At 44.7% G+C, this 72,089-nt stretch overlaps 1 protein-coding gene and 2 long non-coding RNA genes across 4 annotated transcripts; 2 read left to right on the top strand and 1 right to left on the bottom strand.

Moving 5' to 3' along the window:
- The first annotated feature begins 54,854 nt into the window (after positions 1-54,854).
- On the top strand, positions 54,855-60,245 carry LOC139838396 (uncharacterized). Its single transcript, XR_011754733.1, has 3 exons — positions 54,855-55,163; positions 55,337-55,841; positions 60,157-60,245. It is a non-coding gene; the product is annotated as an uncharacterized lncRNA (long non-coding RNA).
- Positions 60,246-62,761: 2,516 nt separating this feature from the next.
- On the top strand, positions 62,762-63,588 carry LOC139838395 (disease resistance protein RPS2-like). Its single transcript, XM_071827843.1, has 2 exons — positions 62,762-63,359; positions 63,469-63,588. Exons 1-2 carry the CDS (start codon positions 62,812-62,814, stop codon positions 63,470-63,472), a joined length of 552 nt encoding a protein of 183 aa, XP_071683944.1. The 5' UTR covers positions 62,762-62,811; the 3' UTR covers positions 63,473-63,588.
- A 1,062-nt stretch (positions 63,589-64,650) lies between these two features.
- Positions 64,651-65,924, bottom strand: LOC127340761 (uncharacterized). Of its 2 annotated transcripts, XR_011754732.1 has the most exons (4): positions 65,756-65,924; positions 65,251-65,290; positions 65,028-65,156; positions 64,651-64,941 (listed from the first exon to the last, which is right to left on the bottom strand). It is a non-coding gene; the product is annotated as an uncharacterized lncRNA (long non-coding RNA). The 2 variants fall into 2 exon arrangements; XR_007874855.2 differs by lacking the exon at positions 65,251-65,290 and having other exon boundaries at positions 65,756-65,921.
- Between the last annotated feature and the right edge of the window lie 6,165 nt (positions 65,925-72,089).

The raw sequence follows: 72,089 nt of genomic DNA, 5'->3' as shown, positions 1-72,089 counted from the left end.
GTTGATTGATGTTTGAGCCTTGCGAGTCGTAGGCATGTTTAGGCTCTGTTGTTATCTCGATCTGTTATCGGGATATGTTGGGTTGTTGGGAGGTTATCACATGCTATATCAATTGTTGGAGATACTCATGCTTTACTTAATTGTTAACAACTAAAATTGTAAGCAGAGGCATCTGTGAGCCCCTTTGCGAAAGCATCGGAACTTTGACTCGCTAATGTCCCCTAGGACCCGAGTTCTTGTTATCTGTTCCGAGATTGAGCGCTCTACCCGTACGTGGGGACGATTATTGGGACCCCCCCTCACCCATTACCTTTTCTCAAGTCAGTTGAAAAGGGGGCCACAACCTTGGTTTTATTTGCCTATGCCATGTATGCCATGTTTTACTTACTGTTGCCTTCGGGTGTTTACTTCCTGTTGCCTTCGGGTGTTTATATTCTGTACTGTACCCCGCGGGACGTTTAGCGAAAGCGTGTGGTTCGCACGCCTAGCCGCCGTTGCAAACCCTGAGTCCGCTTCGGAGTACGGCCGGACTTCGTTACGGGTAGCTTAGTCGGGTGGCCCCCCTAGACTTTCTTGTTGAACTGGGAACGGTCTTGTTGTGAGACATCCACCTGTCGTAAGTGGGTCGAGCATGCGTATGGTTACATTTGGGCAACCCCTGCAGGGTGTACATCTTATCGATAAGCCGTGTCCGCGGTTATGGACGACTTGGAATTGAATAGCTTGATCATAGAACAACTTACACCTTTATGTTGTTGATAATAATCTGATAATAACTTGCGTAGTAATATAGCATTACTATAACGGCTACCTAATAAAACTTGTCTACCGTTGAGTGCCTTTTACATTGCCTCTTCGCAATTGTTGAAGGGGATATGTGTATTTGGCTGGGTTATGTTTGTGTAGTATTTTACCTGTTACCTTATGCGCTCTCTTATCTTATCTGAGTAGACGGATGTTGTAGTGTGTCTCTATTGGTTATAGTTTTGCTGCCGCTAAACCTACCATATAGCCCCAGGCGATATATATATATATACTCGCTCGGCGAGCATAGCCATTTCTAAGTCTCGCTAAGTACGTGCCGGAGTTCGTTCCTTGGTACTTACTCTCGCCTTTCCTCTTTCTCTTTTGCTTCCTCCCTTTTGTCGGCAACCGATGGCCCGACTTTGACAGGTATGAGATGACGACGTTAGCAAGGTTACCCTTCCGGCTTGGCCTGGGCAGGGTTATGGACGCCACTGGTTATCTTCAGGACTCTTAGTCCAATTTGTATCTTGTCCGTACTCGGACGTATTCGATCTTCTGTATGATTTGGATCTTTGTATTGTATATATTTATATCTTGACTCGTTGGAGTTGTTGTTGTAATATATGTATCTTGTGGGCTCTATTGTAATCCTGTTGTAATGTTACCGCTCGTGTTAATTCCTCTGGCATCACGTGTGTGATTCGTCGCGCACGTCGTGTCGGAGGGCGTCTCAGAATCGATATCGTGCGGATTTCGGCGGGATCGCTGGAATCCTCAGGATACCGGTTTCGGGGCGTCACAAGTTGGTATCAGAGCTCAGGTTGACGGTACCCCACTAGTCCAGCCTGTAGGATAGCCTTGCCAACGGTCGTTGACTTAGAGTGTCAAAACCTATTTTCGAAAATATCGTTGGATAGATCTGATTAGCTCTGATTTTCTCCTTACCTAAATTCTTTCTCCTCTTACCTACGCGAGTTTTGAGTCATCTTCTCTTATCTGCTTCTCCGAGTCTTAGTTTCGATGTGGGTTGGACGATCTACGCCTTCACCTATTAGGACCGATCTCTGAAGATTTCTGACAGAAGAACATCACCGGCGGCTAACCTTCGTCTTCTCCATTGATGTCATCTATGCCTCTCTGATCTTTCTACAATTCTTTGTTCTTTGGCTCCGCCAAATCTTCGCTGACAATGCTGGTCGAGATCGTCAATCTGTATTCCTGGAGTTGGTTGCACGATTCTCTTATTCATGTACAGATTAATACTTTGAGTGCGGGATGGAGTCATGACCATACCGACTACTCTTATTATTCGCTCTTGTTACCTGAATTGGTGGATCCGTGTGACTGTTACTCCTTCCTTTGTTTCTCCGGAGTCATCATCATCATCGGAACAACGACTTCTTGTTGGTGGTGTCGACCGTCCTTCATGGAGCAAGAATTCTTGTTAGTGGTGTCGAGGAGATCGACACGTCGTCTGAAGACCCGATAGTTCACCTCTCTCCCCCGTACCTTGAGGTGGAACCTCGGGGCGAGGTTCCTTGTTAGTGGTGTCGATTGTAACGGCCCCGGGTAGTACCCCTATTAGATTTGTTTATTCTTTTTTCTTTTGTGCATCATCATGTCATCATGCACCATATCATCCATGTTTCTAACAAAATAAAATTATTTTGGAACCCTAACTATTTTGTTTTCCCTCTCTTATGGTTTAATAAACCACCTCACCTCTGTCTTTTTACAATCCCTAAAAATCAAAACAAATGCAAATATTATTTTAATTACTTTGGTCTCTATCTCTCCATCTCTTTTCAAAATTCAAACATCTGTTTGACTGGTTTCAAATCATTTACAAAACTGTTTTCATAAGAGAGAAAAAGAAAAGAAAAATCTATCCTAACCTAACCTAACCAGGCCGCAGCCCTGGGCCTCTCTTCCCCCTCTCCCCTTTTCCTTCCTCCTCTGGCCCGAGACGACCACCCCCTTTCGGCCCAACCTTGGCCCGAAACCACCTGGCCCGTACCCCTTCGCCAGCCTTTTTCTTTTCCTTCCCCTTTCTCTCTCGTCAGCGACGCAGGAGAGGGACACGCACATGGCGTGAGTCCCTGTGACCACCGCACCACCACCTGCTCCCTCCCCTCTTCTTATCTCTGCCCTGGACCGCATCCTCTCCCCTCTCTCACGCCTCCCTCGCCTCTTTCTTTCTTCATCTGCAAGCAAGCGGGGAAAATCTCCCTAACAACCACCACCACCGTGAGCATCTCCACCATGGCGTTGCCGCTCCCCACCTTCCCTCGCCCTTCTGAGGACACCCATAGATGCGCCTCGACCTCCTCTTCAACCTGGTGCAAGCAATCAAGCCGGGGTGCGCTATTTCGCCGCCGATGACCTTCTCCCCCCGCCACGGCCACCGGCGAAAAACTTCAATTCCGGCTGCTCCCTTCCTTCCCCGGCCTAACCGAGCTCACCTGCGTGTTTCTGGTAAGGTGGCGCCCCTCCTAGACCTCCTCTCCCCCTCCTTCGCTTCCTGGTTCGGATGCCCAACGGTGATGCCATTTTCCCGGCGCAGGTGCTCTCCGCCGGCTGCTCTCCGGCGCCCCCTGTGCCCGTAGCCACCCTCTCCTGGTCCGCGCCGACGAGGCGCACCTCCTGCAACCACGCCCGCTTCCTGGAGCGGCCCGCGTCGCCCGCGCGCGTCCACGCCGTGCCGCAGGTGGTCACTGCGCGCCCCCGTCGAACACCTCCCGTGCAGTGCAGCCAAGGTTCGCCAGCGTGGCGCTGACGTGGATCTGGGACCCACCCGTCAGCCACTCGGGCTAAGACCCCGCTCGGTGAGATTAAACCCTCAGATCCAGATCTGGACCGTTTAGCTTTTAGCCCCCTGCAACTTTTTCCTGCTTAACCCGCAGCCCCCAGCGCTGACGCTTTTCTTCAAAACCCCCTGAAACTTGTGAAAAGCAACCCGGGGTCCTTCCCCCCCGAATGATATGTTTTCTGGGTCCTTTTCCTATTTAAATAATTCTGTTTTGCTATTAAAAATTGATAAAAACTAATATGTGAATAACTTTTAATCTGTAACTCCAAATTAAAAGTGTTATATATGAAAATTGATCAGAAAAATGTGAGGAACATGAATATGCCATCCATGCTTGCTGTTGCATCGTGCATCATATAAATTCGTGCTAGTTTGCATTATCACCTAATATGTAACATATGGAATATGTGGGATATTATGTATATGTTGTCCCGGTTCCATTTAACTTTGATGTAGCTCACCCCTGCCATGTTGCTATGCTAATAAACCCTTAATTTTGGCGATAGTAAATGCAACTCCAACTCTAATTTGTTTGTCCGGGGTTCCGACTCCGATTAATATGGATAAGTGCATCGCATCATATCTGCCATGTCATGCATATCTTATCATGATCATGCCGATTCTTCTTCCGTCGTAGTAAGACTTGCATGCGTTGTGTGTTCCAGCATTTGCTTCTTCCCGGATAAGATCAGGAAGTGGTGTTGTGAGATACGACAAGTTCTTCTGCAGCTTTTCACAGGCGAGCCCTCTCTCTTCACCTATTTTACTCTCTCCCTCGCACTGCTATCCTTATGTTGCGATTCTTTATCGAGTCACGTGTCCTATTCCACTTGTTTACCATAATAATCCTATATGTATCATTCCTTACCCTTAGCCGTTGATTGATGTTTGAGCCTTGCGAGTCGTAGGCGTGTTTAGGCTCTGTTGTTATCTCGATCTGTTATCGGGATATGTTGGGTTGTTGGGAGGTTATCACATGCTATATCAATTGTTGGAGGTACTCATGCTTTACTTAATTGTTAACAACTAAAATTGTAAGCAGAGGCATCTGTGAGCCCCTTTGCGAAAGCATCGGAACTTTGACTCGCTAATGTCCCCTAGGACCCGAGTTCTTGTTATCTGTTCCGAGATTGAGCGCTCTACCCGTACGTGGGGACGATTATTGGGACCCCCCCTCACCCATTACCTTTTCTCAAGTCAGTTGAAAAGGGGGCCACAACCTTGGTTTTATTTGCCTATGCCATGTATGCCATGTTTTACTTACTGTTGCCTTCGGGTGTTTACTTCCTGTTGCCTTCGGGTGTTTATATTCTGTACTGTACCCCGCGGGACGTTTAGCGAAAGCGTGTGGTTCGCACGCCTAGCCACCGTCGCAAACCCTGAGTCCGCTTCGGAGTACGGCCGGACTTCGTTACGGGTAGCTTAGTCGGGTGGCCCCCCTAGACTTTCTTGTTGAACTGGGAACGGTCTTGTTGTGAGACATCCACCTGTCGTAAGTGGGTCGAGCATGCGTATGATTACATTTGGGCAACCCCTGCAGGGTGTACATCTTATCGATAAGCCGTGTCCGCGGTTATGGACGACTTGGAATTGTATAGCTTGATCATAGAACAACTTACACCTTTATGTTGTTGATAATAATCTGATAATAACTTGCGTAGTAATATAGCATTACTATAACGGCTACCTAATAAAACTTGTCTACCGTTGAGTGCCTTTTACATTGCCTCTTCGCAATTGTTGAAGGGGATATGTGTATTTGGCTGGGTTATGTTTGTGTAGTATTTTACCTGTTACCTTATGCGCTCTCTTATCTTATCTGAGTAGACGGATGTTGTAGTGTGTCTCTATTGGTTATAGTTTTGCTGCCGCTAAACCTACCATATAGCCCCAGGCGATATATATATATACTCGCTCGGCGAGCATAGCCATTTCTAAGTCTCGCTAAGTACGTGCCGGAGTTCGTTCCTTGGTACTTACTCTCGCCTTTCCTCTTTCTCTTTTGCTTCCTCCCTTTTGTCGGCAACCGATGGCCCGACTTTGACAGGTATGAGATGACGACGTTAGCAAGGTTACCCTTCCGGCTTGGCCTGGGCAGGGTTATGGACGCCACTGGTTATCTTCAGGACTCTTAGTCCAATTTGTATCTTGTCCGTACTCGGACGTATTCGATCTTCTGTATGATTTGGATATTTGTATTGTATATTTGTATCTTGACTCGTTGGAGTTGTTGTTGTAATATATGTATCTTGTGGGCTCTATTGTAATCCTGTTGTAATGTTACCGCTCGTGTTAATTCCTCTGGCATCACGTGTGTGATTCGTCGCGCACGTCGTGTCGGAGGGCGTCTCAGAATCGATATCGTGCGGATTTCGGCGGGATCGCTGGAATCCTCAGGATACCGGTTTCGGGGCGTCACACTTCTCGCCTGGCCCCTCAGATGGAGTCATAGGTGGATCGCAACCAATGAGCGTTCATTCACAAATGGTGCATTCACGACAACTTTATGTTGGTTCAGCAGACGGCTAGATTCTTGCATAGGATGAAGGATCCACGGGTGATGCTCAAGCTTGACATGGACCGGGCCTTTGAATCCGTCTCTTGGGGGTTCCTGGTGGAGGTCCTCCGCAAGATGGGGTTTGGGCCAAGGTTTTACGAGCTGATGGCCATCCTTCTTTCCACGGCTAGTACAAAGGTGATGCTCAATGGCGAGCCACCCATTTGGCACAGGAGGGGCTTGAGATAGGGGGATCCAATGTCACCGTCATTGTTCGTGTTGATCATGAACACGCTCAACCGAGCACTGACTAGGGCGATCGAGCTGGGGATCCTGCGACGCCTGGCGCGGCGGGAGTTGGCCACAATGGTTTCGCTTTATGCGGATGATATTGTCATCTTCTGCCATCCAGATGAGATAGAGTTGCGTGCTATCCGCGGCATTCTTGAGCTCTTTGGGCATGCGACGGGTCTGCATACCAACTTCGTCAAATGTTCGGTCTCTGCGATTGCCTACATGGAGGATGTGGCCAATGTCACGGCAGGGGTGATGGAGTGCCAATTGGCACCCTTCCCCGTCAAATACCTCGGCATCCCACTCTCCATCCGCCGGCTACCAGGTGAGGCATTCTAGCCTGTGGTGGACCGACTGGCCGACAAGTTACCTACCTGGAAAGCGTCTATGATGCCCAGGGCAGGGCGCTTGGCGCTGGTTAGATCGGTGCTAGCAGCCATTCTGTTGCATCAACTCATGGTGTTTGTAACATCCCAAATTTTTCAAACAAAGAAGAAAATGAATTTCCTTTTTCAAATAAGAAAAAGACATATGTGGGCATATAGCCCTAGTATGCAAATCTTGACCAATGCCCTTCTTACTTTTCTAAATGGTGGTGAACCATTGTTAGACCCCACTAAACCCTAAACCTCACCCCTCTTTTCACCATCCAAGATAAAACAAAATAAAAAGAAAGTAAATTAAAAAGAAAAGGCCTATGTAAGCCTATGGCTAATATTTGCAAGTAATCAATTAGGCCTTGCTTTACCTTGTTGGATGATTTGAAAGGCCTAAACAAACTTAACCTAGTACTTACCAACTCAATCAAATGTGAAATAAAAAGGAAAGAAATTATGCATAGAAGCATATGTGGCACTTAGCCATATTATCCAATCTTGCCCTATGCCTTCATACTCTATCCAAATGATTTGAAACCCTTACCAAACTCAATCTAACACTAAATAAACCCTAAACCATGCCTAAGTGAAGCAAAGAAAAGGAAAATAAGAAATTAAGAAAAATGCACTTCATCACATACATGTGCTTATGGCCATTTTGCAAAACTTTGACCTAGGCCAATTTGGCTTGTGCCATTGCTTGTAAAATGAAACTAAACACTTAATAACAATTTTTGAATCAAAGAAATACAAATCAAAGCAAAGAAAAATTAAAATCCAAGCTACATATGATAATGGTCAAATCTGCCCATAATAAAATGTTACCCACTTTGAGCCTCTCTATAAAGCAAATCTTAAACTATACCACCTCAACTTTTTGCACCTCATCCAAGAAAACATCAAGGTGAACAACTTTTCTCAAAACAACCCCTGCAAATTCTTGCTCAAATTCAAATGGTGATCAAGCAAAGTAGAGACTTTGAATCAGATTCAAGATGCTATGCATTTTGAGATTTTGCAAACTGATACGTCCCAAACGTATCTATAATTTCTTATGTTCCATGCTACTTTTATGATGATACTCACATGTTTTACATACATTATATGTCATATTTATGCGTTTTCCGGAACTAACCTATTGACCAGATGCCGAAGGGCCAGTTGCAGTTTTCTGCTGTTTTTTTGTTTCAGAAATCCTAGTAAGGAAATATTCTCGGAATCGGACGAAATCAACACCCAGCATCTTAGAATTCCACGAAGCTTCCAGAACACCCGAGAGCCACCAGAGGGGGGCCACAGGCCCACCAGATGACAGGGTGTCGCAGCCAGGGCCTGGGCCGCGCCCCCCTATTGTGTCACCGCCTCGTCAGCCCTCCGACTCCGCCTCTTCGCCTATTTAAAGGTTCCTGACCTAAAACCTCGATACGGAAAAGCCACGGTACGAGAAACCTTCCAGAGCCGCCGCCATCACGAAGCCAAGATCTGGGGGACAGGAGTCTCTGTTTCGGCACGCCGCCGGGACGGGGAAGTGCCCCCGGAAGGCTCCTCCATCGACACCACCGCCATCTCCATCAACGCTGCTGTCTCCCATGAGGAGGGAGTAGTTCTCCATCGAGGCTAAGGGCTGTACCGGTAGCTATGTGGTTGATCTCTCATATGTGTACTTCAATATAATGATCTCATGAGCTGCCTTACATGATTGAGATTCATATGAGTTTTGTATCACTATTCATCTATGTGTTACTCTTGTGATGTTATTAAAGTAGTCTATTCCTCCTCCATGGTGTAATGGTGACAGTGTGTGCATCGTGTAGTACTTGGCGTAGGCTATGATCATAACCTCTTGTAGGTTATGGAGTTAATTATTACTATGATAGTATTGATGTGATTTATTCCCCCTTCGTAGTGTGATGGTGACAGTGAGCATGCTATGTTAGTACTCGGTTTAAATTGCAAAGATCTATTATGCTCTAAAGGTTACTTAAATATGAATGTCGAATGTTCTGGAGCTTGTTAACTCCGGCATTGAGGTGCTCTCGTAGCCCTACACAACGAATGGTGTTCATTATCAAACAAGAGTATATGTAGCACAAAGGAAGAGAACTTATTTATTTATGTGATCAATGTTGAGAGTGTCCACTAGTGAAAGTATGATCCCTAGGCCTTGTTTCCAAATACTGCAATCATCGCTTGTTTACTGTTTCACTGCATCTTTACTTCCTGCAATATTACTACCATCAACTGCACGCCAGCAAGCACTTTTCTGGCGCTGTTACTACTGCTCATACTCATTCATACCACTTGTATTTCACTATCTCTTCGCTGAACTAGTGCACCTATACATCTGACAAGTGTATTAGGTGTGTTGGGGACACAAGAGACTTCTTGTATCGTGATTGCAGGGTTGCTTGAGAGGGATATCTTTGTCCTCTTCCTCCCTGAGTTCGATAAACCTTGGGTGATCCACTTAAGGGAAACTTGCTGCTGTTCTACAAACTTCTGCTCTTGGAGGCCCAACACTGTCTACAAGAATAGAAGCACCCGTAGACATCAAGCACTTTTCTGGCGCCGTTGCCGGGGAGGAAAGGTAAAAGGCACTCATACTCCGGTCCCAGGTAACTAAGTACTTTTCTATTGCCGTTGTGTGTGTGCTCGAAGCTATTTCCTTTAGATCCTGCAATTGCATCTTTTTGTTTCTTGTTTACACTAGTTAGGCATAATGGACAACAATGAGCTTCTTATTCTATTTCCTGAGTTAAGATATGGATTGTTTGATGCGAAAATTAAAAAAACCTATGGAACCTTATTTGCATGCTGGTAGTAATATTAGTATGAACGCTTTGAACACCATTGTTGATAATGATATAGAAAGTTCTAAGCTTGGGGAAGCTGGTTTTGATGAGCATGATATTTTTAGTCCCCCAAGCATTGAGGAGAAAATTTTCTTTGATGATACTTTGCCTCCTATTTATGATGATTATAATGATAGTGGTCTTTTGGTGCCGCCTACTATGGAGAGTAAATTTTATTGTGATTATACTATGCCTCCTACACTTGATGAGAATAATAATGATAGTTACTTTGTTGAATTTGCTCCCACTACAACTAATAAAACTGATTATGCTTATGTTGGGAGTAGTAATAATTTTATGCATGAGACTCATGATAAGAATGTTTCATTTGATAGTTATATTGTTGAGTTTGCTCATGATGCTACTGGATATTATTATGAGAGAGTAAAATATGGTTGTAGAAATTTTCATGTTACTAAAACACCTCTCTATATACTGAAATTTTTGAAGTTACACTTGTTTTATCTTTTTATGCTTGTTGCACTATGCCTACATGACTTGTTTATTTACAATGATTCCTTTTCATAGGAAGTGGGTTAGGCTTAAATTTGTTTTGAATTTGCTTCTTGATGCTCTCTTTTGCTTCAACGCTTATTTCTTGCGAGTGCATCATTAAAACTGCTGAGCCCATCTTAATGGCTATTAAGAAAGCACTTCTTGGGAGATAACCCATGTGTTTATTTTATTACAGCAATTTTGTTTTATATTTGTGTCTTGGAAGTTGTTACTACTGTAGCAACATCTCCTTATCTTTATTTTATTGCATTGTTGTGCCAAGTAAAGTCTTTGATAGTAAGGTTCATACTAGATTTGGATTACTGCGCAGAACCAGATTTCTTGCTGTCACGAATCTGGGCCTAATTCTCTGTAGGTAACTCAGAAAATTATGCCAATTTACGTGAGTGATCCTCAGATATGTACGCAACTTTCATTCAATTTGAGAATTTTCATTTGAGCAAGTCTGGTGCCTCTTTAAAATTTTTCTTTACGGACTGTTCTGTTTGACAGATTCTGCCTTTTATTTCGCATTGCCTCTTTTGCTGTGTTTGATGGATTTGTTTGTTCCATTAATTTCCAGTAGCTTTGGGCAATGTCCAGAAGTGTTAAGAATGATTGTGTCACCTCTGAACATGTGAGTTTTGATTATGCACTAACCCTCTAATGAGTTGTTTTGAGTTTGGTGTGGAGGAAGTTTTCAAGGGTCAAGACAGGAGGATGATACAATATGATCAAGAAGAGTGAAAAGTCTAAGCTTGGGGATGCCCCCATGGTTCATCCCTGCATATTTCAAGAAGACTCAAGCATCTAAGCTTGGGGATGCCCAAGGCATCCCCTTCTTCATCGACAAATTATCAGGTTTCTTCTCTTGAAACTATATTTTTATTCGGTCACATCTTACGTACTTTACTTGGAGCGTCTGTGTGCTTTTATTTTCGTTTTGTTATTTTCATTCTCTGAATAAATGCTTGTGTGGGAGAGAGACACGCTCCGCTTTTGCATATGAACACTTGTGTTCTTTGCTTTATCTTTAATGTTCATGGCGAAGGTTGAAACTGCTTCGTTCATTGTTATATGGTTGGAAACAGAAAATGCTGCATGTGGTAAATGGTATAATTGTTGCGGTCAGAAACCCACCGGCGAGCAACGACGGGCAACACAGTAGAGCCGGGAGGCTCCCAGGACTGCGGCTGGCCCTGGTCCCTCGAGCGACGGCCCGCAAAGCCTCGGCACGCACGTCCGATGCTGGTGCAAGGGCGTGCCACCTGACCTATACCTGGTCAGGAAGGAGATGGATTTGCTTCGCTTAGTTTCCTGCATGGCATACACGTAAACATTAAATACGAGCCTCGATCGGCTCTCAGGTTATCCTGTGAATCGGCTCAAGGAGCCGATCCACCCATGATTCGTATGAGGTCTACGATCACATGGTGGTCCTGCTTGATCAAAATAAAGCTAAAACGACCTACGACGATTTAGGGTTTTCACCACATAATCGGAACATCCTACTCGTGATTGAGCCTAGCAGCCACGCACGGTGATAATAAACCAACCCTAGACAAGGCCTAAAAACCAACATGAAGTTGATTCCCGGAACATCTTATCTAGGGCTAGCAAACTACACCCTACGTGCTACTGGATCCTTCAACCCGTTTGCAAGGCCTAACTATGCAGATATTAAACTAATCCTTGAAAAACAAGGAGCAATCATAACGGATCGGATCTGCTAAATAATGATCAAGCGAGGTGCCGCCCTTACACCTAAGATAGGTGTAAGAGCGGCTAGACGTCTAAGGGTTGCATGGACGAAAGCATGTGACACGATGAAACAATGCTAACCCTAACACATCTATGATAACTACGCTGCTCGCCATCAACAAGGCTTCAGTACGAGCAACGCATGAACGACGAATAAACGTATACTGCCTAGATCGCAAGATGCGATCTAGGCAGCATGATGCTTACCCGGAAGAAACCCTCGAAACAAGGGGTTGGCGATGCGCCTAGATTGGTTTGTGATGAACGTGATTGTTGTATTTCTCAATAACCCTAGATACATATTTATAGTCCGTAGACTTTCTAACGTGGGAATAATCCCAACCGTGCACGAGCCAAATTCTATCTAACTGACACGTATCCTACTATATTTACAGATACACGGGCAAACTAGCCCAAACTTTGTATACAAGGCCGATTCATGTATATCTTCCGCGTATATTCTTCAAGCCCATCTTACTCGCGGCCCACCTCTGATCCGGTCAAATTCTGCTGATAACACATGCCCCCCTGGTTTTGGAAATGATAATTCCAAAATCACTCTGCTTTTTCTTCGTCGGGTCATGCCTTGCCTTCTCAACTTCTCCGCGTGACCTGGCAAATTTTCAGGGATTTTTTTTTTCTTTGGGCACCACTTCCTCGGAAACTGATGTGGCATTGAATCTCCACTATATCCCCTTTATTTAATCGCATCGAGTAGTTTGCTTCTTCATCCCCTCCTCATCCACTGTTCCTCTGTAGTACTCGAAAACCCTTCTTCCACCATGGACTCCTCCTCCTCTTCCTCCTCCGGTCTTTCCTTCCGGTCTTCCTCCTCCCACGAGCCGACGCCGGAGGACATACGCGCCCCGGAGCGATGGGACGAGGCGGACTGGGACTTCTCCGTCTGGTCAGAGGATGATGAATCCCTGACCGATGGGGAAGACAACCTCCATTTCCTCATTGATGGGGATTCGGAGGAGGAGGGCGACGATGATGCTCTCTGGGGCGAAGACATCTCTTCTGATGAGGAAGATGAGGAAGCGGAGGAGGACACCTCCTCCGACGAGTACCCGCCGATGAAGCGCTTCCGCACCGGGTCGGATGATGATGACGATGATGACGATGACGAGGAGGAGTACGGGGTCCCTGTCGAAGGCTACGGCAGCAGCGACGAGGAGCCCGCCAGCAGCAGCGCCGACAGCAGCCACGACAGCACCGACGAGGGCAGCAACGGCCCTTAGACTAGGACTAGTAGCATAGGACTAATAGTAGTAGTGCATTAGGCATCGGATGATCCTTTTGAGAGCCATCGGCTCTTTCTTGTAAAGTCGTTCCTTTGAATCGATAAGAACTGTTCTTCCAATTTGACTCTCCATTTATCCAATTTCAAGTTTTCCATTTGCCGCACCAAGAACCGATAGCAACGTATCGGACTTTTCCCCTCAAACGCCCATGAGGCCAGACTCAAATACCAATTTAGACAATCATCCAAGCACTCCTCAAATTCAGACTGTAATTTAATATCTGACCATAATACTTTGCAACTCTAAAGTCGATGGCTGTTCATCGGCTGTTTTGAAAATCCAGTCTCCTTCAGGTTAGATAGTTTTGCCGATGATGCTAACACTCGGCAATTGTATTCCATCATGATCCGTCCCTGCTTCCTTCCAGTTGGCATGAGCACTTCAAACAGGATCATCAAACCTGGTTATGAGTCTTATCAGCCGGTCGTAGCAGCCCGGCAACTTGGCCTCGGATAGGTATCTCCTCACTTCTTTCTACACCACCTGACGGAGAGCAGAGCTGATCTACCTGATGTCCTCACTAGTCATAGGTGTTATACCTTCTTTGACGCTCTAGCCGCCCCAATTCCTCACAACCTCTCTTTTACCTCGTCAACCGATGGTTTTGAGACTTGGTGGTCAATGTGGAAAACTCACGCCTTCAGGAGAGCTCTGGGACCATTGCTGAAACAGCTTGATGCTGAATATGACATCCCTGGAGAGCAGGTACCACTACTCACAATTTATTTTGAAGTGTTTTGCGATGATTTCCCTTCATCACCTTGCTCTGTCTCCTTGCAGCAACAGGACGGTCCAGACCCTGTAGATGATGACGGCTCCCCTTTCCGATTCCTCCCAGCAGCTCCGGTGGTCCTCTTCTGCAAAAACTCGCCACCCTTGAAGAAAGTTGTGATGCAGAGCCAGCCGATGACACCCAAATCGGCTTCCAAAAGCGGAGTGTCTGCTAGGTCAGCTGCCCCCCGAGCCTCAGTCGAGGCGAAGACAGTGATGAGGAAAGTAGCTGCCCGGAAGACTCTGAAGTGCCAAAGCCCTACTCCAGCCGAAGAAGGCTCGCACGTAAGTTTCGCCCATGCTTTGGCTGATTCCATTTCATCCTTCTAGGCTTCTGCAGCATACTTGTATTTCTTCTACAAACCTCCACTGAAGAAAACTCTAGTGAGGACACACAGTCCAGTCGAAGGGACTCGAGCTCAGGAAATTCTGAGAAAACCACCACGCGGAGCCAGCCAGACTTGCCACCGTCGGCTTCCAAGAAAAGGTCAGCCCCTGAACCTGCCGTTTCCCAAACTCCCATCAAAGCGGGGCAGGGCAGCCTACGCACAAAGAACCGATGCATCAAGAGAGCTCGCAAGGAACCGCAAGCCTCTCCAACAAACCAGGAGATATCAAACGTAACTCCATCCTCTCCTCGGCTCATTTTGCATGCTGACCCCTTGTCGTTCTTATCGGCTAACCTCTCCCTCTGCAGACTGATGACACCTCCAGTGGGGAAGTCGAGGAGGTACCCATGCCATCCGCCACTCTGGTCCTAGCAACTTCTACGAGTGTAGTAGAGAAGGTGGCCAACTTGGCCAAACCGACAGCAGAAACACCAGAGCCGATCACCTCTTCTTCCGTTGAAAGCCGATATTGCATACAAATGCCAACGGCTTCTGACAATGAGAGATTGGTTTTTTACTGGCCGATTTCATGAATCGGCCCCCATATTTCACTGTTCGTCATCCCACATGCTTGGGAAATATTTCTTGAGATGTTGACCATTGACAGCTGTTGGGAATTTAGCGCCGTCCAGCTGCTCCAGCATGTATGCATTAACCTTCAAAACTTGGACGACATGAGAAAAAGGCTGCCTTGGACGCCAAAACTGACACATCTGACAGCACTGCTGAACTGGCGACCTTGCGCAAAGAGTTGGAGGTCCTCGAAGAGAAGGTTCGGGCAACAAAACAGCTCATTGAAGCTAAGGAAGCTCTCATCGTTCACTCCCTCGAGGAAGCAGAAGGCCTCAAAGCTGAACTGAAGACCGACTTGGCCAAAATCCGCGCCTTGAACACGCAGCTGGTAGATCCTGTGTAATTTGTACTAGAGTCGATGGCTGTGCATCGGCTTTTTACATTCTGAAGTCGATGTCTTTGCATCGGCTGTACTTGTATACTGTTGTCTTCGCATATTTTCTCAAGTCGATGTCTGTGCATCGGCTGTGACTTGCATGTACATTTTTTTTACTGGCCGATTTTTCTATCGGCCCCCAATATTTCACTGCCCATGTATCGCACATGTTCATCGCACATGTTCATCTGATTAGGTGCCCCCCGAGCCGAATCTGTTAGGTAACTGCAGATATCGGCTCTGTAGTTAGCCAAGGCACTGTACTTGAACATCGGCTTCGTCGGGACCAATGTTGTCTTCTTCCAGTTCATCAGCCGATGTAAACCCATACCCTATCTTTCCGTCACCTGTGAGATCGACACTGAATACATGGAAAACGTATGGTAAGGATAATATGGGCCGATTGCTGGAATCGGCCCCCATTGTATTGCTCAATGAAGGTTTACATCTTGGTCTTGCTTTACTATAACTACGTGACATGCTTGAGACAAGATTATCCCTTTTTATTTTTTGGGGCCGATCACAAGGATCGGCCTTGCCACGTACGTCCATAGATTTTGCTCTTGTTACACGGTCAGGCCGGTGGATAAGACCAGCCTCACCCCGTCTTTTGTCACGTCGATGCGCTCGCAGTCGTCCAAAGTGATGCCTGAGAGTGGCTCTTGGCCTGTCGTCTCCCAAACGTTCATGCCAGCCGTTGAAATCTCGGCTGAGTCATCTGCGTGAACGACCTCTACTTCATCTCCATCCCACTGTATTAAACATTGGTGCATCGTGGATGGAATGCAACAGTTGGCGTGGATCCAATCTCTCCCTAGCAGGACAGCATAGGTGCTCTTGCTACCGACAATAAAGAACGTCGTAGGGATGGTTTTTCTTCCTACGGTCAGATCCACGTTCAGAACACCTTGTGCTTCAGATGCTTGGCCGTTGAAATCGCTCAGTGTAACGTTGGTCTTGATCAGATCCGAGCTAGAGCGTCCCAACCGACGTAGCATGGAGTATGGCATAATGTTGACTGCCGCTCCGGTGTCCACCAGCATCTTGTTGACAGGCTGCCCATTGATATAACCTCGTAAGTACAGGGCCTTCAGGTGTCTGTAGCTCCTTTCTCGTGGCTTCTCAAAGATAACTGGCCATGGGCCGCAGTCAAGTTGTGCAACAGGTGCTTCGTCTAATCCTGGAGCACAAAACTCCGCTAGAAGGACGAACACCATGTTTGTGCCAGCCGATGTCTCATCATCGGCTTTCCTTTGTTTGGGGCGCCACTCTTTCTTTTGTGGTCGACCTTCTTCGTCCAGAGTTCGCTGAATTTTCGCGGCCAGATCAGGCCGCGCCTTCCTTAACGTGTGTAGGTATAACCTTTCGGCTTCCTCCAAACCACGTAGTCGCTGAACCCTACGCTTTTGGGAATGGCTGAGTCCATCAGGGCACCACCTTGGCCGGTGGTACTTATCTTCTTCTTCTTCATCGTCGTCTTCTAACTCCTCGAGATCTTCCACCCGAGAGGACTCAGTGTGCTTGTTCCGAGATGGGAGAGGCCCTAGACGTTTGAATACTGACACGTCTCCTGCACCCTTCTTCTTCTGTCTACATTCTGGGCAGTTGCCGATTGTAGGCAATCGGCTCATTCCTGAATCCCAGCAGTGTCTGAAGAAGGGACAGTCCCAGTGCCTATCCACGTCGTCTTGCTCTCTTGACTTTTCCTTGGCATGGCGCTCATATCGCTCCTCGTCGCGATCATGCCGACGATGTATCCTGGCGTCCCTGCTAGCCAGACGATCTCCTTCGTCATCGTCGTCGTATCGTCGGCGTTGGTCGTATTGACTCACGTATTTTTTGAGGAGGTGATCAGAGAGAGGTCGCTGATATCGTACATTCTTCACTTCTCCCTCTGTGATGTAGCGCTTGCCATCGTGCCGGAGCCGATCGCGTGGAACAGCTTCCTCTTTGTCCTTGTTATGAGAGCGGCTGCCCTCGTCTCTGTCCTTACCAGAGTGGTGCCCAGGTCCTACCATGTTGATGCTGAACGAGAAACCTGGCTGGCACCTCCCAGGGTAAGTGCACTCCACCATGTTAACGGCAGGGAAAGGGTGTGTGTCGACTTTCATGGCGTACTGGCTGAAAATTAGACGCCCTTGTTCTATCGCCATTTGGATCTGCTGACGCCACACCCTGCAGTCGTTGGTGGTATGGGCGAACGTGTTATGCCACTTGCAGTATGGCTTTCCGTTCAGCTCCTGTGCCGTGGGGATTTTGTGGCCTTCGGGTACCTTTAGCTGCTTCTCCTTAAGTAAGAGGTCGAAAATTTGCTCAGCTTTGGTCACGTCGAAGTCAAACCCTCTTGGAAGACCTTGTGGCTTAACCCATTTGCAGGACACGGGGCTTGACCCCCGAGTCCATTCAGCCACTGCTACCTCTTGATCTCCCGCAGAGCCTTCATCTTCATCTGCCTCAACCAGGACTACCGCACGCTTGAATTTATCCTGGTACAACTCTGGGTGGCGCTGTTCATATAATGACAGCTTCTGAACCATATGCGCCAGTGAAGGGTAGTCTGCTTGGGAAGCCATATCCTTGATCGGTGATGCGAGACCCACCACCGCCAACTCGACTGCTTCTTTTTCAGTCAAACGAGCCGAATAGCATCGGTTCCTAACGGTCCTGAAGCGCTGGATGTATTCTGACATTGTTTCTCCGCGCTTCTGTCGTACTTGTGCTAGATCGACAATGCCAGCCTCGGAAGCCTCTGAGTGATACTGCATGTGGAACTGTTCTTCCAACTGCTTCCAAGTCCGGATTGAGTCTGGTGGCAACGATGTGTACCACCCGAAAGCCGATCCTGTGAGGGACTGTGCGAAGAACCTCACACGTAGTTCATCTGATGCTGAGATCGTGCCCAGCTGCGCCAAATATCGGCTCACATGCTCGATTGAACTGGAGCCATCTGACCCACTAAACTTGGAGAATTCAGGGAGCCAATATTTGGGTGGTAGTGGGATCAAATCGTACTCGTTGGGGTACGGCTTGGAATAGCCGATTGCCCTCCTTTTCGGCACCATGCCGAACTGGTCTCTCAAGATTGTACTGATCTGATCCGCGGTGCTGGCTGCAGGAGTCGAGCTCTGAAGATTCACTGGAGTGGCGTACTTAGCCAGCCACGCTTGCTTCTCAAGCTCTGAGCTAGCTGCAGGAGTTGAGCTTTGGAGGTTCGTCGGAGTGGCATACTTAGCTAGCCACGTCTGCTTCTCAAGATCTGATCCAGAAGCTCCTCCTGCTGTTCCAGAAGTCCCTGCTGTTGCAGTCTGGTTCGTGAGTGCCCAGTTACTGCAGTCTGGCACGTATGTGCACGTGTACCCGTGAGGGATCTCCTTAGGCGCCTCATACAAGAACTGGTAATCACTAGGGTCACCACCGATCTTGTAGACGACGAATGCCGGTGAACTCGGCACTTCTGGTGCTGCCAACGCGAACGGCAGCGGAGGTCGGGACTGGAGTGGTATCTCTCCTTGGTGAGTCCCTAGAGCAGGTCCTGACGGAGAGTACTGATGCCTCATGATTTCCTGGATCACCCGAAGGGCGACACGCTCCAAAGTGTTCACCAGGCTCTCAGAATGGCGGTGCAGCGAATGAGCTACCATGAAATTAATCTCCTGACGCAGATACCTGGTGCGTTCTTCTGAAGGGGTAGACAGGTCCACTCCATCGAGCGCGCCTTCAGGTGAGAACCCTTTCCACCTAATGCTGTGTGAGCGGGTCCTCTGGAAAGAGCCGATGAGGTCGGCTTCGAGGATAGCTCTGACCTCGTCATACTTCTTCTTGAGCTCCTCAGTCAGATCTTCGTACGTGACTGGAGTACCTTCCGCCATCTCAGATGTAGATGGCGATGCAGTTGATGTCGAAGACTGTCCCACCGGGCGTGCCAGAATGTGTTGCGGTCAGAAACCCACCGGCGAGCAACGACGGGCAACACAGTAGAGTCGGGAGGCTCCCAGGACTACGGCTGGCCCTGGTCCCTCGAGCGACGGCCCGCAAAGCCTCGGCACACACGTCCGATGCTGGTGCAAGGGCGTGCCACCTGACCTATACCTGGTCAGGAAGGTGATGGATTTGCTTCGCTTAGTTTCCTGCATGGCATACACGTAAACATTAAATACGAGCCTCGATCGGCTCTCAGGTTATCCTGTGAATCGGCTCAAGGAGCCGATCCACCCATGATTCGTATGAGGTCTACGATCACATGGTGGTCCTGCTTGATCAAAATAAAGCTAAAACGACCTACAACGATTTAGGGTTTTCACCACATAATCGGGACATCCTACTCGTGATTGAGCCTGGCAGCCACGCACGGTGATAATAAACCAACCCTAGACAAGGCCTAAAAACCAACATGAAGTTGATTCCCGGAACATCTTATCTAGGGCTAGCAAACTACACCCTACATGCTACTGGATCCTTCAACCCGTTCGCAAGGCCTAACTATGCAGATATTAAACTAATCCTTGAAGAACAAGGAGCAATCATAACGGATCGGATCTGCTAAATAATGATCAAGCGAGGTGCCGCCCTTACACCTAAGATAGGTGTAAGGGCGGCTAGATGTCTAAGGGTTGCATGGACGAAAGCATGTGACACGATGAAACAATGCTAACCCTAACACGTCTATGATAACTACGCTGCTCGCCATCAACAAGGCTTCAGCACGAGCAACGCATGAACGACGAATAAACGTATACTGCCTAGATCGCAAGATACGATCTAGGCAGCATGATGCTTACCCGGAAGAAACCCTCGAAACAAGGGGTTGGCGATGCGCCTAGATTGGTTTGTGATGAACGTGATTGTTGTCTTTCTCAATAACCCTAGATACATATTTATAGTCCATAGACTTTCCAACGTGGGAATAATCCCAACCGTGCACGAGCCAAATTCTATCTAACCGACACGTATCCTACTATATTTACAGATACACGGGCAAACTAGCCCAAACTTTGTATACAAGGCCAATTCATGTATATCTTCCGCGTATATTCTTCAAGCCCATCTTACTCGCGGCCCACCTCTGATCCGGTCAAATTCTGGTGATAACAATAATGTCTTGAATAATGTGATACTTGGCAATTGTTGTGCTCATATAGATCATGTTTAAGCTCTTGCATCATGTACTTTGTACTTATTAATGAAGAACTACATAGAGCTTGTAAAAATTTGGTTTGCATGATTGGTCTCTAGAGTCTAGATATTTTCTGGTTAAGGTGTTTGAACAACAAGGAAGACGATGTAAAGTCTTATAATACCTACAATATGTTCATATGTGAGTCTTGCTGCACCGTTTTATACTTGAGTTTGCTTCAAACAACCTTGCTAGCCTAGCCTTGTATTGAGAGGAATTCTTCTCGTGCATCCAAATCCTTGAGCCAATAACTATGCCATTTGTGTCCACCATACCTACCTACCACATGGTATTTCTCCGCCATTCCAAAGTAAATTACTTGAGTGCTACCTTTAAAATTTCTATTCTTTGCCTTTGCAATATATAGCTCATGGGACAAATAGCTTAAAAACTATTGTGGTGAAGAATATGTACTTATGTGTCTTATTTCTTAATAAGTTGCTTGTTGAGCGGTAACCATGTTTCTGGGGATGCCATCAACTTTTACCTTTGTTGAATATCATGTGAGTTGCTATGCATGTTCGTCTTGTCTGAAGTAAGGGCGGTTTTCACAATCAAATGGTTTGAGTATGCATACTGTTAGAGAAGAACATTGGGCCGCTAACTAAATCCATGATTCATGGTGGAAGTTTCAGTTTGGACAATTAATCCTCAATCTCTTATGAGAATATTAATTGTTGTTGAATGCTTATGCATTAAAGAGGAGTCCATTATCTGTTGTCTATGTTGTCCCGGTATGGATGTCTAAGTTGAGAATAATCAAAAGCGAGAAATCCAATGCGAGCTTTCTCCTTAGACCTTTGTACAGGCGGCATAGAAGTACCCCTTTGTAACACTTGGTTGAAACATATGCTATGCAATGATAATCAGTGTTAATCCAAGCTAATTAGGACAAGGTGCGAGCACTATTAGTAAACTATGCATGAGGCTTGCAACTTATAGGATGTTTTATACATAACACATATGCTTTATTACTACCGTTGACAAAATTGTTTCTTGTTTTCAAAATGAAAAGCTCTAGCACAAATATAGTAATCAATGCTTCCCTCTGCGAAGGGCCTATCTTCTACTTTATTGTTGAGTCAGTTTGCCTACTCTTTCTATCTTAGAAGCAAACACTTGTATCAACTGTGTGCATTGATTCTTACATGTTTACCTATTGCACTTGTTATATTGCTTTGTGTTGACAATTATCCATGAGATATACATGTTGAAGTTGAAAGCAACCGATGAAACTTATATCTCCTTTGTGTTGCTTCAATGCCTTTACTTTGAATTTATTGCTTTATGAGTAACTCTTATGCAAGTCTTATTGATGCTTGTCTTGAGAGTATTATTCATGAAATGTCTTTGCTATATGATTCATTTGTTTACTCATTATCTTCATCATTGCTTCGAATCACTGCATTCATCTCATATGCTTTACAATAGTATGATCAAGATTATGATAGCATGTCACTTCAGAAATTATCTTTGTTATCGTTTACCTACTCGAGGGCAAGTAGGAACTAAGCTTGGGGATGCTTGATACATCCCAAACGTATCTATAATTTCTTATGTTCCATGCTACTTTTATGATGATACTCACATGTTTTACATACATTATATGTCATATCTATGCGTTTTCCGGAACTAACCTATTGATGAGATGCCGAAGGGCCAGTTGCTGTTTTCTGCTGTTTTTTGTTTCAGAAATCCTAGTAAGGAAATATTCTCGGAATCGGACGAAATCAACGCCCAGCATCTTAGAATTCCACGAAGCTTCCAGAACACCCGAGAGCCACCAGAGGGGGGCCACAGGCCCACCAGATGATAGGGTGGCGCGGCCAGGGCCTGGGCCGCGCACCCCTATTGTGTCACCGCCTCGTCAGCCCTCCGACTCCGCCTCTTCGCCTATTTAAAGGTCCCTGACCTAAAACCTCGATAAGGAAAAGCCACGGTACGAGAAACCTTCCAGAGCCGCCGCCATCGCGAAGCCAAGATCTGGGGGACAGGAGTCTCTGTTCTGGCACGCCGCCGGGACGGGGAAGTGCCCCCGGAAGGCTCCTCCATCGACACCACCGCCATCTCCATCAACGCTGCTATCTCCCATGAGGAGGGAGTAGTTCTCCATCGAGGCTAAGGGCTGTACCGGTCGCTATGTGGTTGATTTCTCATATGTGTACTTTAATACAATGATCTCATGAGCTGCCTTACATGATTGAGATTCATATGAGTTTTGTATCACTATTCATCTATGTGTTACTCTTGTGATGTTATTAAAGTAGTCTATTCCTCCTCCATGGTGTAATGGTGATAGTGTGTGCATCGTGTAGTACTTGGCGTAGGCTATGATCATAATCTCTTGTAGGTTATGGAGTTAATTATTACTATGATAGTATTGATGTGATTTATTCCCCCTTCGTAGTGTGATGGTGACAGTGAGCATGCTATGTTAGTACTCGGTTTAAATTGCAAAGATCTATTATGCTCTAAAGGTTACTTAAATATGAATGTCGAATGTTGTGGAGCTTGTTAACTCCGGCATTGAGGTGCTCTCGTAGCCCTACACAATGAATGGTGTTCATTATCAAACAAGAGTATATGTAGCACAAAGGAAGAGAACTTATTTATTTATGTGATCAATGTTGAGAGTGTCCACTAGTGAAAGTATGATCCCTAGGCCTTGTTTCCAAATACTGCAATCATCGCTTGTTTACTGTTTTACTGCATCTTTACTTCCTGCAATATTACTACCATCAACTGCACGCCAGCAAGCACTTTTCTGGCGCCGTTACTACTGCTCATACTTATTCATACCACTTGTATTTCACTATCTCTTCGCCGAACTAGTGCACCTATACATCTGACAAGTGTATTAGGTGTGTTGGGGACACAAGAGACTTCTTGTATCGTGATTGCAGGGTTGCTTGAGAGGGATATCTTTGTCCTCTTCCTCCCTGAGTTCGATAAACCTTGGGTGATCCACTTAAGGGAAACTTGCTGTTGTTCTACAAACCTCTGCTCTTGGAGGCCCAACACTGTCTACAAGAATAGAAGCACCCGTAGACATCAAGCACTTTTCTGGCGCCGTTGCCGGGGAGGAAAGGTAAAAGGCACTCATACTCCGGTCCCAGGTAACTAAGTACTTTTCTGTTGCCGTTGTGTGTGTGCTCGAAACTATTTCCTTTAGATCCTGCAATTGCATCTTTTTGTTTCTTGTTTACACTAGTTAGGCATAATGGACAACAATGAGCTTCTTATTCTACTTCCTGAGTTAAGACATGGATTGTTTGATGCGAAAATTAAAAAACCTATGGAACCTTATTTGCATGCTGGTAGTAATATTAGTATGAACGCTTTGAACACCATTGTTGATAATGATATAGAAAGTTCTAAGCTTGGGGAAGCTGGTTTTGATGAGCCTGATATTTTTAGTCCCCCAAGCATTGAGGAGAAAATTTTCTTTGATGATACTTTGCCTCCTATTTATGATGATTATAATGATAGTGGTCTTTTGGTGTCGCCTACTATGGAGAGTAAATTTTATTGTGATTATACTATGCCTCCTACACTTGATGAGAATAATAATGATAGTTACTTTGTTGAATTTGCTCCCACTACAACTAATAGAACTGATTATGCTTATGTTGGGAGTAGTAATAATTTTATGCGTGAGACTCATGATAAGAATGTTTCATTTGATAGTTATATTGTTGAGTTTGCTCATGATGCTACTGGATATTATTATGAGAGAGGAAAATATGGTTGTAGAAATTTTCATGTTACTAAAACACCTCTCTATATACTGAAATTTTTGAAGTTACACTTGTTTTATCTTTCTATGCTTGTTGCATTATGCCTACATGACTTGTTTATTTACAAGATTCCTTTTCATAGGAAGTGGGTTAGGCTTAAATTTGTTTTGAATTTGCTTCTTGATGCTCTCTTTTGCTTCAACGCTTATTTCTTGCGAGTGCATCATTAAAACTGCTGAGCCCATCTTAATGGCTATTAAGAAAGCACTTCTTGGGAGATAACCCATGTGTTTATTTTACTACAGCAATTTTGTTTTATATTTGTGTCTTGGAAGTTGTTACTACTGTAGAAACCTCTCCTTATCTTTATTTTATTGCATTGTTGTGCCAAGTAAAGTCTTTGATAGTAAGGTTCATACTAGATTTGGATTACTGCGCAGAAACAGATTTCTTGCTGTCACGAATCTGGGCCTAATTCTCTGTAGGTAACTCAGAAAATTATGCCAATTTACGTGAGTGATCCTCAGATATGTACGCAACTTTCACTAAATTTGAGCATTTTCATTTGAGCAAGTCTGGTGCCTCTTTAAAATTCGTCTTTACGGACTGTTCTGTTTTGACAGATTGTGCCTTTTATTTCGCATTGCCTCTTTTGCTGTGTTTGATGGATTTCTTTGTTCCATTAATTTCCAGTAGCTTTGGGAAATGTCCAGAAGTGTTAAGAATGATTGTGTCACCTCTGAACATGTGAATTTTGATTATGCACTAACCCTCTAATGAGTTGTTTTGAGTTTGGTGTGGAGGAAGTTTTCAAGGGTCAAGAGAGGAGGATGATACAATATGATCAAGAAGAGTGAAAAGTCTAAGCTTGGGGATGCCCCCGTGGTTCATCCCTGCATATTTCAAGAAGACTCAAGCATCTAAGCTTGGGGATGCCCAAGGCATCCCCTTCTTCGTCGACAAATTATCAGGTTTCTTCTCTTGAAACTATATTTTTATTCGGTCACATCTTATGTACTTTACTTGGAGCGTCTGTGTGCTTTTATTTTCGTTTTGTTATTTTCATTCTCTGAATAAATGCTTGTGTGGGAGAGAGACACGCTCCTCTGTTGCATATGAACACTTGTGTTCTTTGCTTTATCTTTAATGTTCATGGCGAAGGTTGAAACTGCTTCGTTCATTGTTATATGGTTGGAAACAGAAAATGCTGCATGTGGTAAATAGTATAATGTCTTGAATAATGTGATACTTGGCAATTGTTGTGCTCATATAGATCATGTTTAAGCTCTTGCATCATGTACTTTGTACTTATTAATGAAGAACTACATAGAGCTTGTAAAAATTTGGTTTGCATGATTGGTCTCTAGAGTCTAGATATTTTCTGGTTAAGGTGTTTGAACAACAAGGAAGACGATGTAAAGTCTTATAATACCTACAATATGTTCATATGTGAGTCTTGCTGCACCGTTTTATACTTGAGTTTGCTTCAAACAACCTTGCTAGCCTAGCCTTGTATTGAGAGGAATTCTTCTCGTGCATCCAAATCCTTGAGCCAATAACTATGTCATTTGTGTCCACCATACCTACCTACCACATGGTATTTCTCCGCCATTCCAAAGTAAATTACTTGAGTGCTACCTTTAAAATTTCTGTTCTTTGCCTTTGCAATATATAGCTCATGGGACAAATAGCTTAAAAACTATTGTGGTGAAGAATATGTACTTATGTGTCTTATTTCTTAATAAGTTGCTTGTTGAGCGGTAACCATGTTTCTGGGGACGCCATCAACTTTTACCTTTGTTGAATATCATGTGAGTTGTTATGCATGTTCGTCTTGTCTGAAGTAAGGGAGGTTTTCACAATCAAATGGTTTGAGTATGCATACTGTTAGAGAAGAACATTGGGCCGCTAACTAAAGCCATGATTCATGGTGGAAGTTTCAGTTTGGACAATTAATTCTCAATCTCTTATGAGAATATTAACTGTTGTTGAATGCTTATGCATTAAAGAGGAGTCCATTATCTGTTGTCTATGTTGTCCCGGTATGGATGTCTAAGTTGAGAATAATCAAAAGCGAGAAATCCAATGCGAGCTTTCTCCTTAGACCTTTGTACAGGCGGCATAGAGGTACCCCTTTGTGACACTTGGTTGAAACATATGCTATGCAATGATAATCAGTGTTAATCCAAGCTAATTAGGACAAGGTGCGAGCACTATTAGTAAACTATGCATGAGGCTTGCAACTTATAGGATGTTTTATACATAACACATATGCTTTATTACTACCGTTGACAAAATTGTTTCTTGTTTTCAAAATGAAAAGCTCTAGCACAAATATAGTAATCAATGCTTCCCTCTGCGAAGGGCCTATCTTCTACTTTATTGTTGAGTCAGTTTGCCTACTCTTTCTATCTTAGAAGCAAACACTTGTATCAACTGAGGTGCTCTCGTAGCCATACACAACGAATGGTGTTCATTATCAAACAAGAGTATATGTAGCACAAAGGAAGAGAACTTATTTATTTATGTGATCAATGTTGAGAGTGTACACTAGTGAAAGTATGATCCCTAGGCCTTGTTTCCAAATACTGCAATCATCGCTTGTTTACTGTTTTACTGCATCTTTACTTCCTGCAATATTACTACCATCAACTGCATGCCATCAAGCACTTTTCTGGCGCCGTTACTACTGCTCATACTCATTCATACCACTTGTATTTCACTATCTCTTCGCCGAACTAGTGCACCTATACATCTGACAAGTGTATTAGGTGTGTTGGGGACACAAGAGACTTCTTGTATCGTGATTGCAGGGTTGCCTGAGAGGGATATCTTTGTCCTCTTCCTCCCTGAGTTCGATAAACCTTGGGTGATCCACTTAAGGGAAACTTGCTGCTGTTCTACAAACCTCTGCTCTTGGAGGCCCAACACTGTCTACAAGAATAGAAGCACCCGTAGACATCACAAACCAACCCAATTTGACCCCCACCACCACCAGTAGACTTCAAATAATATATGAATCCAACCCACCAAAATTCACTGAAAATTTCCAAAATTATTTTCTTGCGGCCATTCCATCGAGCACCTTGTGTGCAACTTTTTGCCAACTCAATACATGCAATTATCTGCTGGGTTTTAGCTTGAACCATCATGCACAAGTCAGCACACACACTCTCCTCAATCCCCTGGACCAAGCCAAGACCTCTCCACCACTGTGCCAGGTACCAATTTGACCAAATGATCATCATGTTGTGACCTCATGTCATCACCATGCTCATTTCCTTTCTTCTCACTTCTGGCCGACCTAAGCATGTCCTTCAGTTCACCCTCATTCCACTGAACACAATTGTGCACGCCCTGGGCACAGGAGACGCTGGCATTGGCCGGAACACGCCGCGCCCAGGACACCAAGAACACGCCAGGATGCGCATGGTGACGTCCCAGAGCGCGCCAGTACGTCGCCTGCCCTCGTCGCCTCATACCATCTCTCCCTCTCTCCTTGCACCTGCACGACCTACTCAACGTCAGCAGCACCATAGACATCCCCACCTGCCCGCGCTGGCGCTGTAGCCTACACCCACGACGGTGAACTCCGCCACGGTACTGCACAGTCGCGAGAAGATGACGACCGCCTTCGTCCACCTCCGTCCTTGCCATCACGCGCGTGACGATCACCAAGGACTACTGCACCGTCCCCGCCTACTCTTCTGTCCCCGCATGACCTCCCTCGCCGTCGTCAGCATGGACCTGCCCCGCGCGCCATAGCCACCCCCTCGCCCTATAAATAGAGGCATTCTCCGCTCGATCTAAGCACACAGCCTCACTCTCCTCACTCCGTAGAAGCTCCAGTAGCAACGCCCAGTGCCAATTTAGCTCCTAGCTAGTCCAATTCATCGTCGGAGTCCCGCCAGAACCTCTGCGAGCTCGCCGTCGACTTCGTCCACCCCTGGAGCCGCCGCGACCCTCGCTGAGCTCGCCGTCGTCTTCCACTTTGAACGACCGCCTCACCAAGCCTCGCTGGAGCTCCGGTAAGCAGCCGGACCCCAACCCTGCCGCCAGTAGCTAGGGTTCCCCCGCCGTTCGTCGCGAGGACGAGGACGACCCGCCACCGTGCGATCGTCTTTTAATCCAACGGCTCGCATCATCCCGGAGGCCACAACAACAACCACAACAACAACAACAACAACAACCACAACAGCAACAACAACAACAGTAACAAAAACACCACCAATACTGCCCCAAGGACTGGGAGCAATGCTACCCCAATTGCTCCAAAAGACAAGTCAACAATAACCTGCTATGAATGTGGTACTGTGGGACACTACTCAAACGAGTGCCCCAAGAAACTAGCCAAGACTGCCCCCAATACTGCTGCACCTGCTCAGCAACAGCGCCGCTTTGCCGCCAGGAGGAACCAGAACAACAACAACGGCCGTCTCTACCACATGAATGCCACTGAAGCACAGGAAGCACCTCAGGCCATTGATACGTCCAAAACGTATCTACTTTCCCGAACACTTTTGCTATTGTTTTGCCTCTAATTTGTGTATTTTGGATGCAACTAACACGGACTAACGCTGTTTTCAGCAGAACTGTTCTGGTGTCTCGTTTTTGTGCAGAAATCCAACTTTCAGAAAAAACCTCGGGATTTTGACAGAAGGCCCTATTTTCCCAGAATACTGACGGAGCCAGAAGGACAAATCAAGTGGAGGCCCGAGGGCCCCACACCATAAGGCGGCGCGGCCTAGGGGGGCCCGCGCGGCCCTATGGTGTGGCCCCCTCGGCCGGCCTCCGACGCCCTCCTTCGGACTACTTATTGGCCTCGACCTAAAAACGCACGGGGAGAAGTCGAAGTCGCCAGAAACCCTCCAGAACGCCGCCACATCGCGAAACTCCGTCTCGGGAGCCAGAAGTCTCCGTTCTGGCACTCCGCCGGGACGGGGAATTGGAGGAGATCATCGCCGCCATCACCGCCAACGCCTCTCCATCAACCAGCCATGTTTCCCCCATCCATGTGTGAGTAATTCCCCCGCTGTAGGCCGAAGGGGATGGTAGGGATTGGATGAGATTGGTCATGTAATAGCATAAGATTGTTAGGGCATAGTGCCTAGTATCCGTAGATGTTACTTTTATGATATTGTTGCAACTTGTTATGCTTAATGCTTGTCACTAGGGCCCGAGTGCCATGATCTCAGATCTGAACATGTTATTGTTTCATCATGATATTCATTGTTTATGGTCTTACCTGCAAGTTGTATACACATGTCGCTGTCCGGAACCAATGGCCCCGAAGTGACAGAAATCGGGACAACCGGAGGGAATGGTAGTGATGTGAGGATCACATGTGTTCACGGAGTGTTAATGCTTTGCTCCGGTACTCTATTAAAAGGAGTACCTTAATATCCAGTAGTTTCCCTTGAGGCCCGGCTGCCACCGGCTGGTAGGACAAAAGATGTTGTGCAAGTTTCTTATTGCGAGCACGTACGACTATAATTGGAACACATGCCTATTGATTGATTAGTACTTGGATACCGTTTTATTATTATCTGAAAATGCCCTGCTATGATTGTTACATGAGTTTCTCTCATCCATGCAACGCCCGTTATCCGTCCCCGTGCCTACAGTATTTTAATCCTGCTGTTTACTAAAATCACTATTGCTGTCTTTGTTACTCTGCTGCTGTTATTTCACTACTGCCACTGCTATAAAACTGTTACTACTGATAAACTCTTGCGAGCAAGTCTGTTTCCAGGTGCAGCTGAATTGACAACTCCGCTGTTAAGGCTTTCAAGTGTTCTTTGTCTCCCCTTGTGTCGAATCAATAAATTGGGTTTTACTTCCCGCGAAGACTGTTGCGATCCCCTATACTTGTGGGTCATCAAGACTATTTTCTGGCGCCGTTGCCGGGGAGCATAGCTTTATTTGGAAGTTCACTTGGATTGATATTGTTCGCTGCAAATTCTCCATCATGGGTAAACCTCGCGATACTAAGGTCGCCATATTACCATCCAATACAAGAAAAGGTACAACTCTGAGTACCTCTGCTGCTCTTGGTTCACCATCTGTGATAAGTAAACTTGTTTCACCACCACAAGCTTCAAATGCTGGTACTTCTGCTGAATCTGAAAATCCCTCTTATAATATTGATGATGCTTCTGCTGTGCTTGATGATAGTGGTTCATTGGGAACTTTTCTTGATGCTACAATTGCTAGGTCTAGACAAATTGAAAATACTGAAACTCGTGATGTTACTACACCTGTTAATTCACCTGAACTTGAATACTCTAGTGATGATCTTGATGAAGATTATGTGGAACTTGATGATGATTTTATTGAAAAATGCAAGGCAACTACTGATGCAAGAAAAATTAAAAAGTTGCTTGCAGAACATGCTGTTAGATATAAACTGTCTCCTGATCCTAAATTTGCCACATCTCCTATAAACATTAAGGATAAAGATTATGATTTTTCTCTTGATCTATCTCATATATCTATTGTTGAAAAAACACCCTTTTGTGGTACTGAAAAAGAAAGTGCTGTTGCACACATGATTGAGTTATCTACTCTGAGTAGCTTGTTTTCTGATGATGTTAAGAAGCGTACTTACTTTGTTGCTAAAATCTTTCCATTCTCATTAAAGGGTGACGCTAAAACTTGGTATAACAGTTTGCCACCTAATTCTATTAAAAGTCCAAAAGAATTGCTTGATGTTTTCTTCCGTAAATACTTTCCTGCTAGTGCTCAACATGTTGCTTTGCAGAGAATTTATAATTTTGACCAGGAAGATGGAGAGAAATTGCCTGAGGCTTGGGTGAGATTTTGCTCTCTTATTAGAGCTCGGCCTGACCATGATTTGGAAAAGCATGATTTACTTGATATATTTTATAGTGGACTAACCATTGAGTCTAGGGCATACCTGGATAGTTGTGCTGGTTGTGTTTTCAGGAAAAGAACTCCAGATGAAGCTGAAGAATTATTGGCTAAAATAGGCCGGAATCATGATGATTGGACTACGCCTGAACCAACTCCAACGCCAATATTGAAGAAGAGGGGTTTAATTAAATTGAATGATGAAGATATGAGGGAAGCCAAGAAGTCTCTCAAGGAGAAAGGTATTAAATCTGAAGATGTGAAGAATCTTCCTCCCATAGAAGATATATGTGAGATAATTCCCCCTTCATCCATGATTGAGGTAAATTCCCTTCAGCGCTTTACTAGGGAAGATATTCCGTATTCAAAACCTCCTGCGCAATGCTTAGATGAGTTTGATAATTATATTGTTAAGCAAGAAAATTTTAATATGAGAGTAGAGAATCATCTAATGGAAAATTCTCAAGCTATTAGTGAATTGCATGATATTGTGGAGAGAACCTCCAATGATGTTAAGATGCTTGTTAAACATTTTCATATTGTTCAAACTCAAATTGATCAACTCACTAAAGTGCAAAATGACTTGTTAGGAAATAATGCTAAAGAAAAACATGCTTATGAAGTAACAACTAGAGGTGGTGTCTCTACCCAGGATCCTCTATATCCTGAAGGGCATCCCAAAAGAGTTGAACAAGATTCTCAACGAACTAAAACTAGTGCTCCATCTAAGAAAAAGAAAAAGAAACATAAGAATGTTGTAGAATCCTCTGAACCTGTTAATGATCCTAATAGTATTTCTATTTCTGATGCTGAAACTGAAAGTGGTAATGAACATGATAAAGATAATGATAAGAATGATACTCCTGATAAAGAAGAGGTTGAAGAAGAACCTGAAAAGCATGCTAAAAATAAAAAGTATACTAAAGAAGATTTTATTGCTGAGAAACATGGTAATGAAAGAGAACCTTGGGTGCAAAAGCAAATGCCTTTTCCTGCTAAGAAACTAAAATCAAAGGAAGAAGAACACTATAATAAATTTTGTGATTGGATGAAACCTTTATTCTTGCAAATCCCTTTGACTGATGCTATTAAATTGCCTCCTTATTCAAAGTATATGAAAGATATTGTTACTAACAAAAGGAAAATCCCCAATGAGGAAATTTCCACTATGCTTGCTAATTACTCTTTCAATGGCAAAGTTCCAAAGAAGTTGGGCGACCCAGGTATACCTACTATTCCTTGTTCTATTAAGAATAATTATGTTAAAACTGCTCTATGTGACTTGGGAGCCTGTGTTAGTGTTATGCCTTTTTCTCTTTATAAGAGACTTTACTTAGATAAGTTGATACCTACTGATATATCTTTGCAAATGGCTGATAAATCTACTGCTATTCATGTTGGTATATGTGAGGATGTTCCTGTTCAAGTTACTAATAACTGCTTGATATTAACTGATTTTGTTGTGTTGGAAATGCCTGAAGATGATAATATGTCTATTATTCTTGGGAGACCTTTTCTTAACACCGCAGGGGCTGTTGTTGATTGCAATAAAGGAAAGGTTACTTTCAATGTTGATGATAAGGAACACACCGTCTATTTCCCCAAGAGGATTGAAAAAGCGTGCGGAGTTAATACTATTTCTAATGTGAGAACTATCAAAGTGGGAACTATTGATTGTCCTATATATGAGCCTAAAGAAGAATATCAAACTCTTATGATTGGATCCATATCAATACAATTCAAGGTAACATGATTGATTTGAGGTTTATTTCTTCATATGCTATGTAAAATTTATTTGGTGGCAAGACTTGATCAACCTTGTTAACAAATACTTTTTATATGCATAGAGGAGGTAAACAACATCTCTTTCTTCCTTCACTTACTCTAGTTGCTGTAGCACTTTTATTTTGCAAAGTTCCTTAGTTGATTAGAGATTTCAAAAAAATTTCCTGGCCAGTAATAATAAACTTAATACCCAGAAATGTGCATTTTTCAAAGTTTTCAAAAATTCGCAAAAATTACACCGTTGGTCCTATTTTTCGACGAGGCACCTGGGAGCACCAGAGGATGACCTGTGGGGCACCACAGGGTGCCACACCACAGGCCGGCACGGCCAGCAAGGGGGGCGCGCCACCCTGTGGTGTGGGCCCCTCCTTGCCCCACTATTTCATCTCTTTCTCCCAGCATCTTCTCTCTCCCGAAAAAACTCGAACCAGCTTTCTCTCACTCGCGTTTTTGCTCAAGAGCTCAGGATTTTTCGATCTCTTTGCTCAGCCCAGATTTCTGTCTGAAATTTGGCACATTTGCTCTCCGGTATGTGACTCTTCCGCCTATCCAAGTAGAATTTTGTTTGGTTGAGTATATCTTGAATATTTTGCTGCTGTAGGTAACATGTTTAGTGAGCTAGCATGTTTGTTCTAAGTGGTAGAAACTAGTTTTGATGCATGATTAGTACTGTAGCAAGTTCCTATGGTAGTTTCCCTCAATTATATGTCACCAAATCAAGTTTTATATTGTTTGTTGAAAATTTCAGAAAAGAGATGAAGAAGTTCAAATTTGGAGAATTGTTCAAGAAAGGAACAACCAGCACCGGGAGGCCTTCTAGGACCGCCACCCAAATTAGGCGATCGTACAATGAGGACATCATCGCGCCTAGCTTCGCGCCCGAAGAGGACAATGGGGCTCCTAATGCTTCATCCTTCCCGTGTTATGATTTTCTGACAAATGCAGGGATACTGGATGATTTATTTACCCTTGTCAACAGGGCGGGTTTAGCCACCTACGTGGGAGATGAAAGGGAGCAATACTACATGCTCACCAAAATCTTTGTCGAGAGCTTCAAATTCCAAAACACGCAATATGAGCCGACAGTTGCATTCAAGATTTATGATAACCCTATTACTATGGAATTGGAAACATTTTGTCGCGCATTGGATATTGCCCCTGTAGGTATAGCGAGGAGGATTGATGACAAACCCGGGACTTGTTGGAGCTCTATCGAGGGATCACCAATGATGACTGTCGCACCATTCAGCGGGGCAAGATAAGGAACATTCAACTCCCCGCCATTAAATATTTTGCATATTACATTGCTACTAGCATACTTGGTAGGGAGAACACTAGCAATATTTCTAGTTACCATCTTGCCTTCTTGAATATTGCACTTACTGGACGGACATCTTATCATCTTGGTTCTCTTATTGCTCGCCGCCTGTCTAACAGGGGGCCTATTTTTGGAGGAACTATTGCACTGCGCATTTTAACACATTTAAGACTTCCTATTGATCCTAATGATGTGCCATTAACCCCTAGGAGGCTTGTATCACTGCTATGAAAAGCCATCATTTTGTTACCACCGATTCCACTTTAGATAATATGGTCTATAGAATGTTGTTTGCTGACGGGGATGAGAAAGAAATCCCTCTTCCCCAGCCAGGTTTGTTCTGTATTGACAGGCAACCATGGTCGCGCACTAAGGAGGAGGTGGATGAACATATGAAGATACAAGATTTCCACCAGCAGCATGACTCCGAGGACGCCGAGCCCTCCTACGACTATACCGTCACGTATCCGGGTGCTTCTTCTAGCACATACCCGGAATATGATCCATCTTCGTCGTACTACAGGGATACTACCTCATGGCCTCGATGGGATTGAACTCCACTTAGGCCAAAAGCCTAAGCTTGGGGGGAGGTATACCGGCATCACTCATTCTTTGCATATCATGATTGCTGGATACTTGTATATACTTGTTTAGTTTGTTTGAGTGGTTTTCTAATGAGAGGGAGATGATATTTGGGGAAGTGCTGCCTGAAAACAGATTCTGGACTGTAACTAGAAAAATTCGTGCGCACAGCCAGAACGTTATTTTGAGCTGCCAATTTTTGTGCAGGTTCCCCAGGTTGTTATCTAACTTTCATTAGTTGAACACTTTTCGAGCTGAGCAACGTAAGATGTTTGTAAAAATCGATTTCTGTACTGCTGTCAGGTTTTGACAGATTTCTGCCATCTCGCTTTTCTGTGTTTCTTTTTAGTTTGCTATTTCTTGCTTTCACTTTGTTTCTTTCCCAAAACACAAAAAGACCAAAAATATTTCTGTTGTTTCTCTTCACCATTTGTTTATCTTGGTTTCTTGCATTTGTTTCGCTTTATTTGCTATTGCTAGTTTGCTATAAGAAAACCCAAAAAGATTTTGCTTTGTTTGCTTGTTTCCTTTTGTTCTTGTTCTCAAATTCGAAAACACCAAAAATATTTGCTGTTCTTCTTTGGTTTGTAAAGTTCATTATGAGTTCAATGGTCTTCGGTGGCTGGAGCGTGGTTTTCATTTCATATTATCCAAGCTACACAAGTGAAAAGGCAATAATGACGATCTACGACAATCTGATTGTGGTGAGAGGCTGGTATGAACTCTATTTGTTTTCATTTTTGTACATATACTCATCCATGTGAGCATGCTTAGTTGGTTCATGTGAGGTATATGTCATTTAAGAAAGTTTAGTAGTTCATGATCTCTCATGTTATCTCCAATTATTAATATAAGTAGCATGTCATGGATGTTTGCTTGCATTGTTTTATTCATAAGTAAGTATGGCATTGTGGTATCCTCCTCTGAATAATTCATTTATATCGACTTGGCACATGCTCACGCATGCATATGACTGAACAAAAGTCAATTAAGCCTCAATGATTTACATTGCTTCAGAGTTCTTGTATCACTTTTATGCCTCAGTTAATTTATTTTGCCGCAAGCATGATTATGACAGTTATTGCTCTCTTGATTTGTCGCTCCCTAGTCTTTTGCTAGCCTTCACTTGTACTGAGCGGGAACGCTGCTCGTGCCTCCCAACACATGAAAACCAAGTTATTCCAAAGTGTCCACCATAAATACCTATGCATGGCATTTCAAACCATTCCAAGTAAATTCTCATGCGCTACCTTTAAAACCTTCAAAATGCTTCTCAATTTGTGTTAATGTTTCATAGCTCATGAGGAAGTATGTGGTGTTTAGCTTTCAACCTTGTCATTTACTTTTGACGGACTCTCATATGGACTAGTGGCACATCCGCTTATCCAATAATTTTGCAAAAAGAGCTGGCAATGGGATTCCCAGTCCCGAATTAATTAACTTAAATAGACACTCCTCCATGGTTTGTGATTGTTGGACGGCACCCGAAGGATTCGGTTAGCCATGGCTTGTGTAAGCAAAGGTTGGGGGGAGTGTCATCATCATAATAAAACTAAACTAAAAAGGCACTCCTTCATGGTATGTGATTGTTGGCAGGCACCCGAGGATTCGGTTAGCCATGGTTTGTGTAAGAAAGGTTGGAAGGAGTGCCACATAAAAATGCAAATAATTCATGGGAGCCGCTCTTGAAAGTCCGGTTGGCGAGGTAGTTGGTGTACCCATTACCATTCGTTGACAACAACAAACACCTCTCAAAATAATTTTACTCCTGCTTTACAAATGAAAAGCTCTAGCGCATGTTAATCCCTGCTTCCCTCTGCGAAGGGTCAATCTTTTACTTTTATGTTGCGTCTCCATCTTTTCTTTGAGCACTTTCTTGAGAGCACAACTGTCATTCTTAGTATAATATGCTTGTCTCAAAATATGATTGATTGTGGTATAACTTTGATGCTTTTATCTTTGACAATCACTACTTCTAGTCTTTCTATGAACTCCAGAGGTGCCCGGGCATTTATGTTTTGCCGATCAAATACAGGCAAGCGAGATACCACTTTATCATACTCTCTTATGAACATTGCAATCCTGCTTATATACATGATTCATGATGCTTATTATTAATTGTTGGTACCTCTTCATGATTGACATAGCTGTTAGATGATCTTATTTGCATGTATCTTATTATGAACTGCTTAAGTATTAGCCATATCATGATAATATATACATCATATGAACAAATGTGTTCGTGAAAGTTCTTTTATCGCTCAGTTGTTAACTGAATTGCTTGAGGACAAGCAATAAGCTAAGCTTGGGGGGAGTTGATATGTCCAAAACGTATCTACTTTCCCGAACACTTTTGCTATTGTTTTGCCTCTAATTTGTGTATTTTGGATGCAACTAACACGGACTAACGCTGTTTTCAGCAGAACTGTTCTGGTGTCTCGTTTTTGTGCAGAAATCCAACTTTCAGGAAAAACCTCGGGATTTTGACAGAAGGCCCTATTTTCCCAGAATACTGACGGAGCCAGAAGTACAAATCAAGTGGAGGCCCGAGGGCCCCACACCATAAGGCGGCGCAGCCTAGGGGGGGCCCGCGCGGCCCTATGGTGTGGCCCCCTCGGCCGGCCTCCGACGCCCTCCTTCGGACTACTTATTGGCCTCGACCTAAAAATGCACGGGGAGAAGTCGAAGTCGCCAGAAACCCTCCAGAACGCCGCCACATCGCGAAACTCCGTCTCGGGAGCCAGAAGTCTCCGTTCTGGCACTCCGCCGGGACGGGGAATTGGAGGAGATCATCGCCGCCATCACCGCCAACGCCTCTCCATCAACCAACCATGTTTCCCCCATCCATGTGTGAGTAATTCCCCCGCTATAGGCCGAAGGGGATGGTAGGGATTGGATGAGATTGGTCATGTAATAGCATAAGATTGTTAGGGCATAGTGCCTAGTATCCGTAGATGTTACTTTTATGATATTGTTGCAACTTGTTATGCTTAATGCTTGTCACTAGGGCCCGAGTGCCATGATCTCAGATCTGAACATGTTATTGGTTCATCATGATATTCATTGTTTATGGTCTTACCTGCAAGTTGTATACACATGTCGCTGTCCGGAACCAATGGCCCCGAAGTGACAGAAATCGGGACAACCGGAGGGAATGGTAGTGATGTGAGGATCACATGTGTTCACGGAGTGTTAATGCTTTGCTCTGGTACTCTATTAAAAGGAGTACCTTAATATCCAGTAGTTTCCCTTGAGGCCCGGCTGCCACCGGCTGGTAGGACAAAAGATGTTGTGCAAGTTTCTCATTGCGAGCACGTACGACTATAATTGGAACACATGCCTATTGATTGATTAGTACTTGGATACCGTTTTATTATTATCTGCAAATGCCCTGCTATGATTGCTACATGAGTTTCTCTCATCCATGCAACGCCCGTTATCCGTCCCCGTGCCTACAATATTTTAATCCTGCTGTTTACTAAAATCACTATTGCTGTCTTTGTTACTCTGCTGCTGTTATTTCACTACTGCCACTGCTATAAAACTGTTACTACTGATAAACTCTTGCGAGCAAGTCTGTTTCCAGGTGCAGCTGAATTGACAACTCCGTTGTTAAGGCTTTCAAGTGTTCTTTGTCTCCCCTTGTGTCGAATCAATAAATTGGGTTTTACTTCCCGCGAAGACTGTTGCGATCCCCTATACTTGTGGGTCATCAGCCATGCCAAGTATGTTTTCCTGTTAATCCAATTGCCCAATCTCTCTTAGGAACCTAACTTTTCTTAAAATCTCGGGACGAGATTTGTTTAAGGGGGAAGGGTTTGTAACATCCCAAATTTTTCAAACACAGAAGAAAATGAATTTCCTTTTTCCAAAAATGAGAACCAACAAAAACTTTTATTACCTAGGGTGTTATGCATAGTGCTCATACCCAATACTTGTGGTATTGCCATGATTGTTTGTTTATTGCATTGAACATTTTTCCAAAACCCTAAACCCTAACCTTCTCAAAACCAAATAGGATCAAATAAGAAGGAACTAAAATAAAAAAAAAGACATATGTGGGCATATAGCCCTAGTATGCAAATCTTGACCAATACCCTTCTTACTTTTCTAAATGGTGGTGAACCATTGTTAGACCCCACTAAACCCTAAACCTCACCCCTCTTTTCACCATCCAAGATAAAACAAAATAAAAAGAAAGTAAATTAAAAAGTAAAGGCCTATGTAAGCCTATGGCTAATATTTGCAAGTAATCAATTAGGCCTTGCTTTACCTTGTTGGATGATTTGAAAGGCCTAAACAAACTTAACCTAGTACTTACTAACTCAATCAAATGTGAAATAAAAAGGAAAGAAATTATGCATAGAAGCATATGTGGCACTTAGCCATATTATCCAATCTTGCCCTATGCCTTCATACTCTATCCAAATGATTTGAAACCCTTACCAAACTCAATCTAACACTAAATAAACCCTAAACCATGCCTAAGTGAAGCAAAGAAAAGGAAATTAAGAAATTAAGAAAAATGCACTTCATCACATACATGTGCTTATGGCCATTTTGCAAAACTTTGACCTAGGCCAATTTGGCTTGTGCCATTGCTTGTAAAATGAAACTAAACACTTAATAACACTTTTTGAATCAAAGAAACACAAATCAAAGCAAATAAAAATTCAAATCCAAGCTACATATGATAATGGTCAAATCTTCCCATAATAAAATGTTACCCACTTTGAGCCTCTCTATAAAGCAAATCTTAAACTATACCACCTCAACTCTTTGCACCTCATCCAAGACAACATCAAGGTGAACAACTTTTCTCAAAACAACCCCTGCAAATTCTTGCTCAAATTCAAATGGTGATCAAGCAAAGTAGAGACTTTGAATCAGATTCAAGATGCTATGCATTTTGAGATTGTGCAAACCAACCCCAATTTGACCCCCACCACCACCAGTAGACTTCAAATAATATATGAATCCAACCCACCAAAATTCACTGAAAATTTCCAAAATTATTTTCTTGCGGCCATTCCATCGAGCACCTTGTGTGCAACTTTTTGCCAACTCAATACATGCAATTATCTGCTGGGTTTTAGCCTGAACCATCATGCACAAGTCAGCACACACACTCTCCTCAATCCCCTGGACCAAGCCAAGACCTCTCCATCATTGTGCCAGGTACCAATTTGACCAAATGATCATCATGCCGTGACCTCATGTCATCACCATGCTCATTTCCTTTCCTCTCACTTCTGGCCGACCTAAGCATGTCCTTCAGTTCACCCTCACTCCACTGAACACGATCGTGCACGCCCTGGGCACAGGAGACGCTGGCATTGGCTGGAACGCGCCGCGCCCAGGACACCCAGAACACGCCAGGACGCGCATGGTGATGTCCCAAAGCGCGCCAGTACGTCGACTGCCCTCGTCGCCTCAGACCATCTCTCCCTCTCTCCTTGCACCTGCACGATCTACTCAACGTCAGCAGCACCGTAGACATCCCCACCTGCCCGCGTTGGCGCTGTAGCCGACGCCCACGACGGTGAACTCCGCCACGGTACTGCACAGTCGCGAGAAGATGACGACCGCCTTCGTCCACCTCCGTCCTTGCCATCACGCGCGTGACGATCACCAAGGACTACTGCACCGTCCCCGCCTACTCTTCTGGCCCCGCATGACCTCCCTCGCCGTCGTCAGCATCGACCTGCCCCGCGCGCCACGGCCACCCCCTCGCCCTATAAATAGAGGCATTCTCCGCTCGATCTAAGTATACAGCCTCACTCTCCTCACTCCGTAGAAGCTCCAGTAGCAACGCCCAGTGCCAATTTAGCTCCTAGCTAGTCCAATTCATCGCCGGAATCCCGCCAGAACCTCTGCGAGCTCGCCGTCGACTTCGTCCACCCCTGGAGCCACCGCGACCCTCGCTGAGCTCGCCGTCGTCTTCCACTTCGAACGACCACCTCACCAAGCCTCGCCGGAGCTCCGGTAAGCCGCCGGACCCCAACCCTACCGCCAGTAGCTAGGGTTCCCCCGTCGTTCGTCGCGAGGACGAGGACGACCCGCCACCGTGCGATCGTCTTTTAATCCAACGGCTCGCATCATCCCGTACCGGTTCGGCGTTTTAAACATGCTGACATGTGGGGTAGCCCTGTCAGGCGGCCCGCTACGCGCCAGAGCATTACTGGGCCAGCCCACTTAGCCTTCCCGCCTAAGCCCAGTTACTTTGAATTTGAACTATTTTCTTTTCTCGGTTTTGCTTACAGATGCTTTGCTAATTTTTGAATAAAACAAAATCTAGCATCCAAATGCAATGATTCCAATTTTGTATGAAAGTTTATGAAATTACCTAACTGACCCCACTGGATTCAAATCAAAATCAATTATAGAATTTGAATAGTAAAAATAACAATTCAGAGAGTTTTCAGATTTAAAATAAATTTATAAAATCAACCATTTTTAATTTTGAGGAGATTCCACCTCTCATAATTCACTTTTCAAGTACTCTAATTGTTTATGCAAAAATATGATAGGGGTACTGTGTATGATCATGGGCTAGAATCAAAAAGTGGCTATATAGTCAATACTAGCCCATTTAAACTATTTCAAAATTTAAGATTCCAAATCTATGAGGTGTAGCACCTCATTTAAATCATATTCCCAAGTAGTATGAAGTAATGTGATGATCTTAGTTACATGGTCTCATACTTGCTCACTTGTGGAACTTAAATCAAAGTAGTATTTAATTCACATGAGATGATGAATCTCATTTAAATCATGTTTCTCAAATAATAAGTGCGAAGTGTTGACTTTGGTCAACATGTGATCATACCTTGTTAATTGAGGAGATTAAATCTTAAAAAGATTCAATGAGAGGAAATTAGTTCTCCAAACTAAAGAGAAACCCTAATCTACATTTCAATGAGAGGAAATTATTTTCCTAACACTAAATAAGAAAACCCTAGCTTAATGTTGAGTAATGTTAGGTGATAAGGCTAGATCATTTGTGTGAGCCATTAAGGCTAATTAAGTCTACCTAAGTATTGTTTTGTGATTGTATCCTCGTATTCGTTTATAGATGCTAGTACCGGAGACTATCAAGAGGAGGAGGTATTCTACCAAGAGGAAGAAGAAGAGAACTTTGATCACTACCCCAATCAAGGCAAGATAGACTAATGCAAGCTATTTTGTTGCAAGCTAATATTCTTGCAAGTTGACCTAGTGCAAAGCTCTACAAGAGGAAGGCACCATTACTTATTACTTTATGCTTAATGGTCCTATCCCAAGTTTTTACTGTACAAGCTTTATTGAATTTGATTTATCAAAGTCACTTTTTGGATTCATGATTCACTTGGTTTAGAGTAGCACAAGAGCATCAGATATAGCCTAGAGAAATCAAAGCTAGTTAGCACCCCTCATGACTAGTTGCTAGTGCTAACAAATAAAATTGACTACTCTAGATGGGAACATGTGAAATGAAATGACTTTGAAAACCTTGGAATGATGAGTCATTCTATTGAAAGATTTTGAAGGTGAATGTTGATGACCCACAAGTATAGGGGATCGCAACAGTCTTCGCGGGAAGTAAAACCCAATTTATTGATTCGACACAAGGGGAGACAAAGAATACTTGAAAGCCTTAACAGCGAAGTTGTCAATTCAGCTGCACCTGGAAACAGACCTGCTCGCAAGAGTTTATCAGTAGTAATAGTTTTATAGCAGTAGCAGTAGTGAAATAACAGCAACAGAGTTACAAAGACAGCAGTAGTGATTATAGTAAACACCAGGATTAAAATACTGTAGGCACAGGGATGGATGAACGGGCGTTGCATGGATGAGAGAAACTCATGTAACAATCAAGTAGGGCATTTGCAGATAGTAATAAAACGGTATCCAAGTACTAATCAACCAATAGGCATGTGTTCCATATTTAGTCGTACGTGCTCGCAATGAGAAACTTGCACAACATCTTTTGTCCTACCAGCCGATGGCAGCCGGGCCTCTAGGGAATCTACTGGAAATTAAGGTACTCCTTTTAATAGAGCACCGGAGCAAAGCATTAACACTCCGTGAACACATGTGATCCTCATATCACCGCCTTCCCCTTCGGTTGTCCCAATTTCTGTCACTTTGGGGCCTCGGGTTCCGGACAACAATACGTGTATACAACTTGCAGGTAAGATCATAAAGCAATGAATATCATCATGAATTGATAACATGTTCAGATCTGAGATCATGGCACTCGGGCCCTAGTGACAAGCATTAAACATAACAAGTTGCAACAATATCATAAAAGTACCAATTACGGACACTAGGCACTATGCCCTAACAATCTTATGCTATTACATGACCAATCTCATCCAATCCCTACCATCCCCTTCAGCCTACAGCGGGGGAATTACTCACACATGGATGGGGGAAACATGTCTGGTCGATGGAGAGGCGTCGGTGGTGATGATGGCGATGATCTCCTCCAATTCCCCGTCCCGGCGGAGTGCCAGAACGGATTTTCTGGTCCCGAGACGGAGTTTCGCGATGGTGGCGGCGTACTGGATGGTTTCTGTTGAATTCGACTTCTCGTCTCGCGTTTTTAGATCGAAACCCTTAAGTAGTCCAGAGGAGGGCGTCAGAGAGGCTGGCCGAGGGGGCCACACACTAGGGCGGCGCGCCCCCCTCCAGGCCGCGCCGGCCTGTTGTCTGGGGGGCCTGGGCCTCCCCCAGGTCCGCCCTTCTGGCTCCGTGATTCTTCTGGAAAAATATGCCCTTTGACATAAATTCCGAGGATTTTCCTGAAAGTTGAATTTCTGCACAAAAACGAGACACCAGAGCAATTCTGCTGAAAACAGCGTTAGTCCGTGTTAGTTGTATCCAAAATACACAAATTAGAGGCAAAACAATAGCAAAAGTGTTCGGGAAAGTAGATACGTTTTGGACGTATCAACTCCCCCCAAGCTTAGCTTATTGCTTGTCCTCAAGCAATTCAGTTAACAACTGAGTGCGATAAAGGAACTTTCACGAACACATTTGTTCATATGATGTAAATATTCTCATGATATGGCAAAGTACTTAGGCAATTCATAATAAGATACATGCAAATAAGATCATCTAATAGCTATGTCAATCATGGAAAGGTACCAACAAATTAATAATAAGTATCATGAATCATGTCTATCAGCAGGATTGCAATGTTCATAAAAGGATATGATAAAGTGGTATCTCGCTTGCCCGTATTTGTACAGCAAAACATAAATGCTCTGGCACCTTTGAAGTTCATGGAAAGATTGGAAGTAGAGATTATCAAAGATAAAAGCATCAAAGTTATACCACAGTTAATCACATTTTGGGACAAGCATATTATACTAAGAATGACAGTTGTGCTCTCAAGAAGGTGCTCAAAGAAAGGATGGAGACTCAATGTAAAAGTAAAAGATTGACCATTCGTAGAGGGAAGCAGGGATTAACATGTGCTAGAGCTTTTCATTTGTAAAACGGGAGTAAAATTATTTTGAGAGGTGTTTGTTGTTGTCAACGAATGATAGTGGGTACTCTAACTACCTCGTCAACCAGACTTTCAAGAGCGGCTCCCATGAAGGACGTTATCTCTACCAGCAAGGTAAATCATCCCTCTTCTCTTTTGTTTACACACGTACTTTAGTTTTATTATGGATGACACTCCCCCCAACCTTTGCTTACACAAGCCATGGCTAACCGAATCCTCGGGTGCCTTCCATCAATCACATACCATGGAGGAGTGTCTATTGGCAATTTAAGTTGCTTACTGATAAATCAGGGCAAAACATGTGAAGAGAATTATTAATGAAAGTTGATTAATTGGGGCTGGGAACCCCGTTGCCAGCTCTTTTTGCAAAATTATTGGATAAGCGGATGTGCCACTAGTCCATTATGAAAGTCTGTCAGGAGTAAATGACAAGATTGAAAGATAAACACCACATACTTCCTCATGAGCTATAAAACATCGACACAAATTGAGAAGCATTTTGAAGGTTTAAAGGTAGCACATGAGAATTTACTTGGAATGGTTTGAAATGCCATGCATAGGTATTTATGGTGGACACTTTGGAATAACTTGGTTTTCAGGGGTTTGGAAGCACGAGCAGCGTTCCCGCTCAGTACAAGTGAAGGCTAGCAATAGACTGGGAAGCGACAATCAAGAGAGCAGTAACTGTCATAATCATGCTTGCGACAAAATAAATTAACGGAGGCATAAAAGTGATACAAGAACTCTGAGGTAAAGTAAATCATCGAGGCTTAATTGACATTTGTTCAGTCATATGCGCGTGAGCATGTGCCAAGTTGATTCAAGTGAATTATTCAGAGGAGGATACCACAATATCATACCTATCTATGAATAAAGCAATGCAAGCAAATATTTATGACATGCTACTCATATTAATAAATTGGAGCTAAACATGAGAGATCATGAACTACTAGACTTTCTTAAATGACATATACCTCACATGAACCAACTAAGCATGCTCACATGGATGAGTATATGTACAAAAATGAAAACAAATAGAGTTCATACCATCCTCTCACCACAGTCGAATTGTCGTAGATCGTCATTATTGCTTTTCACTTGTGTAGCTTGAATAATATGGAATGAATGCCACGCTCCAGCCACCGAAGACCATTGAACTCATAATGAAATTTACAAAACCAAAGAAGAACAGCAAATATTTTTGGTGTTTTCGAATTGGAAACAAGAACAAAAGGAAACAAGCAAACAAAGCAAAATCTTTTTGGATTTTCTTATAGCAAACCAACGATAGCAAACAAAGCAAAATAAAAGCAAGAAACCAAAATAAACAAATGGTGAAGAGAAACAACAGAAATATTTTTGGTCTTTTTGTGTTTTAGGAAAGAAACAAAGCAAAAAACAAGAGAATGAAAACTAAAAAGAGTCACATAAACACAAAGCAGCAGAAATTCGTCAAACTTGACAGCAGTACAGTAATCGATTTTTAAAAAATTCGTCCGCTGCTCAGCTCGAAGAGTGTTCAACTAATGAAAGTTAGATAACAACCTGGGGAACATGCACAAAAATTAGCTTCGCAAAATAGCGTTCTGGCTGTTTTTGAGAATTTTATTGGTATCAGCCCAGAATCTGTTTTCAATCAGCACTTCCCCAAATATCATCTCCCTCTTATTAGAAAACCACTTCAAGAAACTAAACAAGTATATACAAGTATCCAGCAACTATAATATGCAAAGAATGAGTGATGCCGGTATACCTCCCCCCCAAGCTTAGGCTTTTGGCCTAAGTGGAGATCAATCCCATGGTGCCCATGAAGTAGCACCTCCGTAGTACGACGAAGATGGATCTTGTTCTGGGTATGTGCTGGAAGAAGCACCCGGATACGTGACGGTGTAGTCGTAGGAGGGCTCGGCGTCCTCGGAGTCATGCTGCTGTGTATCTTCAGTTGCTCATCCACCTCCTCCTTAGAGCGCGACCATGGTTTCCTGTCAACACTGAACAAATCTGGCTGAGGCAAAAGGATTTCCCTCTCATCCCCGTCAGCAAACAACATTCTATAGACCATATTATCTAAACTAGAGTCAGATGTAACAAATTGATGGCTCTTCATAGCAGCAATATCAAGCCTTATAGGACTCAATTTCACATCAGTAGGGTCAAGAGGAAGATCTAGATATGCTAAAATGCGCAATGCAATAATTCCTTCAAAAATAGGCCCCTTGTTAGACAAGCGGCGAGCAACAAGAGCACCAAGATGATAAGGTGTCTCTCCAGTGAGTGCAGTAATTAAGAAAGCAAGATGATAACTAGAAATATTACTAGTGTTCTCCCTACCAAGAATGCTAGTAGCAAGGTAATAAGCAAAATACTTAATGGCGGGGAGTTGAATGTTTCTTATCTTGCCACACTGAATGGTGCGGAAATCATCATTGGTGATTTCTCGATAGAGCTCCAACAAAGCCTTGGGGTTGTCCTCGATCTTCTTTGCTGTACCTACAGGGGAAATATCCAATGCAGTACAAAAATCCCCCAACTTTATAGTAATAGGATTACCATAGATCCTGAATGCAACTGTCGGGTGATAGTGCTTGTTGTTGAACTTAAAGCTCTCCACAAAGATTTTAGTGAGCATGTGGTATTGCTCCCTCTCATCTCCCATGTAGGTGGTTAAGCCCGCCTTACCAACGAGGGTCAAGAAATCATCCAGCAACCCTGCATTACTCAAAAAGTTGTAACATGGGAAAGATGAAGCGTTAGGGACTCCATTGTCCTCTTCGGGTTCGAAGCTCGGTGCGATGACGTCCTCATTATAGGATCGCCTAAATCGGGTGGCGGTCCTAGAAGGCCTCCCCGTGCTTGTCGTCTCTCTTTCAAACACTTCTCCAAAGTTACAATTATCCATCTTCCTTTTCTGAAATTTTTCAACAACCATTATAAAATTTGATTTGATGACATATAATCGAGGGAAACTACTGTAGGAACTTGCTAGAGTACTAAACATGCATCAAAACTAATTTTTACCACTTAGAACAAGCATGCAAGCTCACTAAACATGTTACCTACAGCAGCAAAATATTCAAGATATACTCAACCAAACAAAATTCTACTTGGATAATCGGAGGAGTCACATACCGGAGAGCAAATGTGCCAAATTTCAGACAGAAATCTGGGCTGAGCAAAGAGATCGAGAAATCTTGAGCTCTTGAGCAGAAACGCGAGTGAGAGAAAGTGAGTACGAGTTTTTTTGGGAGAGAGAGTGAGATGGGAGGAAGAGATGAAGAAGTGGGGCAAGGAGGGGCCCACACAACAGGGTGGCGCGCCCCCCTTGCTGGCCGCGCCGGCCTGTGGGGTGCCACCATGGGGTGCCCCACTGGTCATCCCCAGGTGCTCCCAGGTGCTTCTTCGAAAAATAAGACCAACGGTATAATTTTTGTGAATTTTTGACAACTTTGAAAAATGCACATTTCTGGGTATTGAATTTATTATTACTGGGCAGAAAAAGATTTTTAAAATCTCTAATTAACTAAAGAACTTTGCAAAACAAAAGTGCTACAGCAAGTAAAACAACTGGAGGAAGAAAGAGATGTTGTTTAGTTCCTCTATGCATATAAAATGAATTTGTTAACAAGGTTGATCAAGTCTTGCCACCAAATAAATTTTACATAGCATAAGAAGAAATAAATCTCAAATCAATCATGTTACCTTGAATTGTATTGATATGGATCCAATCATAATATTTTGATATCCTTGCTTAGACTCATATATAGGACAATCAATAGTTCCCACTTTGATAGTTCTCACATTAGAAATTGTATTAACTCCACATACTTTATCAATCCTCTTGGGAAAATAAACAGTATGCTCCTTGTCATCGACATTGAAAGTAACTTTTCCTTTATTGCAATCAATAACAGCCCCTGCGGTGTTAAGAAAAGGTCTCCCAAGAATAATAGACATATTATCATCTTCAGCCATTTCCAACACAACAAAATCAGTTAATATCAAGCAGTTATTAGTAACTTGAATAGGAACATCCTCACATATACCAACAGGAATAGCAGTAGATTTATCAGCCATTTGCAAAGATATATCAGTTGGTATCAACTTATCCAAATAAAGTCTCTTATAAAGAGAGAAAGGCATAACACTAACACCTGCTCCCAAATCACATAGAGCAGTTCTAACATAATTATTCTTAATAGAATAAGGAATAGTCGGTATACCTGGGTCGCCAAGCTTCTCTGGAACTTTGCCATTGAAAGAGTAATTAGCAAGCATAGTGGAAATCTCCTCATTAGGAATTTTCCTTTTGTTAGAGACAATATCTTTCATATACTTTGAATAAGGAGGCAATTTAATAGCATCAGTCAAAGGTATTTGCAAGAATAAAGGTTTCATCCAATCACAGAATTTGTTATAGTGTTCTTCTTCCTTTGATTTTAGTTTCTTAGCAGGAAAAGGCATTTGCTTTTGAACCCAAGGTTCTCTTTCATTACCATGTTTCTTAGCAATAAAATCTTCTTTAGTATACTTTTTATTTTTAGCATGCTTTTCAGGTTCTTCTTCAACTTCTTCTTTATCAGAAGCATCATTCTTATCATTATCTTTATCATGTTCATTACCACTTTCAGTTTCAGCATCAGAAATAGAAATACTATTAGGATCATTAACAGGCTCAGAGGATTCTACAACATTTTTATGTTTCTTTTTCTTTTTCATAGATGGAGCACTAGTTTCAGTTCGTTGAGAATCTTGTTCAACTCTTTTGGGATGCCCTTCATGATATAGAGGATCCTGGGTAGAAACACCGCCTCTAGTTGTTACTTCATAAGCATGTTTTTCTTTAGAATTATCTTTTAACAAATCATTTTGCACTTTAGTGAGTTGATCAATTTGAGTTTGAATCATATGAAAATGTTTAACAAGCATCTTAACATCATTGGAGGTTCTCTCCACAATACCATGCAATTCACTAATAGCTCGAGAATTTTCCATTAAATGATTCTCTACTCTCATATTGAAATTATTTTGCTTAACAATATAATTATCAAACTCATCTAAGCATTGAGCAGGAGGTTTTGAATACGGAATATCTTCCCTAGTAAAGCGTTCAAGAGAGTGTACCTCAATCATGGATGAAGGGGGAGTGATCTTACATAAATCTTCTATGGGAGGTAAATTCTTCACATCTTCGGATTTAATACCCTTCTCTTTAAGAGATTTCTTGGCTTCCCTCATATCTTCATCATTTAATTTAATCATACCCCTCTTCTTCAATATTGGTGTCGGGGTTGGTTCAGGTGTAGACCAATCATCATGATTCCGGCCTATTCTCGCCAATAATTCTTCAGCGTCGTCTGGAGTTCTTTTCCTGAAAGCACAACCAGCACAACTATCCAGGTATGCCGTAGACTCAATGGTTAGTCCACTATAAAATATATCAAGTAAATCATGCTTTTCCAAATCATGTTCAGGCCGAGCTCTAATAAGAGAGCAAAATCTCGCCCAAGCCTCGGGCAATTTCTCTCCATCTTCCTGGTCAAAATTATAAATTCTCTGCAAAGCAATATGTTGAGCACTAGCAGGAAAGTATTTCCGGAAGAAAACATCAAGCAATTCTTTTGGACTATCAATAGAATCAGGTGGCAAACTATTATACCAAGTTTTAGCATCATCCTTTAATGAGAAAGGAAAAAATTTAGCAACGAAATAAGTACGCTTCTTAACATCATCAGAAAACAAGCTACTCAGAGTAGACAGCTTAATCATGTGTTCTACAGCACTTTCTTTTTCAGTACCACAAAATGGTGTTTTCTCAACAATAGATATATGAGATAAATCAAGAGAAAAATCATAATCCTTATCCTTAATGTTTATAGGAGATGTGGCAAATTTAGGATCAGGAGACAGTTTATATCTAACAGTATGTTGTGCAAGCAACTTTTTAATTTTTCTTGCATCAGTAGTAGCATTGCATTTATCAATAAAATCGTCATCAAGTTCTACATAATCTTCATCAAGATCATCACTAGAGTATTCAACAGACTCAGGTGAATTAACAGGTGTAGCAGCATTTTCATTAGGAGTTTCAGTACTTTCAATTTGTGTAGACCTAGCAATCGTAGCATCTAGAAAAGATCCTAACGAACCATCATTATCAAGCACAGCAGAAGCATCATCAAAATTATAAGAGGAATTTTCAGATCTAGCAGAAGTACCAGCATGTGAAGCTTGTGGTGGTGAAACAAGTTTATCTATCACAGATGGTGAATCAAGAGCAGCAGAGGTACTCAGAGTTGTACCTTTTCTTGTAGTGGATGATAATATGGCGACTTTAGTATCGCGAGGTTTACCCATGATGGAGAATTTGCAGCGAACAATATCAATCCAAGTGAACTTGCAAATAAAGCTATGCTCCCCGGCAACGGCGCCAGAAAATAGTCTTGATGACCCACAAGTATAGGGGATCGCAACAGTCTTCGCGGGAAGTAAAACCCAATTTATTGATTCGACACAAGGGGAGACAAAGAATACTTGAAAGCCTTAACAGCGGAGTTGTCAATTCAGCTGCACCTGGAAACAGACTTGCTCGCAAGAGTTTATCGAGTAACAGCTTTATAGCAAGATGCGATGAGTGAAATAACACCAACAGAGTAACAAAGACAGCAGTAGTGATTATAGTAAACAGCGGGATTAAAATACTGTAGGCACAGGGATGGATGAACGGGCGTTGCATGGATGAGAGAAACTCATGTAACAATCAAGTAGGTCATTTGCAGATAGTAATAAAACGGTATCCAAGTACTAATCAATCAATAGGCATGTGTTCCATATTTAGTCGTACGTGCTCGCAATGAGAAACTTGCACAACATCTTTTGTCCTACCAGCCGGTGGCAGCCGGGCCTCTAGGGAATCTTCTGGAAATTAAGGTACTCCTTTTAATAGAGCACCGGAGCAAAGCATTAACACTCCGTGAACACATGTGATCCTCATATCACCGCCTTCCCCTTCGGTTGTCCCAATTTCTGTCACTTTGGGGCCTCGGGTTCCGGACAACAATACGTGTATACAACTTGCAGGTAAGATCATAAAGCAATGAATATCATCATGAATTGATAACATGTTCAGATCTGAGATCATGGCACTCGGGCCCTAATGACAAGCATTAAGCATAACAAGTTGCAACAATATCATAAAAGTACCAATTACGGACACTAGGCACTATGCCCTAACAATCTTATGCTATTACATGACCAATCTCATCCAATCCCTACCATCCCCTTCAGCCTACAGCGGGGGAATTACTCACACATGGATGGGGGAAACATGGCTGGTCGATGGAGAGGCGTCGGTGGTGATGATGGCGATGATCTCCTCCAATTCCCCGTCCCGGTGGAGTGCCAGAACGGAGTTTCCGGTCCCGAGACGGAGTTTCGCGACGGTGGCGGCGTACTGGATGGTTTCTGGTGACTTCGACTTCTCGTCTCGCGTTTTTAGATCGAAACCCTTAAGTAGTCCAGAGGAGGGCGTCAGAGGCTGGCCGAGGGGGCCACACACTAGGGCGGCGCGCCCCCCCTCCAGGTCGCGCCGGCCTGTTGTCTGGGGGGCCTGGGACTCCCCCAGGTCTGCCCTTCTGGCTCCGTGATTCTTCTGGAAAAAATGACTTCACTATTTTAGAGATTACTCTGGGCAGAATCCACCGACTTCAATAGCCAATTGGACCACTGCCTCCTTCAACAGGAGTAATAAAAATGCTTTCTACCGTCGCCTACTTCTCCGGGAGACCAGTCTAAAACCAACCAAAAGGTGAACAAAATAAGTCATAACAGAGGTTTCGAGAGTGCCCAACTTCACCACCCGCTCTTAGATTCAAGAGGCCCTTTGACATAAATTCCGAGGATTTTTCTGAAAGTTGAATTTCTGCACAAAAACGAGACACCAGAGCAATTCTGCTGAAAACAGCGTTAGTCCGTGTTAGTTGTATCCAAAATACACAAATTAGAGGCAAAACAATAGCAAAAGTGTTCGGGAAAGTAGATACGTTTTGGACGTATCAAATGTGACTTGTGAATGACATGGTGAACTTTACAAAAACTGATGGTTTGGTTCGGATGCGATACCATTCCAATTTTGCAAAGTACCCCCACAATACCTGATTATGGGTAAGGGCTTAACTGGAAGTTTATGTATCTTAGTATGGGTTCCCTCTGAACAAGCGTCATAGGGGTTATACCGAGGCTGCCTCCGTTAAAAGTGAATTGATGTGAAATGAGGTGAATGTCCGTCCCAAGCCCTGTGCAGTTCCCAGGCTGACGGTTTGTCTTCACTGGGAGACCAAGCTCATGGGGAGAGGTGCCTATACTAGGGTATGTAAGTGAAAGATTATGGTTGGTAGTCCGCACACGGAGTGTGATAAATCAAGGCCAGTTAACCCTGACGGATTATTGCAAATGTTGTGGCACAAGTGTACGACCTCTGCAGAGTGTAAAACTATTCGAATAACCGCGTCCACGGTTATGGACGGTTGGAAAGGCCATACTGTTCCATCATCAGACCATTTTAAAAAATGTGAAATATGACTGGTGACTTGAACTTGAAGGGTGAATGGTGAATTTGACTTGAATCACAACAAAGTTGTGGGAATGACACTAATGTTCCCACTTGAGTTAGTTAGCAAATGAAGAGGCTTTTACTAAATGTTTGTGAACTAAAATTGGCTTTATGCAAATAAACTTAGAGCTTAGCACCCCTTTACTATAGTTGATAGTGCTTACACTAGTATTAGTTTGCGAGTACTTTAAAGTACTCATGGCTTTGTCCCTGGCTATTCAAATGGCCAGACTATGAAGGAGAACAACAGTACGAGGAAGATGGACAGCAGGACGTCTACGACAACTAGGACCACTCCTGACGTCAACAGTTGCCTGTGGAACAGATGGACTGCTACTACGCTACTTCGCTTCCGCTGTGTTTTGTACTTGATCAATAGATCAACTATTATTGTAATGAGACTGGATCATGTGATCCTTTATCTGTAAGACTATTATGATGTTGTAATGAATGATGTTCTGTGATATCAATCTATTATGTCTCACAAAAACAATATTCCTGGGATTGCGATGAATGGCATAATAGGCATCTGGACTTAAAAAGCCGGGTGTTGACAGTGTTAAGCTTCAACAAGAAGGCGATGAAGCATGTTAACAAGATCCTGCGAAGCTTCCTTTGGGCCGGCAGGGCAGAGGCCAACGGTGGCCACTGCCATGTCAACTGGTCGAGGGTGTGCCGCCCGCTCCGGTTTGGGGGTTTAGGGATCCCAGATCTCACCCGCACTACCATCAGCCTCTGGGTTCGTTTGCTATGGAGGATGCGGACAGACCCCCAACGACTTGGCGTGGACTCGACATGCAGTTCTCAAAGATCGAGTTGGACGCCTTCGTCGCCTTCACTTCTATGGTGGTGGGCAACGGCGAATCCGCTCTCTTCTGGGAGGATAGATGGTTGGATGGCAAGTCCATCAGGGAGCTAGCGCCGAAGGTCTATGCGCTCATCCCCAAGCACAGCAGGAAGCGGTAGGCGCTGGTGGAGCGCAGCTGGATATCGGACATCGTGGGTGCACCGAGCGCCTTGGCCCTATGGCAGTATGTTCAGCTCTGGACTAGGCTCAGGGACATGGTGCTCTCCCCGGATCAGGACAAGTTGGTTTGACGTTGGACGACGGATGGCCAGTACTCCTCCAGCTCATGTTATGACGCCCTCTTCCAGGGGGCGATCTTATCAGGCTCCTGGAAGCTGAACTGGAAATCCTAGGCGCTACCAAGGTTAGTGTTCTTTATCTGGCTTGCTTGCCAAGATAGGTCCTAGACGAGTGAGCGTCTGACGCGTCGGGGACTGCCCCATGCGACAAGATGCCCGCTGTGCGACCAGTCAGTGGAGACCATGGCGCACATCCTGATCGGTTGCTCCTTCTCTAGGACAGTTTGGTTTGAGATTCTGTCGTGGATTCGATCCACAGCTGGGCCTCCTACGGTTGAGGGTGACTTCGTGGAGTGGTGGTCGCTGGTGGTGCGGACCTCCCCACGCCAGTTGCGCAAAAGAACATCGTCACTCATCATGCTCACGGCGTGGTGGATTTGGAAGCACAGGAACGCGGCGGTCTTCGACAACGCGCGTCCCTCGGTGACCTCCTTATTCAGTGACATCAGGGCCGAGGCGCGGCGCCCAAGGGCTTCGCCAACTCCTCCCCTAGATTAGGTCTTTTGGGTTGAGTTGTACGGCGTGGCATTGGTCCTTCTTGAGGACATTGTACATACAAACCTTCTTTATCTATCAATGCATTGAAACTTCTTTATCTATCAATGCATCGAAACGCAAGGCTTTTGCGTTTTCGCGAAAAAAGAATCGAGTAGCTCGTCCCATTCCTCAACTTTGCTCAGCCTTCCCATCCCGCGGCGCCGGGTGCGGGAAGAACTGAGATCCGGGTAGTTCTTCTGGATTGGATCCCGATTGCCACTCTTTAGCTTTGATCAAAGAGGAGAAGGAATCGTCGCACTTTGCCGGCCACTGGCCATCCATCCGTCGCTGGGGCGAACCTGTTACTGTTGCTGTTGGACCATCTGAATCATCTTCAGAAAGAAAAAAAGAAAAAGAAAAAGCAGATCAGCGTATATGTTTTGCTTCATGCTTTGGAAAAGAGGAAAAACGAGGAGAGCATCGAGAAGCTAAAGGGGTCACCATGCAGCCCGTGTATATGGAGACAACAAGCAAGCAAGTATGCACTCTTTAGTCGCATAGATTAGACGACAAGCAAATCCACATCTCATACTTCTGCATGCATGTCTCGCGTCTCTGCTCTGGTTTTGGGGTGGATTAATAGTTTAAGTCTGAAGAATATCAGACTAATTCAGGAATTTTGATCAACACTTCTGTTTTCTCAAGCTGTTCTTGTCTGCTGTCAAGGTATTTGCTAGCTACTGACAAACACTAGCATTTTGCCGCCTTACTTTCTTTGTACCATATTAACCATGTTTCGGCCCATACCTGGCTTGCAACTAAGTACCACTGATGGTTAATTAACAACGGTGAAATATAAGTAATATATTGCCGTGGTTTCTTTGGTAATAAATATGCAGGTGCTGTGGGTAGAGAGATCTTCGAGTGATGGGTTAGACTGGTCGAATTTGCTGCTGCTTTTCTCTCTTGGTCTTTGACCTAAGGATATATTCGTCATGAGTCCTCATCAGTTCATGATTTATTAAGCTTGCCGAGGGCTCCTGCTTCCTTGCATATCTTGCATTTGTGCAGAATCTGATCAGGGTACTCGTGAAATTTCAATCAATACTTGTGTTTCTTCAAGCTGATCTCCTTTTGAAAGAATATTTTTTGGCAAGTTGTGCTTGTGTGCTGCCAAGGTAACTTACCATCGATCTTGTCATTTGCTGTTCTGTATGCAGGCGGTGTCGCAAGAGATCCATCTTCAACTGATGGGTTGAATTTGCTGTTGTATTTCCCATCAGAGGAGTTCTTCATACATTAGTCCTCTTGCGATTCTCTCTTGGTATTGGATTAAGTTCGGCGCTACTTTTCTCTATTGGTCTTGGACGCTGTGTACTCATCATGTTTACTTCTCGCGCAGAGGTAATGCTCTTGTTGATCTTACGTCGGAAACTAGCTTCGATTAATTCCAGTTGAGGTTTGCTACATTATGCGATCCGCACATACACGACCTTTTTTATCACGCCGTGTGGTGGGGTGTGCCCTCGTGACGTCTTGGCGTCTTTAGAGACTAGCTAGAGACTGAGAGCACTTGATCAATAACTTGCTAGAGATCCAGATAGCTCTGATGAACCCTGAGCCTTTTGTAACGGATCGAATGTAGCAAGAAGATAACCCATAGGACATAGGTTCCCCGGCCGTTCTAGTTGTGCCCAAACAACTGCAGGGTATAAGCACAATTTTATACCAATGGGCAGTACCCGTATCCTACTCTTTATGTCGGTGGATAGGGCACCGGTATAGACTTGTACACATGGGTATACACACACCCTACTTGTTTATACTGCCATGTCGCATATCTACTCTCCTTGACTTATGAGTTTTGAGTATGAGGTTGTGATTTCTAAACTGTGATAATCTCATGTACTTTGAGTTAAGATAATTGATTTTTTTGTCAAATATGCTTAATCAATTTAAAGTTTTAAATAAGTTGTGTATTACTTGATCTACCCGTTGGGTACCAGATGGGTACGGGTACCGGTCAGGTATGGTAAGGGTAAAGTTTCATACAGGTATGGGTATAATTTTCTACTGGCTAACTATACGGGTATATATGGGTATGGTATTGATGTACCCTACCCATATCCTACACATTGCCATCCTCAGTTGTGCCGCCAGCAATAGCCCCTATAGACAACCACAATAGTCCATGCATGCCTCTCCATGCAGTTAAACGAAAGTTGTCAACACCAGCGTGAGGGGCCGGCGGATCGGCGTACTACGCTCACGCGCGATCACGTCTCCCCTGCAGCACGTGATCACGGGACACTCGCCGCCGATCGCGATCACGCCTGCCGTCCGTGATCACCTCGTGCAAGCTCGAGCCATCGGCGCTGTCGTCTTCTTGTCGTCGTGTTCATCCACGCCAAGGTTTCTGCGCTCCTTCGCGTCCGTGGTCTCACAGTCGAGCTCTTCCCAGGGGATGGCTGGTGTGCCGCAGCAGCCGCCGATGCCGTCGGCTGCCTCGGCCGGGGTGGCCGCGCCTGTAGTTAGGCCGACGGAGGCCACGAAATCCAACGGTGCCGCCACGAAATCCAACGGTGCCGCACCGTACGCAGGGCCGCCCGGCTTCCAGGGTTGGCCTCAAGGGGTGTCGATGCCGTCTGGCCTGGCGCCAGGGTTTCGGCCTCCCGTTGCTTTCCGCCCTCCGCATCAGCAGATGACACGTCGGTTGCACCAGCAGCAGTATCAGCAGTTCCTGGGGCAGTTTCTTCAATACCCTCAGCAGGCTGTGGCACCGGCGAATCCTCAGTTTGCTCTGCAACAGCAGGGTAATCAGACGGTACATCAGAAGAAGAGGAAGAAGAAGAAGAATGCCAATCATGTAGTTCCGCCTACAACAGGGTTGGTGGCCTCGGCTGGGGGCCAGATGATTTTACCTCAGCAGTTTGTGCAACCGAGTCTAGTGGTTCAGGGGCAGCCTGCTCTGATCCCTCCTGTTGTGGCAACGGTGGCACCGACTGTCCCCATCGGTGGAGGCCCCAGAGACTGTTTGGCAATTACAAAGCAAAAGAAGACAGGACGCTGCTCATACCACCAAATAATGTAAGGTGATACACTACTGCTTGGTGTGTGACTCGGTTGCGCATCCGACGATCCAATGTCCGATTTTGAAGCTTCCAAAGCCGCTTGGTTACTTTGTGGGTTGTGGACATGATGTGACGCTTAATATGCACCTACCAGACTCAGTTCATAAGCCCCACTTAGTTCCTTCTAGGGTGCCTACTGCTCTTGTGCAGGTTTCAGGGAGGAGACAATCACTGCTGAGGATATTCAGAGGCTGATGGCCCGTATGTGTCCAGGTAATCCTACCTGGAAGTGGGAGGCCATTTCTCATGGGGCCAATGCTTTTCTTATTTGCATACCTATGGCGGAGGACTTGTCTAGGATTGATGGGATGCAGATGAATGTTCCTAAGATCAAGGCGCAGGCCCTGGTTAGCTCATGGAAGCAACAGGATATTGTCCCGGAGTTTGTTATGGACCAGTGTGGGCGCATGTTGATGGTGTTCCTTACACCATTAGGCATTTCCATGGGCTTTGGGCGGTTGGTTCTCTGATTGGCTCTACCCAGGATGTTGATCTTGTTACTCTCAGGAGTCAGGGTATTGTTCGTATTCTTGTTGCCATGAGAGACTTGGCGCCTTTGGAGAAGGATGTGGTTGGTTCATCACCTCCATGCTTGGAGGTGGTTGCTTTGTTGAAGCTTAATGGTTATAGGTTGCGTTATAGTAGAGAGGTGGCGGGTTTTGTCCCGGATCCCTAGTTTCGGCCTTTCTTTTGGGGAGGGGACAGAGATGACGACGACGCTCATGGGATGGAGGCGGACAAGTCCGATGGTCCGACTAAGAGTGTTGCACCGGATGTGGCTAATATGGAGGTCGATGGTCATCCTTCGTATGGTTCGAGGAAGACATCAGCACCTTTTTCTAGTGCACAGATAGCTTTGACTCCATTTAACCATTCTCCGGTTACTCTGAGGGGGAAAGAGATTGTTCCTCGTGCTAGGGCGTCTTCGACGCACATTGTTGCGTCTCCACCGACTCCTTCTAGGCAGGCTACCCCTTCTCGCATACGCTCTTTTATGCAGGGGCGCACTAGGCCGGGCCCGGTCCTCATCGACGAGTCTCCACGAAAATTGAGGCCGTGCACGCCGCCATGTTCACCGACATCGGCGGCGGGCTCGCAGCGGCCAGGCGGTTTTGGACCCCTGCTCGCGGCGCGGATGACCACGTCGCCTCCCGTGCCTGAGGCGTGTGACGCTCATGGGCGGAAAGACGGCCCCTCGCCTTTTGCTAGGCGGTCGCGGACGACTTCTTCGATGGTGGCGCCACCTCGGGCGGAGGTTGGGCCGACGCCATCGGGGCATCTCGGTCTCAGGAGGAGGCTAGACCCGCGTCCCTAGCTTAGTCGGACGTACTAACTGCCCCGGAGGCGGTCAAGCTTCCTGGCGTCGAGAGGCCGGTATCTCCAACGTTTGGAGCACCGACAGGGCAGGTCCTTCATGCGAAGGTTCCAGCTGGGTCGTCGATGGATGCTCGTGGGCAGGGCGTCACGGCAGTGGAGGGGTCTTCAGCGACTTTTCCCCCTCCATCGGGCTCGCCCAGGACGGCATGTCCTACAACGGTGACGGAGGGGTTAACTCCGTCCTCTTCCACTTCGTCGGCAAGTTCTCCGCGGTGATCAGGATCTTCATCACCGATGCCTACTGTTCATCCTCAGCCAGCGTGTCCCCCGCCAGTCCTCAGCCAGAGGTTAGGCGGAGCGGTAGACATGCGATGACGAAGGATGGAGCGGGAGCCACTGACGAAGACATGATGCAGAAGGCCATGCGTCGCAAGGCGGAGAAGAACCTTGATGTTGTTGGTTATCTACAGATGTACCGGTATTCTCCGCTTGTGGTCGCCTCTTCAACGGGTGGAGAATCACGAGCTCTTTTCGGAGGTCTATACACGATTGGAAGGCTACGGCGAGGGATACTTTTTCCCTACATGGGTGGCCGCATAATTTGCAGATTGAAGCTCCTCCTATTTCATAGCCGTTTTACATTTTCTCGTTATGACATGTATTCATGACATGTATTCCGCCTTTTTTCTTATTTCATAAGTACTTAGAGGAATCTTAACGGCATCCTAGTTCTGCAGGTGTAATTGCTTGTTAAAGTAATAAAAGGTAAATTATCAAAAAAAAAAAAGGTGGGCCGAAAAAAGTAAGAGAGAGGAAAATATTTAGGGCCACTCTCACTAGAAATGAGTTTTTTTTTATGACGCTATACCCCAGCCTCCACTACAGATGGGATAATTGACTTCTGTTGAGGTAGAGTTTGAAGCCGGCGCTCTCAATCAGCCCCCACGCGAATTGAAAGTGCAGGCTATTATATTGGTGTCCAAAATATGCCGGCGCTTCTTGGAAACACTTGTGAAAACCTTATTTTGTGTCCACAACCTCAATAGGCCTGTGAGGGTCGTTATTGGGTCCATCGGTAGATATGCTCCAAATATTACTCACGGCAGCTACTTTGGCATGAGCAGGTCATAGCTGTAGTTGTGTTTCAGATGAGAGCTTAAATACTGGTTCGCCAGTGTACTGAGATGCCCTGTTGGTATACGTTAAAGGCACTCCAGATGAGAGCTTAAATACTGGTTCGCCAGCTAACTTATTAACGTCTTTTACTTCAGGGCTACAGAGGCAACAATGCTGACAAAGCCACAGAGGATATATTATATAAGTTTCGCAGGCAAGACATGGATAAGGTCTTCTATGTTGATGGTTGGAATGGATTTGGAGCAACTGCAGTTCTTAGATCCATAGCAGCAGTGCTTCTGTCTAGGAAAGGCACTCCAGAACTATGCTTTGATAGAATAATCTTTATAGATTGCTCCGAGTGGAAAAGCAAAAGAGCAATGCAGAGAGAAATTGCAAAAGAACTGAACCTTGACAGCTCAGTAATGGCCATTTTTGACAAGCAGGATGAGGAGGATGACTTTCGTGCAGTTGACCAGGGCTCTAGGGATGCGATATTAGATGTTGGTAAAATGATTTATCAGACCCTGACAAGTTATCAATTTATTATGATTTTTCTTAATGGATCTGGGGATGACGTTGATGTAACCAGATTTGGGATTCCTCCCTTTGAATTTTGCAAGAGCAAAATGCTATGGACATTCAGCAGAAGATGCCTGACCATAAACAATGACCGTCATATGATTCAAACCAAGACAGGATATACTCATGTTTTGTTGTTTCCTCGTGCACAACTTATCGAATTGAAAAGTTCAGAGTTCCTTGGACTGCTGCGTCAAGAAGCTGCCGCCATAGTTGCCCGTATTCCATGCATACTGGAGATTGACCCAAAGATGGTTGAATATTGCTGTCTCTATGACTTATTCCTGTATTATAATTTCCACACCAGCACTAAATTCGCTTGGGTTGCTCACACCTCCAGCTATTGGATATGTGATGCGATCATACAAGGTGACAGAGCAAAAGATATTAGTAATGCACTGTGTCGTGAGATAAATTGGAAGTGTGATCCTTCTCTGCTAGACACTTTTCTTAAAAAATTCATGAAACATTTGGAGCCTGCTCCTTTTCTGGCAATTAAAGATGATGATGTCTACAAAGAAGGCCGATATCATTGGATTTCAGTCACATCGAGGACCACCGAACTACATGGCATGCAGAATATACCTGCGACGGTATCCTCTTTCTTCCTAACATTTCAAAGATCCGATCACCCACAAACTTTACCAAATGGATTTTTTGAACATGCCATCAAGCTTGCTGTGCTAGTTCTCTGTTCTTGTGCTTTTAATTTTGCGTCACCACCTTTCTTGAAGTGTCGTGATCTAAGATTCCTTGGACTGGACCATTGTACAAATAGCAAAATAGGTGAAACGGGGAATCATGAAGGGTGGACATGCTTGTATGGCCTGATGGTGTTGGACTTGCGTCATACAGATTGGAATGAAATATTATCCCAAGAAAAGATGGACCTCATGACAAATATCACGGATCTATATATAGAGGGAGTTAGGGGCTGGCAGTATACCGCTGACCTACAAGGGCGGCTACCTAACCTCCAAAGGCTCCGAATAATCAAACCAACATGTCCATGGCAGACGTCAAATGATGCTGACAACTCCTTTACAGATAAAACAAGTATGGAAATACTTGATTTGTCAGGGAATAGTGACATTGAAAAGCTTCCAATAAGCCTATCAAAGGTGAGTCGCTTGCAGGTGCTCATACTTGATGGCTGTGTTGGACTAGAAAACATTGTTGCACTTGATAGGCTTCCTCCTTCCCTCAAGTCATTTAGCTTTGATGGATATGGGCCTGCTTCCCAGCATAGATCAACAACTGAGCTACCTCCGAAACATTTACGTCCGTCTACAGCAGCAGGTAAGAAGGATATCAACACGTCCAAGATCTCTCTAGAAGGATGCACAGAACTGGATAATCTGTTCTTGCGTGGGCTAAACAATCTCGTGGAACTGGACCTCTCTGGAACTGCGATCAAGGTACTTGATTTCAAGACTATGGTGGTGCAAGTCCCAAGGCTCAAGAGGTTATTTCTTATAGGATGCAAGCACCTTCGTGCTATTATATTTTTCCCCAGCAGTGGTAGATCTAAGTTAATGACTAGCCTAGAGTTGATCTGCATAGACACTCGAGCTGGAATCGTGTGTCCTCGGCCATTTATCGAAAAGACCAACTCCTGCCGGTTGAAGTTGCATGCTATTGTTGTGGATGCTAGGATTGCTTACTCTTTCATGGAATTACTATTACCTCCTTATAAAATCCGGGGGCGCACAAGTGAGGAAGTCCATTATAATATCCATGTCGCCTCTTCACCCATGTGTGATGGAGTTATTCAATTTGAAGAAACCAATAACGAGAAGTTTGACCAGTGTGATCAAGGAAGCTCGCAACACCTTATTCGAGCAGGGGAGTACGGTGATGTCCTTAGTATGGTTGGAGATCCCCCTATGCAGGATTTTCCGCAACCCCCGGCAACACAGTTGGACCGGCATGTAGAGATTGCTGAAGGGAGCTGCTATGTGGATAATGGACTAGAGGGAGGACTAGGTGAAATGATGAGTGATGCTGAATCCCTGCATTTGCACGATGTCTCGATACATGATATTGTTCCTAAAGACACATCTGAAAACCTCCTGCCGATTGCCCATTTTCAAAAAAAAGTAAGAATCTACCAGTCGAGCGCCCTTAAGTGGTGCCGCGTCGAGAGGTGCCCTAAGGTGGATACCGTCTTCGCTTCGCGTTACTGGAGATTTTATAATTTGGAGACCTTCTGGGCATCAGATCTCCTAATGGCCCGCTGCATATGGAGCAAGAGCAAAGGTGTAAGCCGTTTTTCACTTTTCAGGGCTTCCCCGAGTACTTCATTCAAAAATTTAAAGCACCTACACCTGCGCTCCTGCCCCAGCCTCAAGTTCGTGATCCCGATGTGGGTCTCCTCCTTCCCCAACTTGGAGACGCTCCACATCATCCATTGTGGTGACCTTGGCCACATCTTCACACTGGACGGAGGGTACCCAGAGGAAATAATCACCGATGGCCTAGTATTCCCGAAGCTGACAACCATCCACCTGCACGACCTCCCGAAGCTGCAGCAGATATGCAAGGTCAAGATGGTGGCTCCTGCGCTCGAGAGCATCAAGATCAGGGGATGCTGGGGCCTGCGCAGGCTGCCATCCGTGGGGAGCCGTGCCCACGGCGAGAAGAAGCCGACCGTAGAGATCGAGAAAGACGTGTGGGACGCTCTGGAGTGGGACACCAGCCACCGCCCAGACCACTTCGAGGCGCCGGTCCACTCGCGCCACTACAAGAAGAAACTTCCCAGGGTCTCCTTCCTCAGGTAGGATGATACTGCTGAATCCACATTTGCTCTTTTAGTTCTGCATTGTTGTTGTTTGCATTCAGATACTGACTCACCATTTTGTTGCTCCGTCTCTCCGATCACCTAGGTGATCCAACTCTGCACCGTTCTGTTTCTTTCATCACCACGTGGAATTGATGGACGGTCCTGTGTTATGTCTTATGTTATGGCCTTCAGCGAGTACGTCTTGTGTTATGTTTTATGTGCGAGATTACAGTGACTCTCACCTTAGATTTGTGTGTGGCTTTCAAATAAGAAGAGGGCGAGTATGTGCCTGCGTACACATACCTCCCTGTGTTGTGTGGCTTGTAATTGCAGCGGCCTCATGTGTGTTCTACGAGGCTGCATATCTGCATTTGTGTGTGCGAGTGGTTTTCATGAGGGCTTTGCTATGTGTTTGGAACTGTAACAGATGCATTTCTATAGAGGATTTCCTCTATAGAAATCAATGAACAGAAAAGATAATGAACGAAAAATAACTGAGCGAAACTCAAATAGTGAAATTAAATGAACGAAACCCGATGAATGAGAAGTCAATGAATGGAAAATGAAATGACAAATAATCTATGAGCGAAACTAAAAGAGTGAAGGTTTACAAACTATATCTTACTTTGAATGAGAAGTCAATAATAAACCGGGAGAAATGGCAATTTTCTCTATCGCGACAACAATGTGCCCCTCTTTCACAAGGGGAAGGACAGGGTTATCTAAAAAAGTCAATCAACAAGAATTAAATGTACGGGAAAAAATGAACAAAAAATGTTTGAGCGAAACTCAAAGAATGGAAGTAAATGAAAGAAATTCATTGAACGAGAAGTCAATGAACAAAAAAACTAATGAATTATAATTCAATGAGATTCAAAGAGTAGAAGTCAATGAATCAAATTTTATGAATGAGAAGTCAATGAACTGAAAAGTCAATGAAGACAAAATCTATGAACGAGAAAAGTCAATGAATGAACAATCAATGAGCGAAAAGTCAATGAACGAAATTCTATGAACGAGAAGTCAATGAACGGAAAACTCAATGAACAAAGTTCTATGAACGAGAATTCAATTAATTTAATTGATGAATGAAAATTCTATGAGCGAAAACCGAAAGAACAAGAGTAAATGAACGAAATTTGATGAACGAGATGTCAATGAACTAAAAAGTCAATGAAAGAAAAATTCTATGAACAAGAAGTCAATGGACGAAAAATCTAAGAGCGAAAAGTCAATGAATGGAAAAGCCAATAAACATAAATTCTATGAGCAAAACTCAAAGAACGAAAGTAGAAATGCTCAAAATGATCAATGAAGTGCAGTATTATGAGGTGACAGAGAATATATTACCAGCCCAACTTTTTTATGTTACAAAACTGTGACATCTTCTATGACAGTATGATTCAAAATATCAGTTGGTTTAGTTCTTCCTTCCTTATCACGCCAATACTAATCCTCCAACATCAACCGTCCAAAAGAATCCATTACGATAGGATGTATCCAACCACCAGTCCTCATTGATAGCGAAAATGTACGTTGATCAACGCAAATTTTGATAATTTCAGAAATCCTTGTACTGAAAATAATCAGAAAACCATCTATGCACATATGCACAACACTAAAAAGATGCTAAAACATAAATGATAATAATGGTGGATTTACCTCTTCACGTAGTAGTAGCAGAAATCTGCAAGGATGAACGTGTACACGATTTCTGACAGGAGCACCATAGATGGACACAAACCATAGCCCAGAGTAGTCAACAGGTGGCCACGAGTGAGTATGCAAAACCTACACACATCAATTTAGTGATTTAGTGAGCAGCGTCTCCATACACGGTATAGAAAATAAGAGTTGAGTCAGTCAAGACACAACAAGCAACTACCATGTTATCAATTCAGGCTGTTATATCCATCCACATAAATCTGAAAACGAGGAGGAACATTATTCAGGTGATAAGAAATCACTGACACATTGCTATAAACGAACACCTACCACAACTACCACTGGCGACAAGAATCAAGTCATTCTCTTCTTAGACCACGGGAAACAACCTAGAATACCATTCCTAGACACAAACTACAACTATAGATGGGATTGCTGCAAAATGAATCCTCATACCATCAAGAGATCGGGAAACCAAAAATTTCTCAACGAATCAGGAAACCAACACGAGATCTCAACCTATCATCTCTAGGACTAAGGGCTCGACAAAACGGAACAGGAATTACGAGCCGACCTACGAAGAGGAACAAATATAACCAAACATACGGTCTCCCACTACCATCTCCAGAAACTAGAGCTCAAGTAAACGAAGATGAAATTAGTTCGAATACCGGTACTGCTCCATAAAATGGGGAGGAGGAGGGAGGGGGGAGAAGAACACGAACCTTCAACCTCCATCAACAGATCTAGAGGAGATCGCTCCTCACGATGACCCGGAGGAGAGAAAATGGCAGAGGAAGCAGTAAGGAGAAGGCGAAGCTCGGCACTGGGTCGTCTCCGGGTCTCAGAACGTGTGGAGCGAGCGGGCCGCTGCCCATCTCGGCGGTTTTTCCTTTTGTGTTTTCTCGTTGGTTCTTATCTGGTTCTGTTGGATTCCTTTTTGTGTTTTTTCTTCGGTTCTTGTTCTGGTCCTGTCGGTTTTTTTGATTTTTTTTTGTTTTTTTTTTCCGTTTGTCTGTTTTTCCTTTTTCTGCATTTCTTCTTTTTATGTTTTGAGCATTTTTCAAATTCGAGCCTTTATGTTGTTTTTTTTGAGCTTTTTAAAATTTGAGCAAATTTTGAATTCATGAACTTTTTAAACTCGTGCATTTTTTCAAATTGAGCAATTTTTAAATCTATACCTAATAATAATAAAGCAGCTAATGTTTCCGTGGTTTCCCGTACCTGTTTCTGTCGTCCGTTGGTTCGTTCGTCCGCCCCTTCGTTGGCCCGCCGTTCGTTAATTTCGTGTGGTGGTAGCTCACAGTAACGTATAAGGTCTGGTCTCCCGGCCCTCCTCCAAAAAGAGTCCCAAAGAAAAATCGATATAAATGCTCTGTTGATACACCCCTCGATCATCAGGGTTTCCATCAAATTTGGCTGGCGAAACGCGGTCCGATCGAGACAGCGCCAGCCTCCGCGAGCAGAAACGGGGTAGCGGGCCGGCGGCTCATGGATGGCCACACACAGAGATCTTGTCGGCGGGGTCCTGGCGAGGTGGAGGCGCGCGCGGGTCGAAGCTGAGCCGTGACGGACGTCGTCAGCAGAGGGAGCCAGACCCTCCAACTCCTCCCACTCGAGCCATCGCCCTCCTACGACCGGTTGAATGCATCGGCGTTGACCCGATCTCTGAGGAAACGAAACAGGGGATTAGTTTTTCTCTCTTCAAGTTCGTCGTTGTTGCTCTGTTTTCCCCTCTGTGCGCCAGCCTTGGCGGCGGCCTGGAAGACGCCGAGGAGTTTGCCCTAAGGAACTTGCTAGGCGCGACAGTCTGCTCTGAGGTGAGGGGGCGGGAGGGACGGAGGTGAGGGAGGAACTTGCTGGAGCACCAGCCCTCCGTCTCCACTTTCCTGTAATCTTTTCCATCCTCTTAATTATTCCTGGTCTTTGCCTCTGGATGCATTGGCGGTTTGCTGTCTTAAGTTCTTGGATTTGTTGTGGGGGTCTGATTTTAGAGTGATTTGCGACGAATTGCTTCGTGTAGCGGCGCAGCGGGCACAGCCGATGGAGAGCTGCAATGGGCTGCGCCGGAGGGCCGCGCTCGAGCCCTCGACGCACTAGCAATCCAGAGTTCTTGCGTTCGCCACCGTTTCGACATCTGCGGAGGCCGGCGAAGCGACACACAGGTCCATGGCACGTGGCTGCTGAATTAATCAAATCGGGAGCTAGCTTGGAGGTGGATGAATTGCTCGCGAGACGTTCGATGAGAGAGCGGCAACAAGGCAGAGCGCAAGCGCGCGGCACGCAGGAGGCGCGACAGGATCGTGGGATTGCCATGGTCACCTATCTCTCAAATTGGATGGTGGAATAAACCGAGAGTAGTTCCATGAGGCAATGGTATAGAGAAATTAAATAAAATCAAACGTGGAAGATGGAATCGTGCTCGATGAGGCCGGCAGAGCTTCTTGCCGCAGCTGTAGAAGGAAGCCAAACTGAGCGGTACGATTTCCGTATGTGAATCTGAGGAGTGAGGAAGTAGGGAAAGGAAAACAAGCTCCCTACCTGTGAAGACTCGGCCACAGGGGCACAGGGCTGGCTTGGCTTGGCTTGGCACTTTGGCAGGGGTCTCTCCAATCATCAAGGGAATTGACGATCTTATAAGCAGCAAATACTTGGATCGTGACCTGTAGAAGGCCAACGCCTACATATACTTGGCTTGATTGGTTGAGCAACGACATATGCTGACTTTGGCATACAAGGAGGTCATGTTTTTTCAAGGATTTCTTCAGTCAATCATCTCGGTCGACATCTTTCAGACTCTATAACCAAATAGAAAAGTTACAGGAATTGATGCAAACAATTTGTTTATGTTCGAATTTATTTATACTTCTTCCGCAAGAAATTTTTAACTGGTTTTATTTTTTATTAGGGGGTCTATAGACACAGAAACAAATTCACTGTACTTGTAGAATGGGTAAATTCGTTCGTATTTTTCTAGCAGTGCCACAACCTTCTATGTTGCCGTCGAAGCGATCACGAGGGGGTAATCATGGCGATCCAAAGGTCATCGGGGAGGCAGCTGATGGCGACACGAAGAGTAGCTACTCTGAGTACTAGCTCGCTGTCATGGTGGCGGACCTCACACAAGTTCTCAGTGCCACGCTGCTGGTAAAGATCATCGGTGGAACAATCGTGTTTGGGCGGAATATATGCACACTTTACTCACCCGGTGCAACGCACGGGCACTTTTGCTAGTTCGACTAAATTTCGAATTCGAGCAAATTTTGAAAATTTTACATTTTTGCAAGTCGATTTTTTATATATGTTTATTTAAAGAAGTTATTTTAAATTAAAAATTTGTGTCTATTTCGAGAAAAGGTTAAAACTCCGTAATCACCAGGGTTCGAACTTGCGTCATGACGCCCCTGGATTGGAGTGTGCAACCATTGAGCTACTGCATGGTTTGAGTACAACAGGAGAGAATACTGTATTTATTTTAGCGAGCAAACAAATTAATGGGCCAGCCCAGCCCATCAGGGGATTGCCTTCAGGCGATACGTGCTCGCTCCCGCTAACGAGCGGGAGGTAGGCGGACGTGCCTATACATCGCCCATTAGCGTGCGTTTGTACGCATCGCCTGAAGGCGCCCGCGGATAGGCTGGCCCATTAATTTACTCGTTCGCTGAAACTAAGAAGGCCTTTCTCTGTATTCGAACGTGATTTAGCCTATATCTGTTGCGGTCAGAAACCCACCGGCGGGCAGCGACGGGCAACACCGTAGAGCCGGGAATCTCCCAGGACTGCGGCTGGCCCTGGTCCCTCCGAGCGACGGCCCGCAAAGCCTTCTGCACGCACGCGTCCGATGCTGTCGCAAGGGCGTGCCACCTGACCTATACCTGGTCAGGAAGGTGTTGGATGATGCCTCGCTTAGTTTCCTGCATGGCATACACGTAAACGTTAAATACGAGCTTCGATCGGCTCTCAGGTTGTCCTGTGAATCGGCTCAAAGAGCCGATCCACCCATGATACGTACGAGGTGTACGATCGGATGGTGGTCCTGCTTGATCAAGATAAAGCTAAAGCGACCTACTACGACTTGGGGTTTTTACCGCACAATCGGAACATCCTACTCGTGATTGGGCCTCGCGCTCGCGCACAGTGATCGTAAGCCGATCCTAGACAGGGCCTAAAAACCAACACGAGGTTGATCCCCGGAACATCCTGTCTAGGACTAGCAAACGCCACCCTACACGCCGCTGGATCCTCCAACCCTTTGTAAGGCCTAACAATGCAGATATTAAACTAATCCTTGAAGAACAAGGAGCAATCATAACGGATCGGATCTACTAAATAATGATCAAGCGGGGTGCCGCCCTTACACCCGTGACAGGCGTAAGGGCGGCTAGATGCCTAAGGGTTGCACGACGATAGCATATGATATGAAGAACAATGCTAACCCTAAAACACCTATGATAACTACGTTGCTTGCCATCAAAAAGGCTTCAGTACGAGCAACGCATGGGGGACGAATAAACGCGTGTGCTGCCTAGATCGCAAGGCAGCATGGTGCTTACCCGGAAGAAACCCTCGAGACGGGGGAGTTGGCGATGCGCCGAGATTGGTTTGTGTTGAACGTTGGTTGTTGTTTATTTCATAAACCCTAGATACATATTTATAGTCCGGGGGACTTTCTAATTCAGGCGTGCACCTAACCGTGCACAGGTAAAACTCTAACTTCTAACCAATACGTATCCTACTATGGTACAGATACACGGGCAATTAGCCCAAACTTGGTACACAAGGCCGATTCATGAATTTCTTCTATGTATATTCTTCAAGCCCATCTTGATCGCGGCCCACCTCTGATCCGGTCAAATTCTGGTGATAACACATGCCCCCCTGGTTTTGGAAATGACATTTCCAAAATCATTATGCTTATCCCTCGTCGGGTCATGTCATGGCGTCTTGCCTCCTTGACTTTACCACCAATCTAAAAAATCAATCTTAAAATGAAGGAATGTCCTCACTTAACTTTGCCGATAGCCAGAGTCAAGCACTCCCCAAAAGAGCCGATGGTATCACATCAGCCTCTATGATAAAACAGGAGTAAGACCAACTTAACCGCCCCTCCAAACGGTAACCTGCGCCCTCCGTCTGAGAAACTCAGATCCCCAAATCGCCGCCCCGGCAGCTCCACGAATCTCAGATCTCAGCCGCGCCGTCCTGATTCCTCAATGCGTCCAATGGCGGAATCATCCAACGCCAACGCCATGGTCTCCGGTCTGAAGGTAATCCTCAACAGCCTCCTTGTCATGTGCATCAAGGTTAGGAGTAAACAGCAAACACCTGAATTAATGTTCTATCCCATCATCAATTTTAGGTTTCAGACATCCTGCTGCCACATCCTTCTCTCGCAAATTCTATGTGCCTCGGTCCTCGTTCTTCCGAGAGTCCCGCCCTCTTAATTTCATGCGAAGCTAACAGAATCCCCTTCGTGAATCAGAACTTAGATCTGACCTCCTGGGCCGACTGCCTGCGAGCCTGGCCTAATCCTCCTGAGGGTTGGGTGGCATGGTACAATAGAGTATCCAAAACCCATTATGCCACCTGGGAAGCCATAGGGATAGCCGATGCCTTGTCATTATCATTGTCCCCTCTTGAGAAGAATGAAAATATTCTGAAAACCATCGGCTACTTCTGGTCTGACGCACTGAACTGCTTCATGTTTGGCCATGGCCCTATGACACCAACTCTGCTGGATGTGGCCATGATCACAGGCCTAGACATTGCATCCCCAAGCCCTTCTGCATTCAAACTGCCGAAAGTCCCTTTCACCCTTTCTTCTAAAAAAGAGTGTACCAGCTGGGGTGCCTACCTCAATCGTTATATGAAGACCAAAGGCCCTGTGACAGAGAGAGAACACACAGCCTTCCTGAACTTTTGGTTGGAACATTTCATATTCTGTGGCCCATCACTTGCCCCCACCAAGAATTACCTTTCCCTAGCTTATGAACTGGCCAAAGGCACCCCACTTGGCCTAGGCAAACTGTTTCTTGGAGAGGTTTATCGATCTCTTCAACTGATGTCTGTCAAACTGTTCTCTCAAAAGACAGTTAAAACTGGCGGCCCCTGGTGGTTTATTCAGCTATGGGCGCAGCTATACTTTCAGAACCAGATCCCAGACTTCCCACCTTTGACATCCTGCACCTTTCCAGATGTTAACGGAAAGGATATCCGATACACCAGCTATGGCCAAGCTTTGTATGGTCTCCCAGGCAGCAGGCTGATCCCTAAGGAAGCAGCAGGGTGGTTCAAGATCTTCTTCCAAGGTTTGGACAACCCCCTGTTCTTTCCTTATACTGAACCGGAGAACTTTGAAAACCCAGTCTCCTTTCGACTGGATAACTTTGCCGATGACGCTAGCACTCAGCATCTGTATTCCATCATGATTCGTCCTTGCTTCCTCCCCGTTGGCATGAGTACCTCGAACCGGATCATCAAGCCTGGTTATGAGTGTTATCAACCGGTAGTGGTAGCCCGACAGCTTGGTCTTGGGCAGGTGCCTCCACACTTCTTCTTACACCACCTGACAGCAAGCAGAGCTGAACTGCCTGACATCCTTACTGGCCAAAGGTGTTATACCTTCTCTGATGCTTTGGCCATTCCAATTCCCCACGACATCCGTTTCTCCTTCACTACCGATGGTTTCGAGACTTGGTGGTCCATGTGGAAGACCCATGTCTTCAGAAGGGCTTTAGGACCGCTGTTGAGACAACTTGACGCCGAGTATGACGTCCCCGCAGACCAGGTACCATTACTCAAACATTTCTCGTAACCGCTCATGGTGATTGTCTGTGACCTGACTCTATCTCCTGGCAGCAACAAGATGGCCCAGCTCCCACGCAAGCCGATGGCTCCCCCTTCGTATTCCTTCCTCCGGCCCCAGTGGTTCTCTTCTGCCAGAGCTCGCCACCTCTGAAGAAAAACATAATGCAGAGTCAGCCGATTTCGCCGAAATCGGCTCCCAAGAGTAAAGCATCTTCGGGGCCAGTTGCCCCCCGAGCCTCGACTCAGGCGAGC

This window comes from Lolium perenne, chromosome 3 (genome assembly GCF_019359855.2).
Source record: "Lolium perenne isolate Kyuss_39 chromosome 3, Kyuss_2.0, whole genome shotgun sequence".
Lineage (NCBI taxonomy): Eukaryota > Viridiplantae > Streptophyta > Magnoliopsida > Poales > Poaceae > Lolium > Lolium perenne.
The sequence above is the reverse complement of the archived record's forward strand: the minus strand, read 5'-3'. Positions and strand labels throughout refer to the sequence as shown.

Excerpts from the sequence above, each read along its gene's own strand:
- LOC139838395 (XM_071827843.1), top strand. The coding sequence starts at position 62,812 with ATGGCCCGCTGCATATGGAGCAAGAGCAAAGGTGTAAGCCGTTTTTCA.